General features: G+C 40.4%; 1 protein-coding gene and 1 pseudogene across 1 annotated transcript; one reads left to right on the top strand and one right to left on the bottom strand.

Moving 5' to 3' along the window:
* Positions 1-38,211: 38,211 nt before the first annotated feature.
* LOC112674827 (olfactory receptor 2H1-like) lies at positions 38,212-39,500 on the bottom strand. The gene has a single exon (XM_025471181.3). It carries the CDS (start codon positions 39,427-39,429, stop codon positions 38,485-38,487), a length of 945 nt encoding a protein of 314 aa, XP_025326966.2. The 5' UTR covers positions 39,430-39,500; the 3' UTR covers positions 38,212-38,484.
* Positions 39,501-45,974: 6,474 nt separating this feature from the next.
* LOC112674800 (60 kDa heat shock protein, mitochondrial-like) lies at positions 45,975-51,061 on the top strand (annotated as a pseudogene).
* The last annotated feature ends 21,028 nt before the right edge of the window (positions 51,062-72,089 follow it).

Genomic DNA, 72,089 nt, shown 5'->3' with positions numbered 1-72,089 from the left:
CACACCATTGTGAGAATAAATGAGGGTGATATGTGAAGGCACTTAGCTCCATGCTTGGCACCGGGCTTATTGTTAGCTATCATTTGGAGTTCATTCTGGCACCCTGATCCCTGCTTCCTGCCCTCCTCCCTGGCACACAGTTCGGGGCAGCTGGATGGAAGGTTGGGGTGAGGCACCTCCTTGTATGTTTCTAGCACCTTGTGGGGAGGGGTCTGAGGGAGCACAAAACCATAGAACCACCAGAGAAGAACGCCTTCTAGGCCAGGGTTTAATTCCACATCCTCTCCTCTGTGCCGTTTTCTCTGCAGATTGTCTCATTTGGAGGATTATGGCTTCTGTACGGAATGTTAAAGTTGAATCTCCTGGTAAGATGACCCCACAGATTTTCTCTCTTCACTTCATTGAAGTGTAACTCTCTCTCCCAGAGTCCTACTTTTGCCAAACTTATCTGAAATCACACTGAGCCTGGCCCTCCCCTAGGCCAGGATCTAGGCAGCACTGTATGGAGATTAGTATGTTCAACCAGGAGCAGATTATCACAGGGGGATCTGTCTTAGGTAAACAAATTACATGGGTTTCCCTTCCTCTGCCACCAACATGCATACACTTATCTGTTCCTATCACAGGGAATTCTCCTAACACCAAGGATCCAAAGATAAAAAGAATAAGCATTATAATAATAACCAAAATGGACTGAGAGTTTACAACAAGCCAACCCTATTTAGAGTGCTTTCCCCCCCACTCCCAAAGTGCTTTTGTATGTGTTAACTCATTGAATCTTGCAACCACCCTGTGTTTACAGAAAAGCAAATGCAGGAATGGAGAGTCCAATGAACTTGTTCAAGGATGCCCAGGGTTGTGAGTGGCTGAACCAAGTTTCAAAGGCAAAAAGACTGGGAGTCCTCTCTGATTGGTCATCCCTGCTTCCCAAGCCTCTGGTACCTTCCCATCTCGCCTGTCCCTAGTCTTCTTTCCTATTCTCACACTCTGCCTTTTCGATGCCCTCACGCCTAAGAGTCAACTCCAGCAATTGGAATAGCTGGTAAGAACCACAGGGCTGCCACTCTTCTTTGAAGAAGAGTCATAGCCAGTCCTCAGGAGTGGAGGTGGAAAAGGAGGTGAGTCCAAACACAGAAAATGTTTGCTATTGCTATGAATCTGGAGTATTTCTCTTTTTTTCTATAGTAATTTATTTTTCTAAAAGGTTCCAATTATGTAGAAATGTATAGAGAGTAACATAATGAACATCTGGCCATGCAATTTATAAATTTAACAAACGCTAACATTTTGCCATATTGGCTTCAAACTTTTTAAAAAAATATTAATGAAATAAATGGTTACCTGTACAGTTGAGGGTTGCTCTGTGCCCTCCCCTCACCGTTCTCCTGACTCCTTTCCCAGAAGTTGTGTCCATCCTCAGGGTGGTGACACACTTCCACCCCTGCTACTGCGGCTCATTTGCTGGCCAGGTCCTAGCTCTCACCTTCTATTCCTCATGGAGGGGGGTGGGCTACAGACTATATTCCCCAGGCTTCCCAGCCACTTCTGCTGGGTTTAGTCAATGGGAGTTTCAGTCAGGTGATTGGAGGGCTGGAGGAAAGGAGAAGCTGGGTGTTTCTCCCTCTGTCTGCCTTGAGTGGCATCTCCAAAAGCAGTCTCATTTCCTCTGTGGTTCCAGCTCTTGCCAGGCAGCTTTCACTTTGATTCTCTCACCAGATGATGAGGTGGCTGGGATTAGGAGCATCACTTTCTTCTCTGTGCTCCATCCCTAGGACTGAGTCCTTTCCTGCTGCTCCTAACTCCTGAGTCACCTCACCGGCTCTTCTCCTGTTTCATATCCCAGCTCTTCCATTACCCAGGTAGCCAATTCTTCGAATTAAATATCCAGTGTTCAACAATCTTGCAGTGCATTCTGTTCTTCTGTCTGGACCCTGACTGATACACTTCCTATCATGTCTTGATATTTTTACTATTTATTTACACATCCATAAACAATCTATGGGGATTGTTTTGTGTGCTTTTAAAATGGAGTAAAACTTTTTTCCTTCATGTGGTTATGATTTCCTTGATTAAAAAGCTTAGGTTATAGGATAAAAAGATTAGGTTCCTCCTAAAGAATTATATGACATTTTTGTTTCACTTACATTTAGCAAAACAGAGGTAAAAAAATAATCTGAAATGGAGTAAAGCTATATTCTACTAAAACCAACTTCCTGGTTATTCCTGGTTTTATTTTCCACATTTGCTTCTCAAGGAATGAGAAATTTGCAGGGCTCAGGGTCCCTAATACCACATTTCTAACAAATAGAGTGAGTCCATCCTAAAATCTGTTTACTGTTTTTGGATTGCTGGAAATAAAGCCATTGTAGTCATCAACTAAATCTGCATCCATCCTGATGGAGAGTCTAAGGTATACACTCAGGTGTGTGTTAAATGAATTCTTTCTACTCTGTGAGGATGTAGTGAACTTGCCTTATGCAGAGAGAGGAAGAGGAGTAACTGGGGAAGAAGCGATCCAAGGCAGGATGTGGAAAATGAAGGGAGCTTATCATGGAAAGTGGTGGAGCCTCATGTTCCAAGTATGTCTCTCTTCCACCCACTATCTGGGATTGGACTGGAAACCGGGGTACCAGCTAACTGGAGTTCTAGGAGGCATTGCTACTGTCCTGAAGTTTCCGGGAAGTCTTGGGACTTAACCCCTCAATACGTAAGTGAGATCTAGGAAATGCCAGCCAGTGGATGCCAAACTACTGCTGGGACCCAGAGGGATTGGAAGTGCTCAGCAAGCCCCCATAATGCCCAGGGCAGCTTCAGTCATTCATTAAACTTGTAATAATTGCATTTTACATGATTAAACTTTTGGACCCCACCTATTACATTATTGCAAGATTTCACTGTACATTATAGAGCAAAAGTGGTACTGATTAGTAGAGTCTCCTGTAGAAAGTAAGTTTCAGTAAAATTTGAAAAGACCATTTTAGTGAAGGTTGTTGGAAATAAATATTTTTTGGCTTCAATATTGAGTATGCATGACTATAAAAATGCAAGCTCTGAAGATAAAAACTATGCAAAAATAATGGGCAGTAAAGAATCTTGGAAAAAACCATTTACCATGAATATGATGGAAAACGGATTCGTGATTTTCTTATGATGAAAGAGCTTTCTCAAATCATTAAGAAAAATCTAAGAGAAAGCAAAGTTGATGTACAAAACCTGGCCAATAAACAATGTGAAATGCTGTTCAGACTAATACCCCAAAATGCAAATTAGAGCAAGCTGTTTTCACTATCAAATCAACAAAGTTTGAAATAAAAGGAAAATCTCTCTAGAAAGATAGAAATGTAAAGTTCTTTTTCCTATGTAGTCACAAGTGAATTTTGTTCTTGTTATTATTTTACATAATTTTCAAGATTTCTACAATGGGAAATTCATTTTTACAATCAGAATTAGTAAGCCTTTGAAAAAATAACAAATAAGGATTCAGCTCAATTAAATATTTCATACACCTACGCTGTTGCTTCAAATTATTTTCATTCAATTGGCCTTTCAGCTCTAGAGAACAAATATTCTGAATGCACTACACAGTGGAATTTGATCCCATATTATTTTAAATTCTGCCCAGCTTGTGGATCCTCATTTACTATCAGTAGGGTAAATGTTTTCCCAGAAATTCCAGGGAATTGTCTCACCCTTCACTTCATAGTGCTGCCTGCATAAAGGCCAACCCCCAGGTAAGTCGGGGAGAATTGCTGATGACCAAGAAGACCTTGACCATCATCAAAAAATAACACAAGATAGGCCTTTGCTACTCTAACTGCCTGGGATATGCTCAGACATGGGGATGATTCTCTGCCCGATGTTCATCTGATCATGGCTCACTAACCATCCTCACAGTGAGGTCTTCCTATCACCCTACTTAAAATTAATTAATCTCCTCTAGCATTCTCTTTCCTTCCTCTGTTTTTTTTTTCCCCACCATACCATTTATTTATCTAATACATTAGATAGACCATTTATTGTTTGCTTGCTTGCTCTATTTCTACCCAATAGAATGTAAGCTCTATGAGAGCAGGACTTCTGGTCTGTTCTGTTTGTTGCTGTTTCCTCTCTGTTCCTTAATCCTAGCTGTTGAACAAATGGATGGATGATTGAGTGGCAGGGTGGATGGGTAGGTGGATGTAAGCTATTTTTACTCCTATTTTATGCATGAGAAAACTGAAATCAGGCCTCTTAATTTTTACACTTGATGGTTTTAGTCACATACTCTGAAATGATTCTACAAATAATTCTACAACTAATTATAAATTTCAGGTGTACGACATTCTTTTTTTAAAGATTTATTTATTTGCTATTGCAGAGAAAGAGAGAGTGAGGGGGAGCAGGGTAGAGGGAGAGACAAAATCTCAAGAAGATTCTGCACTGAGTGCCGAACTCCTCAGGGGGCTCTACCTCAGGATCCTGAGATCTGACCTGAGCCAAAACAGAGTTGAAAGCTCAGCTGACTGAGCTAACCAGGTGCCCTGAACTGTAGGACATTCTTAAACTGGAATTGAGTTGATCATTTTGGAGTCAGGGATGACACCTGGAGAATGTCAGTTAATTCATGAGCAAATTTCTACTCCTGTCCTCACTTGGGTATAATAGTGAGGGCTAATGTAATAACTGAGAAACGATTAATATTCTCTCCCTTTAGTCCTGTTTGCTTGACTCCACACTGGAAACAAGTGTGTTCCCCTTATTAGCAATTCCTTCCTAAGTGTGATTTGAATGGGGCTTGGTGATAGGCCATCGTCCCGGGATCTGTTTCCACCAGGGCATAATCTCAGAAGGCCAGGCCAGGAGGCAGTGAGTGGAGGGGAAAGGCCGCACTACTATTTTCCATGAGTCAAGAGATGCTAACAGCTCAGGTGAGAAGCAGGGCCAAAGATGGCCTGTTTGTTGGCCTGCCCAGGGTCTTAAGCTGTCATAACTGGAAAAACTATACTGCACTGCCTCAACCTTGGGAGAATCCTGGAAATCCAAGAAAGATAATGGCTCTCTCATATTGTCTGATAAGCAGAATCCATAACTCTTGCTGTCTTATTAGGAACAGAACAATTCTGATCATTCCAGTTTTTATTTCTTCCTTAGCACATGTATTGGTCTTCCCAGGGTGTGGCCATAACAAATTACCACAAACTTGGTGGCTTCATGCACCATAAACTTATTCTCACACAGCAGTCTAAATGCAAATCAAGGCCATCCTCCCTCTGACAGCTCTAGGGGAGAATCCTTCCCTGCCAGCAGCTTGAGCCCCCTTTCCTCATAGAGACATCATTCCCATCTCAGCCTCTGCCTTCCATAACCTTCTTATAAAAACACTAGTCACTGGATTTATGACACACTGGAATCCAGCATTCCCTCATCTTAACTAATTACATCTACAAAGACCCTGTGGTCAAATATGGCCACGTTCTGAGGTTCTGGGTAGACACAGACTTTTGAAAGACACTAGTCAACCACATACATACAGCATCTGACACATTACCAATGTTTGTGGATGTCCGATATTGGTGATAATGCGTTTATAGTCTTTCTTGGACAGAACTTTTCACATTAAACTGTTACCCAAATAGCTAAAATAGCATCTCAACACCACCTGAATCATACTTAGTCCTGTTTTTTTCTCAACTGCCTGCTGCTTCTGTGTCCATTCTCTTGGCTCTCTACCTGTATTATCTTATCCAAGCTGAGACATTTTCAGCAGTGTTTGTTTTGGCATAAAGGTTGGCAGCTTCCCTAGCACCATGGTTTTGCATTTGCCAGCCTCTGTATTTCAACATGAATGTTCGGTCTCAAGAAGACACTTGCTGCTTTTACAGAAGAATCCAGTTGCCTGATACAACTGAAGAGATGTGCTGGGTCTTTATCCATCTAGCCTACCGGGTCTTTTCCTCTCCAGAGCTGGGCCCAGCAGGGGCCATGATAACAAAGTTAATGTGAGAACAAATGAATTTAACAGATTCCTTGGGGTCTCTAGCTGTTATCTATCTTAAGGTAGATGTAGAAGGCAGAATTCTAAGACAGCCTTCAATGACCCTCTCTCGTGTAATCTCCTTCCCTGGAGTGTGGAACTTGTGACTACGATAAGGTAGCACCCAAATATTGATGTGATATTGTATGGTAAAGGGGATTTTACAGATGTAACTGAGGTTCCAAATCAGCTGCCCTTGAAGCAGGGAGATCACTGGCATGGGCCTGACCTAATCACATGAGTTGAGTCCTTACTTGTGTTACTTCTGTTTATTAAGAGTGGCTGCACCATTAAACAATGACTTGCACTGAAAATGCCATAGAAGAAAGGGAAAAAAAGGGAAAGCCACAGTTCCTTTTCCTTTCAGTACATCTTTATTCATCTGTAAGCCAAATATAGAGCCAAATGTGGGAAAAATGCATGCATGTCAAGAAGTGAAATAAGAACAGTTGAGTTGGTTTTGTGCAATCTTTCCACTATTGTGGTGAAAAGGACATATACATGTGTGTATGAGCCCCAAAATATAGTTGCATAATGCTCGTGATTTTTCATATGAGTTAAATGCTCTAATATTTGCATTTAAAATTGCTATTGTGCAATATAAAGATGGACAGTAAAATTCATGTTAATAATTTCCAATTTAAATTTTTTCTACTTAAAATGACATGAAATAGCAAATAAAAAAAACACTATGGTTGAGAGAGATGATGGAAAAAAAAGAAAAAAACTTTAAAACAGCATTTTTTTTGTTCCTGCCAGGGGACAAGGGCTCTGCATTTTTCATTTTCCATTTGGTTCTGCAAATTATGTAGTCAGCCATGGAGTCAGATTTCCCATTGTAAGAGGTTACAACTATGAAAAGACACAAAACTAGAATGAATTCCATGGAATTGCATTAAGATTAGTGTGAACACATGGTTTCCCACATAGATAGGTTGGCATAGAAGATGTAAAGATCCATATAGCTATAGGTACATGTTTGCCATTCTCCATTAAAAGAAACTAGGTTACTTGGAGAACTGGCTGACTCCAGGATCACAGCAGGTAACAGATTTTAACACCGGAAACTGAAGGAGTGCTCAGTGAATGATGAGGACCTGCCTAAAGGCACAGAGGCCAGCTCTATTAGAGCATAAAATTAATAATGACACTAATGGATTATGACCCATTGAATAAAAGAAGAATTCATGGGACCACACTGAAATGAATAAACCAGGATGGAAAACTCTTCCTCACTGCATATTGTTAACTAATATGCAGAAGAAATAATGGAACTAGAAGACCACGATTTTAGCCACCATATTAATAATTAATCCATTCGAGAAATGTCTATTGATACTTAAAATAGTAAGCGGGTAAATACTTTATGAGGAATGGGATATATTTGTCTAGTCTCAAAGCACCTCTTTGCAAGATGCTTATTAACAACTATTATGGACTGAATGTGTCCCCACTCCCACCTCAAATTCATAAGTTGAAATCCTAACTCCCAATATGAGGTCTTAGGAGGTGGGACCTTTGGGAGGCAATTAAATTCATGAAGGTAGAAGCCTTATGAATACTGTCAGTGCCTTTATAAGGAGAAGCTGGAGAGCTTCCTTCCTTTCTCTGCTCCCCACCATGGGATGGGGGTGGGTGTGGGTACAATGACAAGATGGCCATCTGCAAACCAGGAAGCGGGCTCACCAGACACCAGATCTACTCTCACCTGGGTCTTGGACCTCTCAGCCTCCACAACTGCAGTTACTGGTAATTTCTATTGCAGCTCAAGCTAAGACAATTACTCAGGAGGGAAGAGTTATTTACCAGTAGAGAAACCTGGGAGATACCTCTTATATCTGTTTTTTTACTGCTGTGTAACAAATTAACATAAACTTGACAGCTTGAAACACACCTGCTTATGATCTCATCTTTCTATAAATCAGAATCCAGGGCGAGGAGTGGCATTCAACTGGATTCTTTGCTTGGGGTCCACCAAGGCTGAAATCAAGGTGTCTGGCCAGGCTAGACTCTTATCTGGAGGCACTGGGGAGGAATCTGCCTCCTAAGTTCATTCAGGTTGGCACAATTCAGTTTCTCGAAGCTATAGTACTGAAGTCCCCATTTCCTTGCTGTCAGCTGGGAGTCAGGAAAAGTCCCCCTTTGAGGTAGACCTTCCTAGAGTTTGAATCCCTATCACACTTCAAATTTCTCTGCCCTCTACCAGCCAGAGAAAACTCTGGTTTTAAAGGGCTGAAGTGATTGGGTCCACCCAGCATAATTTCCCCTTTGTGATATAACATAGCATAATCACGAGAGTAACACCACTGGCCAAAGTCATAGCACCATTCTCAAATTATGCCTATTGTGCCACCTTAGTCAAGTGAAGAATCTAATATTACCAGTAATGTGACAAATTGAAGTTGTGTAGCACCTGATAGATGCAATGAGAAGAAACAAGCATCACATCTGTGATATTCCTGCTGATGCATAATTAAATATAAACTTGAGGAAGCATCAGACAATCCCATTGTGAGAGACATTTGACAAAATTAGTGGTTTATAATCTTTAAAATAATCAATCATGAAAATCAGAAAAAGATTGAGAGAAATGGTTGAGATCGAGAAACACAAAAAGACACAAGAAATAAATGTGATGTGTGATTCTGAGACATCCAGGTGCCCCAGTAATTCACTTTTTTTTTTTTTTTTAAGTACAGCTGACCCCTGAACAGGCCAGGTTTGAACTGTGCAGGTCCACATATGTGTGGACTTTTTACAGTACAGCTCTGCAAATGTAGTTTCTCTTCCTTATGATTTTAATAATACATATAAGATACAAAATATGTGTTCACCAACTGTATACATTACTATTAAAACTTCCCGTCAACCTTATTGGTGGTTAAGGTTTGGGGAAATCAAAAGTTATATGTGTCTTTTCAACTGCTCAGGGGTTTGATGCCCTCTAACCCCTGCCAACGATATACAGAAGTACTAAGGGTTTTGTCGTGGTCCTCGGCCACTCCTTGTGGTTGCAGAAAGACCTTTGGCCTTTGGCCTTCCTTTATGAAGCAATAAGCAGGGTTTATATTAGTTTCTTTGAATTACTATTTATTGATTATTTTTTACAAATATCTCCTGGAATTCAGCATGTAATAAAAATATAGGGACTAATCTTTGGTTTCTGTAAAAAAAAAAAAAGACAAAAACCAAAAAACCAAAAACACCTTGGCTTTTTTTGTGTTTTTTCAGCAGCTCTGTTGCCTTCTGCATGTTGATTTCTGCACTTTGCACTACCATATCCAATACAATCTTCTTCATTGTTAAGCTATTGGCTGAGTTCCCCAACATCATGACTCTGCATATACATTTCCCTCACTCTGTCTTTAGATTTAGGGTTTTTCCCTTCTTCAGCACAAAGACATAGGGTTGTCACTCTGTCTCCCACCAAAACAAGGGCAATGGAATCTCAGAGGTGGCGAGCTTCTGAAGATCAAAAATATCCACAGGCCCCAGCTCATTCTTTCTCTTAACAATATCTTTCCTTGCTCTTAGTATCGTAATAAAGCAACAGACACATGATCCATACATAATCTTCAGAATAAATCAAATACCAATTATTTTCTTAAAAGTCCAGAAATAGGTTAGAACCCACAACCTTTTTGAAATTTAAATTCAATTTAGTTAACATATACTGTATTCTTAGCTTCAGGGGTAGAATTTAGTAATTCATCAGTTGCATATAACACCTGGTGTTGATCACAACAAATGCCCTCCCTAACAGCCCATCACACAGTTACCCCAACCCACCACCTCCCTCCCCTCCAGCCAGTTTGTTTTCTAGAGTTAAGAGTCTTATATAGTTTGCCTTCTTCTCTGTTTTCCTCTTATTTTATTTTTCCTTCTCTTCCCCTATGTTCATCTGTTTTGTTTCTTGAATTCCACATGTGATTGAAATCATATGGTTTTTGTCTTTCTCGGACTGATTTATTTCACTTAATGTAATACCGTCTAGGTCCATCCACATCGTTAAAATGACAAGATTTCATTCTTTTTGATGGCTCTGTAATAGTTCAATGTGTGTGTCTACACCACATCTTCTTTATCCATTCATCTGTTGATAGACATCTGGGCTCTTTAAATGTTTCAGAACCCACAACTCTTGCTAAAGTATTATTTCTACATCCAACAAAGCTAAGTTCCCTCTCTGTTGCTTGCCTCAGATTATCTCACTCCAGAAAAGGCTCTTCCTGGACCCTACACTCTCCACTTCTTAGCAACAATATGAAGCTAGTGGTAAAGGCTCTAGAACTCCTGAATAAATTTCCTTAATTTTTGCCTGAGCTTTCAGAGAGGAAAAAACAAGTGATTTCAGAAAAATGAGTCTCTCTCCTCCTTTCTTCTTTGATTCCAGCACTTTAAGAGTGCAGTGTCTATCTTTCACCTTTGCTTGATTTATTTCTTAACAAACAGGTAATATTCTGAAGTGGAAAATCCTGCTGTAATTGTGTTCTAATGTCTCATAACAATTCAGTTCTACCTGGAAGCTGGAAACCAAGAATCCAGACAAAGATTTTAAACATTTACTTTATTATAATGATCAGCCTTGCAACATCCTCCATTACGAACTCAATAGAAGAAAAGCAGCACACTCATAGCTACAAGGTCTATAAGCTCTGATAAACGCTTAGGTGCGTGTCCCTAGATCCGCATCCCGCTTTTGTGTAGATGCCGGGCCAGGGCTGGCAGCCAAGGCAGCCTAGAGGCTCTTTTACAGTTGTGCACTTGGGGCTGTGGCAGAAATGACAGGGCTGATTTAGAGACCACAGACTGAGTCAGTGGGGACTTAGAGGCACTGAAGGTCTTCTAGATCTTCCAACACCACAGGCTAGCAAATGCCCAGCTGCCTACGGTGAGCAGGAGTTCAGTTTCCCCAGTGAATATTTAGAGAAATCCTGTGTTTAGAGGTCTTCATTATGCTAAGCTAAAATGTGCTTTCCTACATCTTCTACCTGTCGATCTTGATTCTCTATGCCTTGACCCCACAGGACAGTTTTATCCTATTCCTCATGAAAACCGGCTGAATATTTGATATAGCCATTATATTCCCATGTTATTATACCCAATTATTTGTGGTAAAGATCACCAGTTAATTGACACAGTTTATATTAAAATAATTAAATCCATCTTAAATAATTCTATTTATTAACCCATGAATTAATTTAAAAATTAGTGAAAGGGAATAAAGGGGAAAGGAGAGAAAATGAGTGAAAATATCAGTGAGGGTGACAAAACATGACAGACACCTAACTCTGGGAAATGAACAAGGGGTAGTGGAAGGGGAAGTGGGCGGGAGGTTGGGGTGACTGGGTGATGGACAATGAGGGGGGCACTTGGCAGGATGAGCACTGGGTGTTATGTTATATGTTGGTAAATTGAACTCCAATAAAAAAAAAATAAAGAAAAATTAAATGGCCGTGGCTTTAAGTTAATAGTGGTCGCTTGAAGAGAAGGAGAATCATTGGACAGAACTTCAGAGGATGCCAGCCAGAAAATTAGTAGAATCTTTCTGAGGCCAGGGTCAAGTCTACAGCACTGTAGATTTTAAAATTCATTCCCTTAGGAGTGATCTGGGGGGATGACCCATACATTATAAACTAGCTCATAACAAACTGATAAAATTAAGGGAATTCTCATTTACATCATTGTTCTAAGAGATACGCCCATCAAGTGGTCTAGAACATGGATGTGTCTCCTGGCCACACGTTTTCTCTTTGTTAGATAAAAAGCCTTTGAAAATTACTTGAATATCAGGAGTGATTATAATAAGAGTTCAGCCTGGAGCACTTACTGTTTCATCTGAGCTCACAGCTGAGCACACTGGCATATGCCTGCCGGCCAGAAAGTAAATTCTCTCTCTTTCCATAGTGCTTGAGGGTGATCCTGACAAATTCTGGATGAATGATTCTTCTTTTAAAATATTCTTTATCTGCCACAAAAGTGCTGCATCAACACATTTTTGTATTTGGCAAGATGCAGTGGGTTAGGCGTCCGGGCTCAAGTCACTAAGTGTTTATTAACTGAATGCCTGAATAAGTGAATCAGAAATCATTGAATAGGACAAGCTCAGTTGAAATTTGCCAGAATTGAATGTTTTGCATTAGGGTGTTAATTTTTTAGTGAAGAAGTTTATTTTATTTTATTTTTATTTATTTTTATTTTTTGTATATTTTTCTATTGGAATTTGATTTGCCAACATATAGCATAACACCCAGTGCTCATCCTGTCAAGTGCCCCCCTCAGTGCCCATCACCCAGTCACCCCAACCCCCCACCCACCTCCCTTTCCACCACCCCTTGTTTGTTTCCCAGAGTTAGGTGTCTCTCATGTTCTGTCACCCACACTGACATTTCCCACTCATTTTCTCTCCTTTCCCCTTTATTCCCTTTCACTATTTTTTATATTCCCCAAATGAATGAGGCCATATAATATTTGTCTTTCTCCAATTGACTTGCTTCACTCAGCATAATACCCTCCAGTTCCATCCATGTTGAAGCAAATGGTGGGTGTTCGTCGTTTCTAATGGCTGAGGAATATTCCATTGTATACATAGACCACATCTTCTTTATCCATTCATCTTTCGATGGACACCGAGGCTCCTTCCACAGTTTGGCTATTGTGGCCATTGCTGCTAGAAACATCGGGGTGCAGGTGTCCCGGCGTTTCATTGCATCTAAATCATTGGGGTAAATCCCCAGCAGTGCAATTGCTGAGTCGTAGGGCAGGTCTATTTTTAACCCTTTGAGGAACCTCCACACAGTTTTTCAGGGTGGCTGCACCAGTTCACATTCCACCAACAGTGCAGGAGGGTTCCCTTTTCTCCACATCCTCTCCAACATTTGTGGTTTCCTGCCTTGTTAATTTTCCCCATTCTCACTGGTGTGAGGTGGTACCTCATTGTGGTTTTGATTTGTATTTCCCTGATGGCCAGTGATACAGAGCATGTTCTCATGGGCTTGTTGGCCACGTGTATGTCTTCTTTGGTGAAATTTCTGTTTGTGTCTTTTGCTCATTTCACGATTGGATTGTTTGTTTCTTTGCTGTTGAGTTTAATAAGTTCTTATAGATCTTGGAAACTAGCCCTTTATGTGATACGTCATTTGCAAATATCTTCTCCCATCCTGTAGGTTGTCTTTGAGTTTTGTTGACTGTTTCTTTTGCTGTGCAGAAGCTTTTTATCTTGATGAAGTCCCAATAGTTCATTTTTGCTTTTGTTTCTTTTGCCTTCGTGGATGTATCTTGCAAGAAGTTGCTGTGGCCAAGTTCAACAAGGGTGTTGCCTGTGTTCTCCTCTAGGATTTTGATGGATTCTTGCCTCACATTTAGATCTTTCATCCATTTTGAGTTTATCTTTGTGTCTGGTGTAAGAGAGTGGTCTAGTTTGATTCTTCTGCATGTGGATGTCCAATTTTCCCAGCATCATTTATCAAAGAGACTGTTCTTTATCCATTGGATAGTGTTTCCTGCTTTGTCGAATATTAGTTGGCCATAGAGTTGAGGGCCCATTTCTGGTTCTATATACTGTAAATCCCTTGACTTCCCCTGGAGTTTTCCAGTGCTGCTCAGGTTGAATTCATAGATTTTCAGGATGATTTGAAAGTTATATAGGTAAGTTGGTGGGGACAGGTGACTTGGGTACCCTACTCCTCCATCATCTTGCCCCACCCCCAAGAGTTTGCTATCATCATCTTTGCAGATGAGATTTATCCAAGCTGTCCCCCTGGGTCATCTTCCTGACAGAAAACATTTCAGTCATCAACATTTGTAAGTGTACTGGGCTAAACATTTGTGCACCCCTGAAATTCGTACACTCAGACTCTAACCCCAATGTCACAGTATTTGGAGATGGAGTTTAGGTTAGTTCACAAGGTTAGACCCTCCTGCTGGGATCCGCTGCCTAATGAGGAGAGGAAGAGAGAGATCTCTTTCTCTGTCTGTATACATGCCTGAGGGAAGATCTTGTAAGGGTGTAAGAGAAGATGGCTCTGTGCAAGCCAGGAAGGTACCCACCAGCCACCAAGTTGGCTGGAGCCTTGATCTCAAGCCTCCCAGGCCCCAGAACTGTGAGAAATAAATGCCCATTGTTTAAGCCAGACAAGCTGTGGTATTTTGTTATGGCAGCCTGAGCCGACTAAGACAGTAAAATCTCTTACAAAGAAGTATGCTGATTCTGAGATGAGATGCAGGATATGGTTTTATTACTTTGCACTGCAGAGGGTGGCATTTCTGACATCTTCCCCGACCTCCTCTGGAAAGGTCCCACGGAGAAATATATAGGTCCTGTGCTCAGGCTACAGTGGAGAAGGAGTGTTGTGGAATGACTGGATGTTTGGTCCCAGTCTTTCAGATAAAGGAGAATGTGAGATTGGGGAGCTGAAATGTGGTGAGGAGTTTCAGGGAGTAGAGCAGGATTAGAATTGTTTCTATGAACAATACCTGCAAGGAATTAACTAAGGACATCAAGCAGAAAGGTGAATAGCCTTGAGTCACTGCGGGGGTTACATATTATGGATGGAAAGTTGAGTAATGTGTAGACCGTTGCAACTTTCTGTAGCAGCACCTGGCTTCCCAGAAGGAGAGAGAGGGAGATGACTTTATTTATCACTGGGGATTGACAGAGCAGTGAGGACCAAAGGATTCCTGGAGGCTTACTGGCATTAAGTAACTAACCCTTAAAGAGAAAGTGCTTCAGAGAAGCTGGACAGTAAATGTTTCAAAGCAGAGGAGACTACCCACATGGGTGGGTATGAAATGGTTGTAGTCAATGAACCTGAGTGCCCTGCCACCTCCCCCATTGCTTAGGTCTAGGCACTTCTTTGGTCTACACTCAAATGGGGCTCAAGATCTTCATGTCTCCAGCCTACTGATGTCCCTGTATTCTCGACCTTTTGTTTAATTCCATTTCTGCCTTGACCCTTCAAATCTGAGGTTATTAAGAGCAGTGAGCTTGGTGTCCAAGCTGATGAGCAGCTTCAAGGCTTTGCTGCCACCTAGCTGTCCTGGGTCACTTTAGGAGTACACAGTGTTGAGGCTAGGAAAGAGGAAAATGAAATCAAGGCTGCTCCAAACTGGGATATGAATATTCAAGGGGGTCTGGAGTTCATACTGAGAGTAAAGGAAAAAAGAAATAGTACGTATGAGAATGACAGAAGAATAAGAGTTTGTGGTCCAAGAGAATTTCAGAGTTTGAAATCTTGATGATGAAGGAACATCAAGCCAGGATAACACCAGAGGACTGGTTGAAGTTGTGTGCAACTGAAACGTGTGCTGAAGAAAGACATTTAAGTTGAAGGTCAAAGAATAGAGGGCCTGGTTGTTGCAAGGGCCATTTGCATCCTCCAATGCAGATATGCCCTGCGTCTTTTGATGGGATCATTAAACCCATTCATGTTCAGAGTTACTATTGAAAGATAGGAATTTAGTGTCATCATGATACCTATTCAGTCCCTGTTTCTTGTGGATTGTTTCCTTGGACTTCTTCTTTCTTTTACAGAGCCCCCCCCCCTTAATATTTCTTGCAGAGCTGGTTTGGTGGTCACATATTCTTTCAGTTTCTGCCTATCTTGGAAGCTCTTTATCTCTCCTTCCATTCTGAATGAAAGCCTTGCTGGATACAGTATTCTTGGTTGCTTGTTTTTCTCATTTAGGACCCTGAATATATCCTGCCAGCCCTTTCTGGCCTGCCAGGTCTTTGTGGAGAGGTCTGCTGTTAACCTTATGCTTCTCCTCATAAAGGTGATGGATTTCTTGTCTCTTGCTGCTTTAAGGATCTTCTCTTTATCTTTGGAATTTGCAAGTTTTACTATTAAATGTCGAGGTGCTGAACAGTTTTTATTGATTTTGGAGGGGGGGATCTCTCTATCTCCTGGATCTGAATGCCTGTTTCCCTTCCCAGATTAGGAAAGTTCTCAGCTATGATTTGTTCAAATACACTTTCTATACCTCATGTCCCTTTCGGTGCCCTCAGGAACACCAATTAAACGTAGGTTTTTCTTCCTCAGGCTGTCGTTTATTTCCCTTAATCTATATTCATGGTCTTTTAATTGTTTGTCTCTTTTTTCCTCAGTTTCTCTCTTTGCCATCAGCTTGTCTTCTATGTCACTCACTGGTTCTTCCACCTCGTTAACCCTCGTCGTTAAGACTTCTAGTTTGTATTGCATCTCATTCAATTGATTTTTAATTTCTCCTGATTAGCTCTAAATTCTGCAGTCATGAAGTCTCTTGAGTCCTTTATGCTTTTTTCAGAGCCACCAGTAGCTGTGTAATAGTGCTTCTGAATTGGCTTTCTGACATTGAATTGTAATCCAGATTTTGTAACTCTGTGGGAGAGAAGACTGTTTCTGATTCTTTCTTTTGAGGTGAGGTTTTCCTTCTAGTCATTTTGCTCAGTGCAGAGTGGCCAAAAGCAAGTTGTATTGGTCAAAGGAGAAAAAGAGAGGAGAGAAAGAAGGAAAGAAAAGAGAAAGAGAAAAAAAAGGAAGGAAAAAAAGAAAAAAGAAGAAAAAGAGAAAGAAAAAGAAAGAAATGAAATAAAAGGGTGGGGGAAGAAAACAAATCAAAAAGCAAACAAAACAAAACAAAACAAAACAAACAAAAAAACACGAGGGCGTATCTTCTGATTCTGTCTACTTTAAGTGCCTTGACTTCCCCTGGAACTTGTCCTTCTAGCTGGTCTTCTGGGGGAGGGGCCTGTTGTGTTGATTTTCAGGTGTAAGCACTTGGGGGAGCTGCTCTGCCCCTGCCTGGTGCAGGGCTCAGTGGGGTTGTTTACCCCGTGAGGCCCCAGGAGGAACAACCCCAGTGGCGGGGCCAGCTCTGGAGCCCTGGAGTCAGCCCCTGCAGTAACTAAGGAGCTCTCCGTCTGCAGGGCCTGGAGGCTCCGGGGCGTGGACCGTGATCTGCTCAGCTCGGGGCAGGAGCGTCCTCGCTGTCCTGGGCCCTCCCGGCCTCTGCCTGTCCCGGGGGAGGCCGGATCCTGGGCTGTGTCCGGGCGCCCTGTGCTCCGGAGCCTGCGCTGTTGGATTCGCGCTCCCGCCCCGCAGCCCCCTCCGCGGAGCCGCCCCGAGCCCTCCCGAGCTGCTCCCGCCCCGCAGCCCCCTCCGCAGAGCCGCCCCGAGCCCCCCGTGCTGCTCCAAGTCCCGCCTGTGCGCGCTGCAGCCCTTAGGGAGCTCGGCGCACTCTCCCGGGGCGCAGGTGTCTGTTAGTGTCCCCGGGAGCCCGAGGGCATCCCCGCCCTCCTGGGTCCTGCTCCACCTCCCTGCGAGCCCCTTTCTGCCCGGGAAGGTTGGTGCAGCTCCTGCTCCTCCGGGACGGGGCTCTCCTGTCCTGGGGACACTCGCCCCGGCCTCAGCCCGGCTCCTCGCGGGGCCCCTCCCCCTTGGAGGCCTTTTGTGTCTTTATTTCTTTTTCCCCCGTCTTCCTACCTTGATAGAAGCGCAAACTCTTCTCTCTGTAGCATTCCAGCTGTTCTCTCTTTAAATCTCAGGCCGGATTCATAGGTTTTCAGGATGATTTGAAAGTTATCTAGGTAAGTGGGTGGGTACAGGTGACTTGGGGACCCTACTCTTCCGCCATCCTTCCATGCAGAGAGAATGCTCCTGTGTTAGAGTCCATGCCTCAATAATATTTTTCATCTCCCACACTCCAGACACATTGTTTATAAAATGTTGTTGGAAGGGACTTGAATGTTGAAACATCACTAATGGTGATCAGAGAGGATGGACTGGAGAGTTCTACTGTTAACTGGTTGGTCTATACTTTTAGATATGATACCCTTTCAAATACTTGGCTTTCTCAAGCCAAGCAGCTATTTTCAACCTTCTGATGGGTGCACCAACACATCTCCACTAGGCCGAAGTTCCCATGCCTGGTACTTTCCAGCTTCACGTATATCTTCCCAGGGCAGGAAAACATCCTGGATGTTGCTGTATACTCGTGGCTTGAAGTGGACACACCATATTCAGCGATTCCCTTCTTACCTTCCCTGATATCTATTCTCCACTGTAAACTTTTTGTAAGCAAGATTTTCCTTGAGGGATTCTTAATCTGGGGTTCATAGATCCCAGGCTTTGGGGAGCCCCTGAAATCAAATGCAAAAATTTATATTGTGAACACTTTATTTTCTCCCATTAAAAAATAATTTTTTTTACCTTTTATTTTATTTTATAAATGTATTTTTATTGGTGTTCAATTTGCCAACATATAGCATAACACCCAGTGCTCATTCCATCAACGGCCCCCTTCAGTGCCTGTCACCCAGTCACCCCCACCCCCCACCCACCTCCCTTTCCACCACCCCTAGTTCATTTCCCAGAGTTAGGAGTCTCTCATGTTCTGTCTCCCTTTCTGATATTTCCCATTCATTTTTTTCCTTTCCCCTTTATTCAAAAAAATAAGTTCTTAAAGGAATATGTGGCACATTAAAGTAAAAGAATCCTTGCTTAGGGCAGTTTGATTTGCTGTGATCTCAGGCAAGTTTCTGAGCCTCTGAACTCCATCAGCTTTTCCTCCTTTCTGAGTCCATAAAAGTTTTTAAAGTTAGTTACTCTTCTTTTCCAATCGTGTCCAAAGAAGTCTGGAAATCCTGCATATCTGCTTACTGGGTAACCTGGCTTCTGGTCACACTCTCTTCCATCAGCTGGATCTTCGGCTGACCCAGAGGGTTTCCTTTATCCACTCTCCAAAGAGTAGAGGATTTCTCGACATTTTTTTTCATTTCTTCCCAGTGGATTCTACATTTCTTCCAACTGAGAGCTTACCCAAATCATATGCTTGACTCATTCCTGCTGACCCTCTGATTCTCCATTGAGGCTCATTAGCTCTAGAACCATAGCTTGCAGTGGCTCTCCAGGAGCCTGTAGTCAATCCTTTGAACACTTTGATGAATACTCTGGTTACCTCTGGATTCTTATGACATCTTTGCAAGCCAACATATCTATCAGATGGGCACTTTGTCAGTTGTGATAACAGACAATCGTTTATTATTTCTAACTTCTTACTATGAAAAATTTCAAAAATATACAAAATTAGAGAGAAAGTATACTGAATGTAATGTACAGATAACTCAGCCTTCATCATTTTATGACCAATATTATTTCATTTTGCCCCCTTGCTTTCTGTTCCTCTCCCTGATTATTTTGAAGCAAATCCCAACATCATCCCCTCTCATCTTATAAATATATCAGTATATATCTCTAAAAGGTAAGCATTCTTTTTTTTAAAAATTTTATTTATTTATGAGAGACACAGGCAGAGGGAGAAGTGGGCTCCATGCAGGGAGCCCGACGTGGGACTCGATCCCAGGTCGCCAGGATCACGCCCTGGGCTGAAGGCGGCCCTAAACCGCTGAGCCACCCAGGCTGCCCCTAAAGGGTAAGCATTCTTAATACCACATCACATCTAAAAATTAGCAAAAAATGTCCACATTTCATTTAGTGTGTTAAATAACAGTGATTGAAGCTATCTCTTGTTCAGAAAAAAAAAAAAAACCACCCTCAATTTCAGTCTTGAGCTAAAAAAAAAAAAAAAAAAAATTCATATTTAAACTACCCCTACTGAGCCACCAAGTCAGGCCATTTGAACCAGGAAAAGAGCCCCAGGAGGATAAAGTCAGTTGAGTTTTCATTCTTCTGCTCCATGTTTTCATTTAAATGCTTTATTCAAACTGAAAATTTGGAAAAGAAAAATAATGTAACAGAGGCTATGGTGCTTCATCAAAACAATTTAATCTGTAAGTTGATAATTCTTTGTACACTTGTGTCTAGGACTTTAAAACTATACATTCTTATAAAAATGAAATTGAAAAAAACCTCCATTAAATCAAACCACTTCTACTCAAAAATTAACAATGTCCTAGTCTATGGTTGGTTTGATCTGGTCAAATGAATATTTAGTCCCTTTGGTAACAGTTACTAATTGACCATTATCTTTCCCATATATTTAATTTTTTTAATGTACTCTTATCTGTTGACATTCTTCAGTTTTTCATATTACTTTTCTGAATGTCCTGTTATATCCACCTCCACCCAAAAGGATCTCACATTTCCCTTGAGGCCATCTCATAGCTTTTCTAAAAGACTTTTAATTACCAGACAAATGAGATAGTTTATTCTATTATACTTACTAACCTCCTTAGTTATTATTTTATTTTGTTTCTTCTTTTAATTCTCACTTGTATCTTAGTTTTAACTTTATCCTTTCATTTGAACAATTAACAATATAAAAAACACCCCACTGGTCATATCCCTTTGTCTGCTAATCTTCCAGTTATGGTTTATTTCCCATAGAATAAAACTTTCTTCAAAATACCTTATAGGTGTTGATTAATGTCTTGCAAATAACTTTATTTCCCATGTTTATAAAAGTTGGGATGACATTAATGACAAATGAAGATATATACCCTCATTTACTTGATGAGAAATGCCTCATAAATATTCAATTTCTAGATCAACTCATTGATGAACCCTGATGACCCACATGCAATGTTTCCTTATTTTATTTTATATTATTTTTTCTATTGGAGTTCAATTTGCCAACATATAGCATATTACCCAGTGCTCATCCCATCAAGTGCTCCCCCGCAGTGCCCATCACCCAGTCACCCCAACCCCCACCCACCTCCTTTCCACTACTTCTTATTCGATTCCCAGAGTGAGGAGTCTCTCATGTTCTGTCATCTTACTGATATTTTCACTCCTTTCCCCTTTATTTCTTTTCACTATTTATTATATTACCCAAATGAATGACACCATGTAATGTTTGTCCTTCTCCGATTGACTTATTTCACTCAGCATAATACCCTCCAGTTCCATCCACGTCAAAGCAAATGGTGGGTGTTTGTCGTTTTTAATGGCTGAGGAATATTCCATTGTATACATAGCTCACATCTTCTTTTTTTTCTTTTCTTCTTTTTAAAAAATAAATTTATTTTTTTTAAAATTTTATTTATTTATGAGAGTCACACACACACACACAAAGAGAGAGAGAGAGAGAGAGGCAGAGACACAGGCAGAGGGAGAAGCAGGCTCCATGCACCGGGAGCCCGAAGTGGGATTTGATCCCGGGTCTCCAGGATCGCACCCTGGGCAAAGGCAGGCGCCAAACCGCTGCACCACCCAGGGATCCCCCAAAAATTTATTTCTTATTGGTGTTCAATTTCCCAAAATACAGAATAACACCCAGGGCTCATCCCGTCAAGTGCCCACCTCAGTGCCCGTCACCCAGTCACCCCCATCCCCGGCCCACATCCCCTTCCACCACCCCTAGTTCGTTCCCCAGAGTTAGGAGTCTTCGTGTTCAGTCTCCTTTCTGATATTTCCTACCCATTTCTTCTCCCTTCCCTTCTATTCCCTTCCACTATTTTTTATATTCCCCAAATGGATGAGACCATATAATGTTTGTCCTTCTCCGATTGACTTAGTCACTCATCATAATACCCTCCAGTTCCATCCACGATGAAGCAAATGGTGGGTATTTGTCGTTTCTAACGGCTGAGTAATATTCCATTGTATACAGAGACCACATCTTCTTTATCCATTCATCTTTCGATGGACACCGAGGCTCCTTCCACAGTTTGGCTATTGTGGACATTGCTGCTAGAAACATCGGGGTGCAGGTGTCCCGGCGTTTCATTGCATCTGTATCTTTGGGGTAAATCCCCAAGAGTGCAATTGCTGGGTTGTAGGGCAGGTCTGTTTTTAACTCTTTGAGGAACCTCCACAGAGTTTTCCAGAGTGGCTGCACCAGTTCACATTCCCCCCAACAGTGCAAGAGGGTTCCCTTTTCTCCGCATCCTCCCCAACATTTCTGGTTTCCTGCCTTGTTAATTTTCCCCATTCTCACTGGTGTGAGGTGGTCTCTCACTGTGGTTTTGATTTGTATTTCCCTGATGGCCAGTGATGTAGAGCATTTTCCTATGTGCGTGTTGGTCATGTCTATGTCTTCCTCTCTGAGATTTCTCTTCATGTCTTTGCCCATTTCATGATTGGATTGTTTGTTTCTTTGGTGTTGAGTTTAAGAAGTTCTTTATAGATCTTGGAAACTAGCCCTTTATCTGATACGTCATTTGCAAATATCTTCTCCCATTCTGTAGGTTGTCTTTTATTTTGTTGACTGTATCCTTTGCTGTGCAAAAGCTTCTTATCTTGATGAAGTCCCAATAGTTCATTTTTGCTTTTGTTTCTTTTGCCTTCGTGGATGTATCTTGCAAGAAGTTACTGTGGCTGAGTTCAACAAGGGTGTTGCCTGTGTTCTCCTCTAGGATTTTGATGGAATCTTGTGTCACATTTAGATCTTTCATCCATTTTGAGATTATCTTTGTGTCTGGTGTAAGAGAGTGGTCTAGTTTGATTCTTCTGCATGTGGATGTCCAAGTTTTCCCAGCACCATTTATTGAAGAGACTGTCTTTCTTCCAATGGATAGTCTTTCCTCCTTTATCGAATATTAGTTGACCATAAAGTTCAGGATCTACTTCTGGGTTCTCTATTCTGTTCCATTGATCGATGTGTCTGTTTTTGTGCCAGTACCACACTGTCTTGATGACCACAGCTTTGTAGTACAACCTGAAATATGGCATTGTGATGCCCCCAGATATGGTTTTCTTTTTAAAATTCCCCTGGCTATTCGGGGTCTTTTCTGATTCCACACAAATCTTAAAATAATTGGTTCTCACTCTCTGAAGAAAGTCCATGGTACTTTGATAGGGATTGCATTAAACGTGTAAATTGCCCTGGGTGACATTGACATTTTCACAATATTAATTCTGCCAATGCATGAGCATGGAATATTTTTCCATCTCTTTATGTCTTCCTCCATTTCTTTCAGAAGTGTTCTATAGTTTTTAGGGTATAGATCCTTTACCTCTTTGGTTAGGTTTATTCCTAGGTATCTTATGCTTTTGGGTGCAATTGTAAATGGGATTGACTCCTTAATTTCTCTTTCTTCAGTCTCATTGTTAGTGTATAGAAATCCCATTGATTTCTGGGCATTGATTTTGTATCCTGCCACGCTGCCAAATTGCTGTATGAGTTCTTGCAATCTTGGGGTGGAGGCTTTCGGGTTTTCTATGTAGAGTATCATGTCATCAGTGAAGAGGGAGAGTTTGACTTCTTCTTTGCCAATTTGAATGCCTTTAATGTCTTTTTGTTGTCTGATTGCTGAGGCTAGGACTTCCAGGACTATGTTGAATAGCAGTGGTGAGAATGGACATCCCTGTCTTGTTCCTGATCTTAGGGGAAAGGCTACCAGTGCTTCCCCACTGAGAATGATATTTGCTGTGGGTTTTCTGTAGATGGCTTTTAAGATGTCGAGGAAAGTTCCCTCTATCCCTACACTCTGAAGAGTTTTGATCAGAAATGGATGCTGTATTTTGTCAAATGCTTTCTCTGCATCTAATGAGAGGATCATATGGTTCTTGGTTTTTCTCTTGTTGATATGATGAATCACATTGATTGTTTTACGACTGTTGAACCAGCCTTGTGTCCCATGTCCTACTTGGTCATGGTGAATAATTTTCTTAATGTACTGTTGGATCCTATTGGCCAGTATCTTGTTGAGAATTTTTGCATCCATGTTCATCAGGGATATTGGTCTGTAATTCTCCTTTTTGGTGGGGTCTTTGTCTGGTTTTGGAATTAAGGTGATGCTGGCCTCATAGAACGAATTTGGAAGTACTCCATCTCTTTCTATCTTTCCAAACAGCTTTAGTAGAATAGGTATGGTTTCTTCTGTAAACGTTTGATAAAATTCCCCTGGGAATCCATCTGGCCCTGGACTTTTGTGTCTTGGGAGGTTTTTGATGACTGCTTCAATTTCCTCCCTGGTTATTGACCTGTTCAGGTTTTCTATTTCTTCCTGTTCCAGTTTTGGTAGTTTGTGGCTTTCCAGGAATGCGTCCATTTCTCCTAGATTGCCTAATTTATTGGCACATAGCTGTTCATAATATGTTTTTAAAATCATTTGTATTTCCTTGGTGTTGGTAGTGATCTCTCCTTTCTCATTCATGATTTTATTAATTTGAGTCTTCTCTCTCTTATTTTTAATAAGGTTGGCCCATGGTTTATCTATCTTATTAATTCTATCAAAGAACCAACTCCTGGTTCTGTTGATCTGCTCCACAGTTCTTCTGGTCTCGATTTCGTTGAGTTCTGCTCGAATCTTTATTAACTCTCTTCTTCTGCTGGGTGTTCGATCTATTTGCTGTTTTATCTCTAGCTCCTTTAGGTGTAAGGTTAGCCTTTGTATTTGAGTTCTTTCCAGTTTTTGAATGAATGCTTGTATTGCGATGTATTTCCCCCTCAGGACTCCTTTTGCTGTATCCCAAAGATTTTGAACGGTCGTATCTTCATTCTCATTAGTGTCCATGAATCTTTTTAATTCTTCCTTAATTTCCTGGTTGACTCTTTCATCTTTTAGCGGGATGGTCCTTAACCTCCATGTGTTTTAAGTCCTTCCAAACTTCTTGTTGTGGTTTATGTCTAATTTCAAGGCATTATGGTCTGAGAATACGCAGGGGATGATCCCAATCTTTTGGTATCGTTTCAGACCAGATTTGTGACCCAGTATGTGGTCTATTCTGGAGAAAGTTCCATGTGCACTTGAGAAGAATGTGTATTCAGTTGAGTTTGGACATAAAGTTCTGTAGATATCTGTGAAATCTATCTGGTCCAGTGTATCATATAAAGCTCTTGTTTCTTTGGAACTGTTGTGCGTAGAAGACCTATCAAGTGTAGAAAGCGCTACATTGAAATCTCCAAGTGTGTTATTTTCTAAGTATATCTTAACCCTGGTTATTAATTGGGTGGTATATTCGGCAGCTGCCACATTCGGGGCATATATATTGATGATTGTTAAGTCCTCTTGTTGGATAGATCCTTTAAGTATGATATAGTGTCCCTCTTCATCTCTCACTATAGTCTTCGGGATAAACTTTAGTTTATCTGATATAAGGATGGCTACTCCTGCTTTCTTTTGAGGACCTTTAGAATGGTAAATGTTTCTTCAACCTTTTACTTTCAGGCTGTAGGTGTCCTTATGTCTAAAATGTGTCTCTTGTAGAAAGTAAATAGATGGGTCCTGCTTTTTTATCCAGTCTGACACCCTGCACCTTTTGATGGGGTCATTAAGGCCATTCACGTTCAGAGTTATTATTGAAAGATATGAGTTTAGTGTCATCATGATACCTATTCAGTCCCTGTTTTTGTGGATTATTTCCTTGGATTCCCCCTTAAAATTTCTTGCAGAACTGGTTTGGTGGTCACATATTCTTTCAGTTCCTACTGGTCTTGGAAGCTCTTTATCTCTCCTTCCATTCTGAATGAGAGCTTTGCTGGATAAAGTATTCTTGGCTGCATGTTTTTCTCATTTAGGACCCAGAATATATCCTGCCAGCCCTTTCTGGCCTGCCAGGTCTCTGTGGAGAGGTCTGATGTTAATCTGATATTTCTCCCCACATAAGTTAGGGATATCTTTTCTCTTGCTGCTTTAAGGATCTTCTCTTTATCTTTGGTATTTGCAAGCTTTACTATTAAATGTTGAGGAGTTGAATGGTTTTAATTTTAGCGGGGGACCTCTCTATTTCCTGGATCTGAATGCCTGTTTCCCTTCCTGGATTAGGAAAGTTTTCAGCTATGATTTGTTCAAATGCATATTTTGGCCCTCTGTCCCTTTCGGCGCCTTCGGGTACCCCAGTTAAATGTAGATTTTTCTTCCTCAGGCTGTCATTTATTTCCCTTAATCTATCCTCATGATCTTTTAATTGTTTGTCTCTTTTTTCCTCAGTTTCCCTTTTTGCCATCAACTTGTCTTCTATGTCACTCACTCGTTCTTCCACCTTGTTAACCCTCGTCTTTAGGATCTCTAGTTTGGATTGTATATCATGTAATTGATTTTTAAAATTTTTTTTTTTTAAATTTATTTATGATAGTCAGAGAGAGAGAGAGAGGCAGAGACACAGGCAGAGGGAGAAGCAGGCTCCATGCACCGGGAGCCCGACGTGGGACTTGATCTCGGGTCTCCAGGATTGCGCCCTGGGCCAAAGGCAGACGCTAAACTGCTGTGCCACCCAGGGATCCCCATGTAATTGATTTTTTAATTTCTGCCTGATTAGCTGTAAATTCTGCAGTCATGAAGTGTCTTGAGTCTTTTATGCTTTTTTCTAGAGCCACCAGTAGCTGTATAATAGTGCTTTTGAATTGGCTTTCTGACATTGAATTGTAATCCAAATTTTCTAACTCTGTGGGAGAGAGGACTGTTTCTGATTCTTTCTTTTGAGGTGAGGTTTTCCTTCTAGTCATTTTGCTCAGGGCAGAGTGGCCAAAAACAAGTTGCGTTGGGAAAAGGAGAAAAAGAGAGGAGTGAAAGAAGGAAAGAAAAAGAAAAAAAGAAAAATAAAAGAAAAGAAAGATAAAAAGAAAAAAAAAGAGAAGAAAAGAAAAAAAGGGGGGGAAGCAAACAGAAATGAAAAATAAAACAAACAAACAAACAAAAAAAACGGGGAGTATCCTCTGATTCTGTATACTGTTAGTTCCTTGACTTCCCCTGGAACTTGTCCGTCTAGCTGCTCTTCTGGGGGAGGGGCCTGTTGTGCTGATTTTCAGGTGTTAGCACTTGGGGGAGCTGCTCTGGCCCCTGCCTGGTGCAGGGCTCAGTGGGGGTTGTTTGCCCCGTGAGGCCCCAGGAGGAACAACCCCAGTGGCGGGGCCAGCTCTGGAGCCCTGGAGTCAGCCCCCACAGTAACTCCGGAGCTCTCTGTCTACAGGGCCTGGAGGCTCCCGGCGGGGCTGCTGATCTGCTCAGCTCGGGGCAGGAGCGTCCTCGCTGTCCTGGGCCCTCCCGGCCACTGCCTGTCCCAGGGGAGGCCGGATCCTGGGCTGTGTCCGGGCGCCCTGTGCTCCGGAGCCTGTGCTGTTGGATTCGCGCTCCTGCCCCGCAGCCCCCTCCGCGGAGTCGCCCCCGAGCCCCCCCCGAGCTGCTCCCGCCCCGCAGCCCCCTCCGCGGAGCCGCCCCTGAGCCCCCCGAGCTGCTCCAGGTCCCGCCGTGCGCGCTGCAGCCCTTAGGGAGCTCGGCGCACTCTCCCGGGGCGCAGGTGTCTGTTAGTGTCCCCGGGAGCCCGAGGGCATCCCCGCCCTCCTGGGTCCTGCTCCACCTCCCCGCGAGCCCCTTTCCGCCCGGGAAGGTCGGTGCAGCTCCTGCTCCTCCGGGACGGGGCTCTCCTGTCCTGGGGACACTCGCCCCGGCCTCAGCCCGGCTCCTCGCGGGGCCCCTCCCCCTTGGAGGCCTTTGTGTCTTTATTTCTTTTTCCCCCCCGTCTTCCTACCTTGATAGAAGCGTGAACTCTTCTCACTGTAGCATTCCAGCTGGTCTCTCTTTAATTCTTAGGCTGAATTCATAGATGTTCAGGATAATTTGAAGGTTATCCAGGTAATTTGGTGGGGACAGGTGGCTTGGGGACCCTACTCGCCCGCCGTCTTACCCCTCCCTCCTGTTAGCTGGTATCTTGTTGAGAATTTTTGCATCCATGTTCATCAGGGATACTGGTCTGTAATTCTCCTTTGTAGTGGGGTCTTTGTCTGATTTTGAGATCAAGGTAATGCTGGCCTCATACAATGAGTTTGGAAGTTTTCCTTCCATTTCTATGTTTTTTTGAAACAGTTTCAGAAGAAGAAGTCTTTAATTCTTTTTTAAATGTTTGGTAGAATTCTCTTGGGAGCAACCAGACTCTGGACTCTTGTTTGTTGCGAGTTTTTTGATTACTGATTCAATTTGTTTGCTACTTATGAGTGTGTTCAGATTTTCTATTTCAGTTTTGGTAGTTTATTTGTTTTTAGGAATTTATCCATCTCTTCCAGATTGCCTCATTTGTTGGCATATAATTGCTTGTAATATTCTCATAACTGTATTTCTTTGGTGTAGGTTGTGATCTCTCCATTTTCACTTGTGATTTTATTTACTGGGGTCTTTTTTCTTTTTGATAAATATGGCTAGGGATTTATCAATTTTGATAATTTTTTCAAAGAATCAGCTCCTACTTTCATTGATCTCTTTTTCTGGCTTTAAAAAAATTCTATATAGTTATTTTCTGTTATAATCTTTGTTATTTCCTTTTTCTAATTTTTTAGGCTATTTTCCATTCTTTCCCTGGCTCTTTTAGGTGTAAGGTTATATTGTATATTTGAGACTTTTCTTGCTTCTTGAGGTAGACCTATATTGCTATATATTTCCCTTTTATGACCACTGTTGTGCATCTGAAAGGTTTTGGACTGTTGTGTTTTCATTTTCATTTGTTTCCATGTATTTTATTTCTTTCATTTCTTGGTTAAATTGTTCATTATTTATAGGATATTCTTTAATTTTCATCTATTTGTGGTCTTTCCAATTATTTTCTTGTGATTAACTTCAAGTTTCAAGTGTTGTGATGTGAAAATATGCATAGTGTGATATCAATGTTTTTGTACCAATTGAAGCCTGATTTGTGACCCAGTATATGACCTGTTCTGGAGAATATGCCATGTGCTCTTGAAAGGAATGTGTATTCTCTTGCTTTAGGATGAAATGTTTTAAATATATTTGTTAAATCCATCTGGTCTAGTGTGTCATTCAAAGCCATTGTTTCCTTGTAGATTTTCTGCTTAGATGATCTGTCCATTGCTGTGACTTGGGGGTGTTAAAGTCCTCTACTATTATAGTATTATTATCAATGAATTTCTTTAAGTTTGTTATTAATTGATTCATATATTTGGCTGTTAGATCTTCTTATTGGATAGTCCCTTTTATTATGATTTAGCACCCTTTTTCATTTCTTATTACAGTATGTTTAAAATCTAGTTTGTCTGATATAAGTATGGTTACTCCTTCTTTCTTCTGATATCCATTATGTGATAAATGTGTCTCCAGCTCTTCACTTTCAATCTGGAGGTGTCTTTGGGTCCTAAATAAGTCTCTTGTAAGCAGCATAACAATGGGTCTTGTTTTTTTTATTGCATTTTGATACTCTATGCCTTTTTATTGGAGAATTTAGTCCATTTGCATTCAGAGTAATTATTGATAGTTACGACTATAGTGTCCTTGTGTTACCTGTAAAGTTGTTGTTCCAAGTAGATTGTCTCTTTTCCTTTGTAGTCTTTGTTGCTTTGATCTTTCTTTACCACATCAAGTGTCCCCTTTAATATTTCTTGCAGAGCTGGCTTAGTGTTTATGAACTCCTTTAGTTTATGCTTCTTGTGGAAATTATCTTCTCATTCTATTCTCAATGATAGCCTTGATTGACAAAGTATTCTTGGCTGCATATTTTTCCCATTTTGTACATGGTAGTCCTTTCTGGCATGCCATGTTTCTGTGGACAGGTCTGCTGCTAATCTTATGTGTCTATGCTGGTAGGTTAAGGACATTTGTCACCCAGTGCTTTCAGAATTCTCTCTTTAAATTTGTATTTTGCAAGTTTCACTATGATATGTTATAGTGTTGACTTGTTTTTGTTGATTTTGAGGGGAGTTATCTGTGCCTCTTGTGCTTGAATGCCTATTTCCTTCCTCTGATTAGGGAAATTCTCAGCTATAATTTGTGCAAATAAACTTTCTGCCCCCTTTCCCACGTTCCTTCTTTTGGGACTCTTATGATACAGATATTACTGTGTTTTATGGAATTGTTGATTTCCCTAAGCCTACCTTAATGATCTAATAGTTTGATTTCCCTCTTCTTTTCAAATATACACACACGCACACATACACACACATAATGGAATATTACTCAGCCATCAAAAAGGATGACTACTTACCATTTGCATCAACATGGATGGAACTGGAGGGTATTATACTGAGTGAGATAAGTCAGAGAAAAACAATTATATGGTTTAACTCATATGTGGAATATAAGAAATAGTGCAGAGGCTCATAGGGGAAGGAAGAACTGAATAAGAAGAAATCGGAGAGGGAGACAAACCATGAGAAAGAAACAATTCTAGGAAACAAACTGAGAGTGTTGGGCATTAAGGAGGGCACATGATATAATGAGCACTGGGTGTTATACACAACTGATGTGCAGTCTGCTATTGTGTTTTGGTTGCTTTTTCTTACAAGTCAGTCATTGTCAGGGTTTCTCCTTGTTTGTAGTGGGAGTGTTTGGACTTTCAACTAGTGTCCTTTGATTTGTTTGTTAAGATAGACCTAAGGGGAAAAAAAGGCTGATCCAAGAAAATAGAAAAAGAAAAAGGAACAAAAAAGCAAACAAAATGACAACACCCCCTCAAAAAATGAACAAACTATAAGCCTGATTCCACACACACACACAAATATATATATATACAATAAAAACAACAAAAAAAGCCTGATCCAAAAAAATGAGAAAAGGGAGCAAACAAACGAACAAAAACTATATCCTTATTCCAAAGGAAAAAAAATGGGGAGGGGGATACTGGTCCTAATTCCATCAGAACTGAAGCTGGTGCTTTAGAGCACTCTGTGATCAATAGACCTGGTACTTGCAGGGGTCTGTGTTGGTCCTCTGGGAGAGAGGCCCCCTACATTGGGTCACAGTCAGACCTGCCCTGGTAAAGATGCCCCGGCAGGGTGCAGGGGATAAGGTGTGTTTGTTGCCTCTGCTGGAGGCATTGCATTGCTCACTGAAGTCCAGATGGTTTGGTGGGCATGGGATGGAGGATGGCATCACTCTCCCCCAAACCCCCTCATCACTGGGGAGGAGAACTTGGGCTCCCACAGCTTAGGAAGCCCTCACTAAGAAGTGAAGAGTCTTCCATCCTGTGGCCCAAGCCTCTGTCGGTTCCCTCCCCTCAACTGTCCATGCCCAGGCGGTCTGCATGCCACAGTTCTTGGGTGTTTTATCTCTCACAGTGGTTGGGATTCAAAACTCTAAATCTAAAAGGACCCAACAAGGTGTGGATCCACTTCCATCCTCCAGAGGGCAACCTCACAGCACTGTACCCATGCTACTCTGTCTCCCAAAAAGCAGTCTCATGGTTGTGCAGGTTCCTGGAGTCTACAGTGAGGCACAGCGAAAGCCAAACCCAGATTATCTGCCCTTGCATGATTCTGTTCTCTGCTGTTGGACAGCTACTCAGTGGCACCCACCGGGTCCCTTGTCCTCAGAAAAGCAATCGAGCCTCTTCCAAATGTAAGCCAGGAAAGGGAATGATCTCCCCCAGAAAGACCCAGGGGATCCCCACACCACATGGTCTGCCATCTGTTCTCAGGCTTCCGTCTTCCCTCTCCACAGCACTGAAGCTTTTTTCTCCCCCAATTCGTGAATCTAAACATCACACCTGACACATTCTCTCCTCTAATTGTGCTGATTGCTCTCTAAATTCTCAGATTCATTTCCTAGTGGTTCAAAATGTTTTGATGCCAATCTAGTTGTGTTCAAGGAATGAGACAAGCCCAGGGTCCCCCCCACTGCTCTGCCATCTTAATTCCTCCCTCAATTTTTACTATAATAAAGAGATAAAGTTTGATAATTTTCGTTTTAAGTGAACACACCTCCTATTTTAGAGTTGTAAAGTTCTTTTTATATTTTGGATACAAGTCTCTTATATGAAATGTGTTTTGAAACTTATTTACACTAGTCTGTGGCATGTCTTTTTATCCCATTAACAATGTATTTTCCAGAGAAGTTTTTATTAATAAAAAAATCAGTTTTTAAAAAATATTTTTTATTTATTAGAGAGAGAGAGAGAGAGAGAGAGAGAGAGAAAGAATGAGCAGAGGCGAGGATAAGAGGGAGAAGGAGAAACAGGATCCCTGCTGAGCAGGACCCCAATGTGGAGATCCATCCTAGGACCCTGGGATCATAGGCAAATGCAGATACTTAACTGACTGAGCCATCCAGGTGCCCCAGCAAAGAAATCAATTTCAACTTGAAGCCTGGAATTGTGATACCTCTGGATTTCCTTTTCTTTTTCAAAATTGCTTTGGTTAGTCAAGGTCTTTTGTGGTTCCATACAAATTTTAGGACAGTTTGTTCTAGTTCTGTGAAAAATATTGTTCATATTTTGTTAGGGATTGCATTAAATGTGTAGATTGATTTGGGTAGTATAAACATTTTTTTAAATAATAAATTTATTTTTTATTGGTGTTCAATTTGCCAACATATAGAATAACACCCAGTGCTCATCCCGTCAAGTGCCCCCCTCAGTGCCCATCACCCAGTCACCCCCACCCCCTGCCCTCCTCCCCTTCCACCACCCCTAGTTCGTTTCCCAGAGTTAGGAGTCTTTATGTTCTGTCTCCCTTTCTGATATTTCCTACCCATTTCTTCTCCCTTCCCTTCTATTCCCTTTCACTATTCTTTATATTCCCCAAATGAATGAGACCATACAATGTTTGTCCTTCTCCGATTGACTTACTTCACTCAGCATAATACCCTCCAGTTCCATCCACGTTGAAGCAAATGGTGGGTGTTTGTCATTTCTAATGGCTGAGGAATATTTCATTGTATACATAGACCACATCTTCTTTATCCATTCATCTTTCTTTTTTCTTTTTTTAAATTTATTTATGATAGTCACAGAGAGAGAGAGAGAGGCAGAGACACAGGCAGAGGGAGAAGCAGGCTCCATGCACCGGGAGCCTGATGTGGGACTCGAACCCGGGTCTCCAGGATCGGGCCCCCGGGCCAAAGGCAGGCGCTAAACCACTGCGCCACCCAGGGATCCCTCCATTCATCTTTCGATGGACACCGAGGCTCCTTCCACAGCTTGGCTATTGTGGACATTGCTGCTAGAAACATCGGGGTGCAGGTGTCCCGGCGTTTCATTATATCTGAATCTTTGGGGTAAATCCCCAGCAGTGCAATTGCTGGGTCGTAGGGCAGATCTATTTTTAACTCTTTGAGGAACCTCCACACGGTTTTCCAGAGTGGCTGCACCAGTTCACATTCCCACCAACAGTGCAGGAGGGTTCCCCTTTCTCTGCATCCTCTCCAACATTTGTGGTTTCCTGCCTTAGTATAAACATTTTGGCAATATATGTTCTTCCAATCCACAAACATGGAATGTTTTTCATTTCTTTCTGTCATCTTTAGTTTCTTTAATCAGTGTTTTATAGTTCTCAAAGTTAGGTTTATTTCTTTATCTTATGGTTTTTGCTGCAATTGTAAATGTGATTGATACCTTGATTTCTCTTTTTGCTGCTTCATTATTGGTGTATAGAAATGCAACAGATATGTGTACATTGATTTTGTATCATACCACTTTACTGAATTTATTTATCAGCTTTAGTAGATTTTTGGTGGAGTCTTTTGAGTTTTGTATATAGGGTATCATGTCATCTGCAACTAGTGGAAGTTTTCTGTCTACCTTATCAATTTAAATGCCTTCTATTTCTTTTTGTTGTCTGGTTGCTCTGGCTAGGACTTCTAGTCCTATGTTAAATAACAGTGGTGACAATCAACATCTTTGTCTTACTCTTTTCAGATTTTTTCCCATTGAGGATGATAATAGCTGTGGGTTTTCATATATGGCCTTTATTATGTTGAGGTATATTCCTTCTAAACCTACTTTGTTGAGGGTCTTTATCATGATGTTGTACTTTGTCAAATGCTTTTTCTCCATCTATTCAAAGAATCATATGGTTCTCATCCTTTCATTAATGTGATGTATCATGCTGATTGATTTACAAATATAGAACTACCCTTGCAGCCCAGGAATAATTCTCACTTCATCATGGTGAATTATTTTTTAAAATGTATTATTGGATTCAGTTTGTTACTATTTTGGATTCAGCCAAATCCGAATTGAGAATTTTTGCATCCATGTTCATCAGGAATCTTAGATTGTAATTCTCTTTTTTTTAGTGGAGTCTTTATCTGGTTTTGGTATCAGGGTAATACTGGAATCATGGAATGAATTTGGAAGCTTTCTTTTCTTTTATACTTTTTGGAATAGTTTGAGAAGAGTAGCCATTAACTCTTCTTTAAATGTCTGGTGGAACTCACCTGTGAAGCCATCTGATCCTGAATTTTTGTTTGTTGGGAGTTTTTTGATTATTGATTCAAATTCCTTTGCTGATTATCAGTCTGTTGAAGTTTTCTATTTCTTTTGTTTCAGTTTTGTTAGTTTATATATTTCCAGGAATTTATCCATTTCTTCCAGTTTGTCTAATTTGTTGGCATATATTTAATATTCACTTGAGAGTGTTTGTGTTTCTGTGGTGTTGTTTATTATTTCTCCTCTCTTATTTGTGATTTTATTTATTTGAGTCCATTTTCTTTTCTTTTTGATAAGTCTGGCTAGGGGTTATCAATTTAATTCATTTTTTTTTTCAAATAACAGATCCTTGTTTAATTGGTCTGTACTATGATTTTGGGTTTTGGATTTTTGTTTTTGTTGTTTTGTTTGTCTCTATATAATTTATTTCTGCTCTAATCTTTATTGCTTCATTCCTTCTGCTGGCTTTAAGCTTCATTTATTGTTCTTTTTCTAGCTCCTTTAGGTATAAGGTTAGGCTTTTTATTTGGGATTTTTCTTCCTTCTTAAGGTGGGCCTGTATTGCTATATAATTCCGTGTTAGGTCACTGTTGCTACATTCCAAAGATTTTGGACAATTATTTTCCATTTTCAATTTTTCTCATTAAAAAATATTTCTTCTTTGATTTCCTGGTCAACCCACTTATTGTTTAGTAGCATGTTATTTAACTTCCATATATTTGTGGTCTTTCCACATTTTTCTTATGGTTGACTCCTAGTTTCATAGTGGTGCTGGTTGGCTGGGTCTGTGACAGGCATGGGCTGGAGGTCCTAGGGCCTTCTATGCTGTATTTACCCTGGCAGGAGTGCTAAGGCTAAAGTGGGCATAGTCAGAGTAATTCTTGTGCTCTTCCCACTTTTGGTGCCCTGGCAAGGGAGTGAAAGCTGAAGTAGGTCCCGCTAGAGTGTTCTAAAACTCAAAATGCAGAGAATGTCTTGGAAGTATGGCTGAGCCTGAAGCAGGTGTTATCTGAGTTGTCCCAGGGCTGTGTGTACAGAGAATATCCTTGCAGTACAGCTGAAACTTAAGTGGGTATAAGCTGAGGGATCCTGGTATTTTCTACACGTCAGGCACCCCGGCAGACAGATAAATCTAAAGTGGGTAGGGATGCCTGGGTGGCTCAGCAGTTGAGCATCTGCCTTCAGCTTAGGGTGTGATCCTAAGGATCCTACGGTCCTGGTATTGAGTCCCATGTTGGGCTCCCTGGATGGAGCCTGCTTCTCCCTCTGCCTATGTCTCTGCCTCTCTCTGTGTGTCTCTCATGAATAAATAAATGAAATCTTAAAAAAATAAAGTGGGTATAACCTGGTGTGTTCCAGGTTGCTCCACACGAGGGAGTGTCCTGGCAGGGCAGCTAGAGCTGAAGTGCATGCAAGCCTGGGCTCCCAGGGCTATATGCACATGGGACACATTAGCAGAATAGCCGAATCTGAAATGGGCATAAGCAGGGTGTTCAGGGATCTCTGTAGAGAGTGTTCACTGGAGTGGTGACTGAGAGTTCCTGGGGTGCCCCACACAGGGATCACCCTGGCAGGACAGCTAAAGTATGGGTGGGCTGTTATGGTACCTGTTGTCTCCTGTCATGGCTGGACAGCTGAAGCTGAAGTGGTCATGTCAGTGTGTCTCAGAATTTTTAACACAGCAGGTGCTCTGGTTGGGTGGTGAGTTAGGCCACCACAGGCAGGAGTGTTTCATGCTGCTCTGTGTAGGGTTCGTGTTGGTTGGGGCAGCTGGATCCAAACCAGATGCCAGTTGGGAGGTTCTGGAGCATTGGGTGCTGCTGGTGCCCTGCAAAGCCATCTGGAGCTGAAGTGGAGTGTTCCAGGTGCTTTGTACCTGTATTGCCTTAGCACAAAGCTTGGAGCTGTAGTAAGCACTAACCTGGTCTTGGCCAGGGCAGTCAGTTAGGATGCCTGTGCTTTCAAGATGGAAGGGGAGTAATAGAACATGTGTGTTAGTTCCCCCTTCTCGGAGAGAAGTCCAGCAGCTCCTTAACATTTAGTAAGAGTTCTAGAGCTGACTCTTTTACATTCTATTCATTCTATTTACTCTTTTAAACCTCAGTTATTGTGTTTTGTTTGTTTGTTTGTTTTCTGTGTCCAAGAACAGACAAGTTTATTCCAGGTCCCTGAGAACTATCCCTGCTCACTTCAGTTCACAGCATTGCATGTGGGGATCCCCTTCATTAGTGTGTCTGCATCTCTCTTGCTATTCTCTTTTGCCTTTCTATCTTTTCTTGTGCAGAAGCTCTTAAGTCAGCCCTAGTTCTTCAAAAAGAATTGCTCTATCAATAGGTGTCATTTTGTGTGTGTCCATAGAGAAAGCCAGTTCAGGGTCCCCCTATGTGACCACCTTGGACTGGACACCTTGTGACTTCTATTTTCTAGGTGCATTTAGAATTGAGGAATTGCTAAGAGTTCATAGTTAGAAGTGTTTGGGAAGGAGGAGAGATTTTTTTTTTCTTTTTTTTTTTAGGAGGAGAGATTTTGGAGAACACAGTGGTTAATAAACTAGGTGAGAATATGAGGTCTGTAGGACAACCATAAAACTTAGATTGCAGTTACAAATTTAATTAAGCACATTCAGTAGGTAATCCAAGAAGTGTAGTCAGCATGATGTCTGTCAAATAGTAATCACTCAGTGTGCTAACTACATTAATTCTGTTAACTAACAACGGCAGTAATAATGACAACAGCAACTGCTACCACTACTTTTATAGACAGTATTACTTGAATGGAGAAAACATGTCAGATTCATTTATGCTTTTCTTTTTTTTAAAGATTTTATTTATTTATTCATGAGACACACACACACACACACACACACACACACACACACACACACACGGCTGGGGGCGGGGGGCGCTAAGACACAGGCAGGGGGAGAAGCAGGCTCCATTCCATGCAGGAGTCAGGGGACTCGATCCCAGGTCTCCAGGACCACACCCTGAGCTGAAGGTGGCGCTCAACTGCTGAACCACGCGGACTGCCCCATTTATGCTTTTCTAATGCCTGCAATTTGCAGCATATAATAGCTGTTCAGTAGCTGGTTGTTTAAATGAATTGAATTGGTCTACGTGGGCAAGTAAAGGCATATAACCAGCATTCTGCCATGCATAAATTAACGACACTCCAACCCCTACACATTCTCTCTCTAATCTGTGCTTTGTGATGGCTTATCTGGTGACCAATTGGGTCATGATTATAAGACCATATATGTAGAAGCATATGAAAGTGCACTGTATATAAAGTGTCTTTCAAGTAACATTTTCTTTCATTAAGATATGTTTTGTAAAGGTATGTGTAGAAGTATATGGGACTAGCTGTATGCTTAATTCATTGTGAAAAAGAAAAAAATAAATTTTGTTTTCCCCTTACTTTTAAAGGAAAATTTACTTGAGTTTAAAATTCAATACTAATAGTTTTATTTTCTCAAGATTCTCATTTGATACCTCCTATTTTTAGAAATACATTTAATTTCCACAGGAATAGAGATTTTTCTAAATTGTTTAAATTTGTGTGCTATTAATTTCCTGTCATCATTATTACAAGAGGACACATTGTTAGGATTTCATTTATTTGTTTAGGTTTATTTTATTGACTAGGATGTGGTCTATTAATAAATGTTTATGTGTTTTTGAAAAAGATATTTTTCTATTGTCATAATTTCTTGGGTGAAATACCCTGTTATTTTTCTACTCTGCATAATGACAGACTTCCTTTTTTAATTTTCATTTTTCATTCAGAATTGTTCTTGACTCTTTTGAGTCTGTGAGAAAAGGCCAGTGACAATTTTCAGAGACTGCTTTGACACCTTGGAACTAGGCCTTGTCTAAAATAAAATTGTACTTAAAATTCCATCTATTGAGCTAATCTAACACTTATTATTGTCTTTGTGATTATTAATGTTGACTCAGTATGCAGACAGTGATCAAGTTTAGTTCAAAAGCTTTATTCAACATAGTTAACAGGCCTACTATTAAAGAAAGAAATATTTTAAAATGGAAGGGAATGGAACAAATAGTAATTATTCTTAAAAAGGACTAACTGTATATTGGGGGAACAAAAAGAGTAAAAAAATAATGAAATTAGAAGAGAAACAGAAAACATAAACACATAGCTACCACTTCATCAGGGCATTCAATATTGAAACAAACAGTTATTCCTACAATTTTTCCTTCTCTGATATTTTTTAAATTCTCCAAAAATATCCAATTTATACAACTAGCTTGAAAAAGAAACTCATATTTCTACAACTTAACAATTAAACTTATATTAGGTGCCAAAAAACTGGCATTGTATTTGTACAATTTGTTGTTTTGACAAAATGACATGTGAAATCATGTTAAATAAAAGATTACTGCCTTTGAAACAAACCATGCTTTTAAAATTGTGAAGAATGTGTGACTGTCATGATTTTCAACTTCCCTTCTGGTTCAAAGATCAAATTCTACCTTTTTCTCATGGTGATCCTCTTCTCAGCAGTTGTAGCATAGCATTCTTTACGTCTTTGTTCCTCAGGGAATAGATAAGAGGATTTAACAATGGTGTGACCACAGTGTAGAAGAAGGTAAAGAATTTGCTATATGTTGAAGCAAAGTGATTCTTAGGATATGTATACACTGGTGCCACAGTTCCGTAAAACATGAATACCACAGTAAGGTGGGAGGAACATGTGGCAATGGCTTTCTGCCTTCCATCTTTGGATTGGATTTTACCTAAAGCTTGAGCTATGTAGCCATAAGAAGTCAGGATCAATGCCAGTGGCACGATGGTGAAAAGAATAGCAGAGATGGTCATTTGCCATTCAATGGCAGAGGTGTCTCCACATGTCAACCGTATGAGGGCTGGAACCTCACACAGAAAGTCATCTAGGCGGTGGTGGGTGCAGAATGGAAGCTGAAGTGTGACAGGAATTTGAGTAACAGATTCTATCAGGCCAGAGAGCCAGGCTATGAGCACCAGCTTCCAACAGAACTGATGATGCATGATGATGGTATAGTGCAAGGGCTGGCAGATAGCAATGTAGCGGTCAAAGGCCATCACTACCAACATGACACATTCTGTGGCACCAAGGCAGAGCAACATACAGAGTTGGATGACACAGCCTGTGTGGGTGATGATCTTGCCTGGCCCCCACAAGTTGGACAACATATGGGGCACAGTGGTTGTGGTAAAGCAGAGATCCAAGAAAGAAAGATTGCTAAGAAAGAAGTACATGGGGGTGTAGAGATGAGGGTCCACACAAGAGAGTAAGATAATTATTGAGTTGGAGAGGATGATCATGGTGTACAAGATGATCACAATCCAGAAGAGAATCATTTCTAGATGGGGCCATTCAGAGAAGCCCAGAAGAATGAAGCCCATTGGGAAACTCTTGTTGGTCATCACTGGTACTTTTGGCATTGGAATTTGAATATAATTGTAACAAAAGTTTTGTGAATTGAGGTTTGAAGGTTATTCTATCATTTATTTAATGAACGCAAACATTATTAGTTTTCCAGGGGATCTTAGAACAGGAGACATATGAGTGTTTTATATCAGACCAGCAAGATACAACTTCTCTTCCATAAGTCTGTTCTTTTTATATACAAAAGAGATATTTGTTAAGATATTATCTTTGAAATTTATTTCTAAATCTGAAATAACATTCTTCATAGACACTCGGATAAGATTACTTTTTTTAATAATAAATTTATTTTTTATTGGTGTTCAATTTGCCAACATACAGAATAACACCCAGTGCTCATCCCGTCAAGTGCCCCCCTCAGTGCCCACCACCTAGTCACCCCCACCCCCCGCCCTCCTCCCCTTCCACCACCCCTAGTTCGTTTCCCAGAGTTAGGAGTCTTCCATGTTCTGTCTCCCTTTCTGATATTTCCTACCCATTTCTTCTCCCTTCCCCTCTATTCCCTTTCACTATTATTTATATTCCCCAAGTGAATGAGACCATATAATGTTTGTCCTTCTCCGATTGACTTATTTCACTCAGCATAATACCCTCTAGTTCCATCCACGTCGAAGCAAATAGTGGGTATTTGTCATTTCTAATGGCTGAGTAATATTCAATTTGATACGATTACTTTAGATTATGTTTATGTTTCTTCTAGATTGTACTTTCAGCTATATACTAGTAGCTCTCTAAAACATTTGCGATGATGTGTTGAAAACCCAGTTTTATTTTTCAAGTATGTAGTGCTCCAATGTATTGTAGTGTTATTTGCATTGTTTGCTGATGTTTATAGAAACACAGAAATAAGACCTTTTTGTTATCAATATAGGCTCTAAACAATGAGATCTTAACCTTTATTCTCTCTTCTGAGTGTCTGAAGAACTAGCTTTATATAAGAGAAATACAGGTTTTTAAAGGGAGGAAAATCTCAACTAAAGTTTTATCTTAAGTAATTCAAATTTCTTTAAGTAAACAACTTAAAAATCTTCATTCAATATTGTTATCTAAGAAATGTCCATAATAATTCCCAGATCAGAGAATTATAGAAGTAACAGTATATTATTGCCTTCTACTTTTAAGCACAAAATGCTAAATATGATAAAAGTAAGGAAAAGAAAGCATTACATATGCTGTATAATTTTTGTCTCACAAAAGTCATTATTTTCTATTCAATCATCAGCCTAAATACATTTCAATCAGAAATAATCATAAAATAGAAATAAATTATAGTAAAAAATTATGAAATATATGATTATTTTAAGTCTTCATGTGCAGAAGGAAAAGAGAATACAGAGCTATGAAATATGAAAGTAGGGTATTGGATTTGGGGAACATAGTCCTGGATATTATTAATTTTCTGTCTCCCAGCAATTGTGGAATAGTTCAGAGGATATAACAATGTGGGATGCACAGAATAAAAAAAAATGCTGTTAACTGAAGGAACCTGAGTTATCAGATTGTGAAAATTAAATTTTGCAAGTAGCCAAACAATGCAGAAATATGGAGAACATTATAGGAGTCTACTTCTATTCAAAAGCAACTTCATAGGTTTTTTCAGTGCCATGCAGGCCCTGTGCTATGATGTAGAATATAATTTGAACAAGAGAAATTAAATATTATATTTATACAGTACTCCAAGGCCTATGAGAGGCAGAGACAGCAAGTGAAGAAATGAGCAAGTAAATCATGAGGATTTGATTATTTCAATGAGGAATTCTTAAAAAAAAAGAAGAAAAAGAAAAAATATTGTAATTGCAGAAAACATTGGAAGATGTAAGAAGCAGAGGAATATGATTTCAATGTGGGGGGTGGGGGGAAAGAAGAGCAAAAAGTCAAATACTGAGGAAATATGCAAGCTCCAAGAACTATAGCTGCCTGGAAATGCAGAGCTGTCTGCATGGGACATGGCCACATATGTCAGCCAAATTCAGTTTTTTCTATTCTAAGTTCTTATGATCATGAACTGAACTGATCTAATTTTTTCACTGTAAGATATTCTGATTTAACCACAATGTCCATTTTGTTCTACTGGTGTTTCTTCTATAGTTTTCTTAGTATTAAGAGTTTAGTTGTTTTTTTTTTTTTTCCCATGGGTTTACCTTCCCCTGGATTAGAATGCAATACTATATTAAACTGTGGCATTTGGAGAAGAATGTTCAAATTGTTCATCTGGCTTTTGTTTTGAAATAACATCATGGGTTCAGCTTTTCATTATGGAAAGAAAAAACAAATTCAAATCAATGGTATCATGCTTTTTTGGGTTAAATTTACTTTGAATTATCTAAAAATATTATTTTCACTCTATAATTGTATTATGAACACTATAGATAATTTAACACACATGGAACAAAAGAAAAATAGAGGCATATCCAATCCCAAAATTAAATGCAATATGTGCTATTAAAGTTTCATTTATTCTTTTCAATATATATTTTAATAAATAATGTATGCAGATAGATACACTATATAAAATATATCAGATATAGAATTACACTATATATAGTTCTATATATTTTCCTAAATCTTATAATTGCATACCTATTTCCATTTATTTAAATAATTAAAAATATAATTCCTATGAACATAAAGATCTCTATTATTTTATCTTAGTAAAATAATTCCTATAACAATTTTATGTTAATTTTAAATGTAATATTTTTGAAACTTTTACTAATCTAAAACAATGCTGAGAAAAATATCTATGTTAAAAAAATCCCTAGATTCTATATGATCATATATTTTTATTAAGAAAATATTGTTTATTTCAGAGTTATATATTGTAGCTGTATCCTATGAAAGAGCTACCCTTACATATCAGTCAGCATTCTTGTCATTACAGCATCATGACTTTCATGACTACATCATCCATTTTTCTGGTCTATAATTCAGCAAGAAAAAAAGTGGGCATCTAATCTGAATTTATTTTGCATTTTTATTACTATTCATTTATTTCTGTAAATGCTTCTTTATCAAAATATTTGTGCCACTTAAAAATATGTTTATATTTTTCTTCTAATCATGTAAGAGATTTATACATTACTGACCTTTATCTTTTGATATGTCATATAACCACATAAATTCTCTAATTAAAAAAATTTGGTATAGTTTTTGATATTTTTTCTTAAAGTTTTTTTTTTCTTTTAAAAATTCTAATTTACTTTCCATGGCACTTTCTTTATTGCCTTTGTTCATACTTCAAATAAACCTCTATGTATACATTTGTCTACTTATATTAGGTTTTCAAGTTCTATATCTAGCCTTTGATCAATTTCATTTTGTAAATGTCAAAACAGTAAAAATTATTACTAATTTGTTATTAAATTTTCAGAGAATTTTACAGAAGTATTCTCTCCTCACTGAATCACAAAGGTGACTTTGCTACCTCTACTTTCTATAAACTCTGATGATAGCAGAATAATTGAAGATTCAGCTTCAGGTAAGAAGCACAGATTTCATTTTCATGGTTTTGGCCCAAAGTTAACCAAATGTTGATCAGAACACATCTATCTCTCTCTTGTTCCCTGTTCTTTCTATCTTTCCTTCTGTCTCTCCTGCTTTTGTCAGATTATATCACTAGACACTTACACTGTTGTCCCTAGTATATTTAATAAATTAATATGTTGATTTTAGTTCTTTTTTTAAAAAAGATTTTATTTGAGAGAAAGAGTGTGTGTGTGTGTGTGTGTGTGTGAGAGAGAGAGAGAGAGAGAGAGAGAGAGTGCACACAAGAGCAGGGGCAGTGACAGAGGGAGAAGCAGACTCTTCGCTGAGCGGGGAGCCCGATGTGGGGCTGTATCCCAGGACCCGGGGATCACGACCTGAGCAGAAGGCAGACAAATTGAGTCATCCAGGCACCCCTGATTTTAGTTCTAAATAGGTTGTAGGTTCCTTAAGGCTGCCTCTGTTTCATATTAACACAAAAATTCTAAAGATGTGAGATCATTAAACTCTAAGGTTTATTATAAAACAATATTTAACAAATTAATCCAATACCTAACTTTTTATCCTTTTGAGGATTTTATTTATTTATTTTTAAAGATTCCATTTATTTATCATGAGAGACACAGAGAGAGGCAGAGACACTGGCAGAGGGAGAAGCAGGCTCCCTGTAGGAACCCAATGTGGGACTCCATCCCAGGACCCCAGGATCATTACCTGAGCCAAAGGCGGATGTTCAACCATTGACCCAACCAGGCTTCCCAATATGAAGATTTTAAAAATACAGTGCTGTGATATGAAAAATGAAATAGCATGCAGTAAAATTTCTGCAACAAAACAGTCAAAAACCACTTAAAAGTTTGTGTGTGTGTGATTTTGCCATAAATATCCTACATAAATTTACAGAACAGAATCTTTCAGGCTAGATAAAACACAACAATTTGTGCTTCAAATATAGCTTTGCTCAACTAAGTTTCACAGATCTGAACAGAAGTTTCCTTTTTTCTTCATTTTCTAAAATGTAAGTAACTTACCTGTGTAGGAAAACAGGTCAGTGATTAATTTGGAAAAATATAAGCCTGCACAGCAGTCATCTACATACCATCCATTCATTGAATTTTTCTCAGAGTTCTACACTCCATGTAACTCTCCAGTCAAATATATGACATTGTGGCGTTATTAGGAGATTCCAAAAATGGTGTGAGCAGTTTTATTTCAATTGAATGATAGAGCAAAAGGAGTACAGATGGACTGGGGTTTTTGGAGGTCTCTGGAGGTTCTATTCTCACAGGTAATTAGCTTTTACTGCAAAATGTTGCAAAAAAAACTAAAGAATGATAACAAAAATGCTTCCTTGTTTTCAATGAGCAAATTGATCTACCAATTTGTCTGTTTTCAGTTAACTGTTTAACTGATTATCCATTAACATAATTAAGCAATTTGCTTATTGATTTATACGTTAAAAGTTTAAGAAGTCATTGGTTTACTTGACTCCACAAATGTTTTGTTTCTGTTCTGTGCCTATCCATTGGAGACAGTAAGGATGAAAGAAAATCAGAAAGAATAAGAACAATATACTTTTTCAGTCTTAAATTCCTTGTGCATGCTGGTAGTTAACTAAAAATAGTCCATGGAGATTGAAAAATTCAAATAAATGTTTACACAAAAGAAAATGTTTATAAAAATGAGGTTTTGGCACTCAAGGGTAGAATGGAGGAAAACCAACCGAGTTTTATTTCAGACATGCAATGATAGGTAGCATAAGTATATATAGGACTGTTTAATAGTTTATTAATTGTTCTAGGAAAGGTGTAATGTGTACAAAGGATCTGAAAATCTTTAAATATACTTTAAAACCAACTCCTGATTAAAATACATTGATATTTAAGAACAGAAACATATTAAAATATAAAATACTTCAAATTAGCATCATATATCAAAAGTAAGGATAGGATTATGTATGACAGGAAGGAATAGCAATTGTAGGAGTGGTATTAGTATGATGGCAACATAAGACATTTCTTTATTTTCTCCACTGGCAACAAAATTTTGGCATCCATTCACAGGCAAGTTTGTCCTTGAGGAAGCACTATATCTTAAATGATCTGGAAGGAGTGTTACCCACTAATGGGTCAAGTAATATGCAGCCAGACCTCAACTCATCCATGGATCTTGTAATGACCAGTAAACTGGACGAAATTTTTTCCACTATAGACTGGGGCCCTTGAGGAACACTGACTTGGGCAGTCACCTATGGACAAGACAGTTTTTGTGGAAGTCAGCGCTTCCAGAGGAGAAATTGCAGCACGCTGTTGAAACAAATAAACAAAATAATTTTGGTCACTTTGGAATAGGTAAGTGGAATAGTTTGGTTTTACCCACATCCCTCATCCCCTAAGTCAGCATAGCTTAGGACCATAAAGATCTTCCACAACCTGTGATTTATTTGGGCTATAAATGGACAATATATATGAATAAGAATCCAGTTTCCTAGGTGTGTGGGACGCTAACAAAATAATTCATTTTTTCTCTCATCCTATTCAGAGTACTAAGTGAGGGTCTCTATGACACTCAGGCAGAAAAAATCTAGAGGAGCAGCACATAAGAATCTCAGAGGGGAGGGGTGTCTGGGCAGCTTAGTGAGTCAACCATCTTTCAGCTCAGGTCATGATCTCTGGGTCCTGGGATCCCATTTGGGCTCCCTAGTTGGCAGGGAGTCTGCTTCTCCCTCTCCCTCTGCCTCTGTCCCCCACTCATGCCTTCTCTCTCTCTCAAACAAATAACAAACAAACAAACAAACAAACAAACAATCTTAAAAATGAATCAGATATCAAAGGGAGACTGCTGGGGAAGATGACAAAGTAGGAGGGCCCTATGGTCACCTTGTCCCATGGATACAACTCAATAACACCTACATCAGTATAAATAACCCAGAAAACTACCAAAGACTGGCAGAACAGATTATCCACAGCTAAATATAGAGAAGAGGCCACATCAAAGAGGATAGAAAGGATGGCCATGTGGTCAGGAGCCAAAATAACCCACTGAGCTGTCCACGGGAATGAGAGATGCCACAGGCATGGAGAAGAGAGAGGAAGAGATCTCCATACCAGGCAGCCGAGGTACAGAGGAACTGCACTGCACTAGGAAGTCAGATCTCCACAGAATTTGGCTTTGAAAACTAGAGAGGCCAAATTTTGCACGTTTTTATACTCAGCATGGCTTACCAATAGGAACTTTATTTTTTTTATAGTTATTTAAATAGCAGTTAGTTAACATATAGAGTAATAATAGTTTCAGATATACAACATACTGATTCAACACTTACATACAACCCCTGGTGCTTATCACAGTAAGTGTACCCTTTAATCCCCCTCACTTATTTTACCTGTCTCCACGGGTAACCATCAGTTTGTTCTCTGTAGTTGAGTTTGTTTCTTGATTTGCATCTCTCCTTTTTTCCCCTTTGCTCATTTGTTTCTTAAATTCTACATATGAGTGAAATCTATGATATCTATCTTTCTCTTATTTCATTTAGCATAATGCTCTGTAGTTCCATCTATTTTGTTGCAAATAACAAGATTTCATTCTTTCCGATGGTTGAGTTATGTTCCATTATATCTATATACCACCTCTTTATCCATTCATCAGTAATGGACATTTGGACTCTTTCCATACTTTGACTATTGTTAATAATGCTACTACAAACATTAGGGTACATGTATCCCTTTGAATTAGTATTTTTGTATTATTTGGATAAGTACTTAGTAGTATAATTTCTGGGTCATAGGGTAGTTTTATTTTTAAATTTTTGGAGATTCCTCAAAGAGTTAAAAATAGATCTGCCCTACGACCCAGCAATTGCACTGCTGGGGATTTACCCCAAAGATACAGATGCAATGAAACGCCAGGACACCTGCACCCCAATGTTTCTAGCAGCAATGTCCACAATAGCCAAACTGTGGAAGGAGCCTCGGTGTCCATCGAAAGATGAATGGATAAAGAAGAAGTGGTTTATGTATACAATGGAATATTACTCAGCCATTAGAAACGACAAATACCCACCATTTGCTTCCACGTGGATGGAACTGGAGGGTATTATGCTGAGTGAAATAAGTCAAGTGGAGAAGGACAAATATTATATATTCTCATTCATTTGGGGAATATAAATAATAGTGAAAGGGAATAGAAGGGAAGGGAGAAGAAATGGGTAGGAAATATCAGAAAGGGAGACAGAACATAAAGACTCCTAACTCTGGGAAATGAACTAGGGGTGGTGAAAGGGGAGGAGGGCAGGGGTGGGGGTGAATGGGTGACGGGCACTGAGGGGTGCACTTGACGGGATGAGCACTGGGTGTTATTCTATATGTTGGCAAATTGAACACCAATAACAAATAAATTTATTATTTAAAAAAAAAAAAAAGAAACGACAAATACCCACCATTTGCTTCGACGTGGATGGAACTGGAGGGTATTATGCTGAGTGATATAAGTCAAATGGAGAAGGACAAACATTATATGGTCTCATTCATTTGGGGAATATAAAAAATAGTGAAAGGGAATAAAGGGGAAAGGAGAAAAATGAGTGGGAAATATCAGAAAGGGAGACAGAACATGAGAGACTCCTAACTCTGGGAAACGAACTAGGGTTGGTGGAAGGGGAGGTGGGCGGGGGGTAGGGGTGACTGGGTGACGGGCACTGAGGGGGCACTTGACAGGATGAGCACTGGGTGTTATTGTATATGTTGGCAAATTGAACACCAGTAAAAAATAAATTTATATAAAATTTTTTTTTGAGAAACCTACATACTGTTTTCCAGAGTGGCTACACCAGTTTGCATTTCCACCAACAGTGTAAGAGAATTCCCTTTCTCTGCATCCTCGCAAACACTTATTGTTTCTTGTGTTGTCAGTTTTAGCCATTTTGACTGGTGTTAGGTATAGCTCATTGTAGTTTTAGTATCTATTTCCCTGATGGATCAATGATGTTGAACATCTTTTCATGTGTCTGTTGGCCATCTGTATATCTTTGGTGGGAAAATGTCTATTCATGTCCTTTTTCAGTTTTTAAATTTCATTATTCATTTTTTTGGGTATTGAGTTACATAAGTTCTTTATAGTTCTTGGATACTAACCCTTTATCAGATATGTCATTTGCAAATATCTTCTCCTATTCCATACATTGCCTTTTAATTTTATTGATTGTTTTCTTCATGCTCAGGGGCACCTGGGTGGCTCAATCAGTTAAGCATCCAACTCTTGATTTCAGCTCAGGTCATCATCTCAGGGCTATGGGATTAAGCCCCATGTCAGGCTCTGCCTTCAGCAAGGAGTCTGCTTGGGATTCTTTCTCTCCCTCTCCATCTGTCTCTCCTCCTTTTCTCTTTCTCTCTCTAATAAATAAATAAATCTTTAAAAAAATATCAGTGGGCTCAGGCCCTCACTCACCCCAGTGGCCTGTCTCACTGTCCTCATGCCCTGCTACTGCCCCACAGAACTGCTTTGATTACCTGAAGTCCTTCACCAAATTAGATCAGTGTCCAGGGCACTCAGTTTTCTTTTTTTTTCTTTTTTTTAATAAATTAATTTTTTATTGGTGTTCAATTTACCAACATACAGAATAACACCCAGTGCTCATCCCGTCAAGTGCCCCCCTCAGTGCCCGTCACCCATTCATCCACACCCCCCGCCCTCCTCCCCTTCCACCACCCCTAGTTCGTTTCCCAGAGTTAGCAGTCTTTACGTTCTGTCTCCCTTTCTGATATTTCCCACACATTTCTTCCCCCTTCCCTTATATTCCCTTTCACCATTATTTATATTTCCCAAAAGAATGAGAACATACACTGTTTGTCCTTCTCCGATTGACTTCCTTCACTCAGCATAATACCCTCCAGTTCCATCCACATTGAAGCAAATGGTGGGTATTTGTCGTTTCTAATGGCTGAGTAATATTCCATTGTATACATAAACCACATCTTCTTTATCCATTCATCTTTCGATGGACACCGAGGCTCCTTCCACAGTTTGGCTATCATGGACATTGCTGCTAGAAACATTGGGGTGCAGGAGTCCTGGGTTTCATTGCTTCTGAATCTTTGGGGTAAATCCCCAACAGTGCAATTGCTGGGTCATAGGGCAGGTCTATTTTTAACTCTTTGAGGAACCTCCACACTGTTTTCCAGAGTGGCTGCACCAGTTCACATTCCCACCAACAGTGTAAGAGGGTTCAGGGCACTCAGTTTTCATCTCATTTGTGCTTATGACAAAGATATAAAATTTGGTGTTGATGCCGAAGGCTAACTGCTTCATGGTGTAGACATTTTAGTCAATGCTGTAGCTGTTACTATGGGGCTAAAAGGAAGAACAGTGATTATTGAACAGATCTGGGGGAGTCCCAAAGTAACAAAAGAAGGTGTGACCATTGCAAAATCAATTCACTTAAAAGATGAATATGAAAATATTGGCACTCAATTTCTTCAAGATGTTGTCAATAACACAAATGGAGAAGCTGGGGATGGCATTACTGCTTTTGTCTTGCCACACTCTATTGCCAAGGAGGGCTTTGAGAAGATTAGCAAAGGTGCTAATCCTGTGGAAATCAGGAGAGTTGTAATGTTAGCTGTTGATGATGTAATCGCTGAACTTAAAAAGCAGTCTAAACTTGTGACAACCCTGAAGAAATTGCTAAAGTTGTTATGATTTTTGCAAATTGAGGCAAAGAAATTGGTAGCATTACTTCTGATGCAAAGTAAAAAGTTTGGAAGAAAGGGTGTCATGACGTTAAAAGATTGGAAAATACTAAATAAATTAGAAATTATTGAAGGCATGAAGTTTGATTGAGGTTACATTTTCCCATACTATTTTAATACATAAAAGGGTCAGAAATGTGAATTCTAAGATGCCTACATTCTGCTGAGTGAAAAGAAAATTTCTAGTGTCCAATCTATTGTACCTGTTCTTGAATTGCCAATGCTCACTGTAAATCCTTGGGCATAATTGCTGAATAAGTTGATGGAGAAGCTCTGAGTATGTTCATTTTGAATAGGCTTAAAGTTGGTCTTCAGACTGTAGCAGTCATTGCTAACAAGGTTTTGTTTTTTTTTTTTTAAAAAAAAAAGGGATCCCCCGCTAACAAGGTTTTGATAACAATAGAAAGAACCGGGATCCCTGGGTGGCACAGCGGTTTGGCGCCTGCCTTTGGCCCAGGGCGCAATCCTGGAGATCCGGGATCGAGTCCCATGTCGGGCTCCCGGTGCGTGGAGCCTGCTTCTCCCTCTGCCTGTGTCTCTGCCTCTCTCTCTCTCTCTCACTGTGTGCCTATCATGAATAAATAAAAATTTAAAAAAAAAAACAAAAAACAATAGAAAGAACCAGCTTAAAGACATGGCTATTGCTACTGGTTGGCGCAATGTTTGGAGAAGTATTGACTCTAATTCTCAAAGATGTTCAGTCTCACAACTTAGGAAAAGTTGGAGAGGTCATTGTGACCAAAGATGCTGCCATGCTATTAAAAGGAAAAGATGACATGTCTCAAAGTGAAAAACATATTCAAGAAATCATTGAACAACTAGATATCACAACTAGTGAATATGAAAAGGAAAAGCTGAATGCACATCTAGCAAAACTCTCAGATGGAGTAGCTGTGCTGAAAGTTGATGGGACAGTGAAGTGAATGATAAGAAAGAGTTTTAAATGCCCTCAATGCTATATGAGCTCCTGTTGAAGAATGTATTGTTCTGGGAGTTGTGCCCTGATTCAGTGCATTTCAGCCTTGGATTCAATAATTTCAGCTAATGAAGGTAGAAAAATTAGTATAGAAATTATTGTAACACTCAGAATTCCTGCAATGACCATTCCTAAGAACACAAGTGCTGAAAAATCACTGATAGTTGAGAAAATTATGCAGAGTTCCCCAGAAGTTGGTTATGATGTTATGCTTGGTGATTTTGTGAATATGTTGGAAAAAGGAATCATTGATCCCGCTAAGGTTGTAAGAACTGCTTAATTGGATTCTCCTGGAATGGCCTGTTAATCATAGGAGAAATGGTGGTCACCAAAATTCCTAAAGAAGATAAGGACCCTGGAATGGGTGGAATTGGTAGAATGGGAGGTATTATAGGAGGTGGCATGTTCCAGTTCCTAGAATAGTGCTTTACTATTATTAATGAATTGTGAGAGGAAGCTCAAGAGAGTGGTCCTCAGTAATAACTGCAGAGAAGCCAGTTGAAGTAAATGACTGAAGAAAAGCCTGGCTAATGTTTAAGAAAATTACTATAATCATCAGATGATGGTTTCACTTGGCAAAGTATAATGGTTTACTACGGTCATTGTCCATGCCTAAAGATAATTTATTTTGTATTTTTGAATGAAAAAGACATTTGTGCATTCTTGATAACTGAATTCAAGAGCCATGTACCAGTGTACTATTTTCAAATTAAATCACTGAGGCATTTTTACCACTATTCTGTTAAAATCAAGATTTTAGTTCTTGTCATCACCAGATGAAAAGTTACGAAGCAGCTTTTCTGTGGAGAGTAAGAATTATTGTGTAACAAGTAAAGAAATATCCAATTATGTGGCAACCTCTGAGTAATAGAGATGTGTTTAAAACTAAAAAAAAAAAAAAAAAAGATGAGTGGGCTCAGAACTGGAAGAGCTAGGAGGGTAATAAGAAATGGAGTCCCTGTCCCTAAAGAGATGGTACAACAGACAGTCATACTGAAACACAGCATAAAAGCATCAGTTTGAAAAACACCTAGGGTATATGGGAGGGAGATTTGTTTACTAATCTCAAAGCATGTTCTGGAGGTGCAAGGATCTTCAGGAGACTTCAAAAATAACAGAGTTGGCAGGTGCCACTTTCCTCTCCCACCCCCAATCTAAATGCAAAGACACCTGTGGGAACACTCTCCACCTAGCTTATTAATAGTGTGCCTGGCCCTTTGAGTGCTTCTGCAGATCTGACTCTCCAACCCAGCCCATCTGGACAGGGGCTTTCCTGCATTTCCTCCTTCAGTGACCTGCATTAATCTTGCTGGCACCATGTTTCACACACACAAATATTCTTCTGCAGACTTGCCCTCTCTATGCATATAGTAGAAGTTTTCTAAAGTGAATCAAGATTCCCTTCCACAGTGGACATGCACAAATCTTCCTAACTGCACCCCACCATCATGCTTTTCTGTGGATCTGTCCTCCACATGGATTCATCCAAAGCTGAGACATGAACATGGCAGTATGCAAGTAGCATGTATAGGGGCCAGCCTACTACTACTTTAAAGAATCTCCTGCCTTGAGCAGAGGGGGAAGACAGCCACACACACCAATCCAGCTGCACCCCAACAGTGGGATGTGGGCAGACAACTTGTCTGACTGCAAGAACTGCCCACCAATGAAAGCTTCTCATGGGACAACACAGTGAGAGTGCTCTACACAGTGGTGCTACCAGAGCTCTGGCAAATGCCTGGTCTGACTCAGCTCAAGTCCAAGGCAGCCCCAGACTAGCCCACCACCAACACAGAGACAAGACCCTGCCCACAACAGCCAAAAAGACTCATCACAGACAACTGGACTGAAGGCAAATGTAGCCACAATAGGAGGGTGTAGGAAACACACATAGGAGACACCACTGAAGTGTCAGGCTCTAGTGAACAGGAAACGTTGGACTGCAGGGAAGTATAGGGCCTCTTCCTCACAAGGGCAATACATTCAAGAGCAGGAGATATAACTGACTTTCCAAACACATAATACACCCAGAGATCAGGCGGGGCACAATGGCGGAAGAGTAGGGTCCCGAAGTCACCTGCCCCCACCACCTTACCTAGATAACTTCAAATCATCCTGAAAACCTATGAATTTGGCCTGAGATTTAAAGAGAGAACAGCTGGAATGCTAAGTGAGGAGAGTTCACGCTTCTATCAAGGTAGGAAGACGGAAAAAAATAAAGAAATAAAAAAGCATCCAAGGGGGAGGGGCCCCAGAGGAGCCGGGCTAAGGCCCCGTGGCGGGTGCCCCCAGGACAGGAAAGCCCCGTCCTGGAGAAGCAGGAACTGTACCAATCTTCCCGGTCGGAAAGGCGGTGGAAGGAACTTGGGCAGGATCCCAGGAGGGGGAGGGATGTCCTCAGGCTCCCAGGGGCACTAACAGAGAAACTGCACCCCGGGGGAGAGCATGCCACACACCGCAGGCCGAGCTCCCTAGAGGGCTGGAGCGTGTGCCCAGCAGAGCCTGGGAGCAGCTCAGGTGGTGGCTCGGGCAGCAGCTCCATGAGGAGGGGGATGCGCCTCCCGGGAGAGCGATTCCAGCAGCACAGGCCCCAGAGCCCAGGGCACCAGGGACACAGCCCGGGATCCAGCGCTTCCCTTGGGACAGGTGGGGGCCTGGAGGACACAGGACAGCGAGGACAATCCTGCCACTGGGTGCCCCCCAAGCTGTGCAGATCGGCAACCCCGTCCCTGGAGCATCCAGGCCCCTGTGCACTGGGAGCTGCAGTAGTTACTGCTGGAGCTGACTCTAGGGCTGGAGAGCTGGATGCCACCACTGCTGTTGTTCATTCTGGTGTCACCTTGTACCTGGGACTGAGCATGGCCACCAGGGAGCTGGAGCCTCACAGGATAAACAGCTACCATGGAACAGTGCACCTGGCAGGTGGTGGAGCAGCTCCCCCAGGTGCACACACCTGACAATCAGCACAGCAAGCCCCTCCCCCAGAAGACCAGCTGGAAGTTCAGGGGAAGAGCAAGTTCTTGACCAAGCAGCGCTGGAAAGCTCCAGGGGAAGTCTAGGGACTTACAGTATATAGAATCAGAGGATACCCCTCTTTGTTTTTTCTTTTTGTTTGTTCTGTCCTCTTTTCTCTCCTTTTCTCCTTTTTCCAGTACAAATTGTTTCTAGCCACTCTTCACTGAGCAAAATGACTAGAAGGAAAAACTCACCTCAAAAGAAAGAATCAGAAACAGTCCTCTCTCCCACAGAGTTACAGAATTTGGAATACAATTCAATATCAGAAAGCTAATTCAGAAGCACAATTATAAAGATACTGGTGGCTCTAGAAAATTGGACATCCACACGCAGAAGAATGAAAGTAGACCAGCACCCTACACAAAGATAAACTCAAAATGAATGAAAGATCTAAATGTGAGACAAGAATCCATCAAAATCCTAGAGGAGAACACAGGCAACACCCTTTTTGAACTCGGCCACAGTAACTTCTTGCAAGATACATCCATGAAGGCAGGGGAAAAAACAAGCAAAAATGAACTATTGGGACTTCATCAAGATAAAAAGCTTCTGCACAGAAAAAAAAACAACAACAAAAACAAAAACAAAAACAAAAAACAAAAAAGAAACAGTCAACAAAACTAAAAGACAACCTACAAAATGGGAAAAGATATTTGCAAATGACATATCAGATAAAGAACTAGTTACCAAGATCTATAAAGAACTTATTAAACTCAACAGCAAAGAAACAAACAATCCAATCATGAAATGGGCAAAAGACATGAAGAGAAATCTCACAGAGGAAGACATAGACATGGCCAACAAGCACATGAGAAAATGCTCTGCATCCCTGGCCATCAGGGAAATACAAATCAAAACCACAATGAGATACCGCCTCACACCAGTGAGAATGGGGAAAATTAACAAGGCAGGAAACCACAAATGTTGGGGAAGATGCAGAGAAAAGGGAACCCTCTTACACTGTTGGTAGGAATGTGAACTGGTGCAGCCACTCTGGAAAACTGTGTGGAGGTTCCTCAAGGAGTTAAAAATAGACCTGCCCTACACCCAGAAATTACACTGCTGGGGATTTACCCCAAAGATACAGATGCAGTGAAATGCCGGGACACCTGAACCCCAATGTTTATAGCAGCAATGTCCACAATAGTAAAACTGTGGAAGGAGCCTCGGTGTCCATCGAAAGATAAATGGATAAAGAAGATGTGGTTTATGTATACAATGGAATATTACTCAGCCATTACAAACGACAAATACCCACCATTTGCTTCGACGTGGTTGGAACTGGAGGATATTATGCCGAGTGAAGTAAGTCAATCGGAGAAGGAGAAACATTATATGTTCTCATTCATTTGAGGAATATAAAAATTAATGAAAGGGAATAAATGGAAAGGAGAGAAAATGTGTGAAAATATCAGTGAGGGTGAGAAAACATGAGAGACACCTAACGCTGGGATCCAGTCAAGGAGTAGTGGAAACAGAGGCAGGTGGGGGGTTGGAGTGACTGGGTGATGAGCACTGTGGGGGACACTAGGTTGGATGAGCACTGGGTGTTATGCTATATGTTGGCAAATTGAACTCTTATAAAAAGTTAAATAAAAAATAAATAATTGTAAGTAAATAATTTTAAAAAATTAAATAAAAAGAATCTGTTTATGTTTTGCTTTTCTGTTTTCCACCATGTTTTGTTCTTAAATTCCACATTGGATTTTTTTTTTTCATCTCTTGTCTCGGGTCTTACTGAAGTCCCCCACTCTTTTCTCAAGTCCAGTGAGTGCCTTTATGAGCATTACTTTACATTTTTTGCCATGTGTATCACTTACCTCCATTTCATTTAGTTCTTTTGCTGTGATTTTGTCCTGTTGTTTCATTTTGGATATATCTCTCTGTTTCCTGATATTGATTGATTTTCTGTGTGTATTCTTTTTCTTTTATTGCAGTTCAATTTTGATGGAATCTTGTCTTACATTTAGATCTTTCATCCATTTTGTTTTTTAAATAATAAATTTATTTTGTATTGGTGTTCAGTTTGCCAACATACAGAATAACACCCAGTGCTCATCCCGTCAAGTGCCCCCATCATGCCTGTCACCCATTAACCTCCACCCCCCACCCACCTCCCCTTCCACCACCCCTAGTTCGTTTCCCAGAGTTAGGAGTCTTCATGTTCTGTCTCCTTTTCTGACTTTTCCCACTCATTTTTTCTCCCTTCCCTTCTATTCCCTTTCACTATTATTTATATTTCCCAAATGAATGTGAACATATAATGTTTGTCCTTCTCCGATTGACTTATTTCACTCAGCATAATACCCTCCAGTTCCATCCATGTTGAAGCAAATGGTGGTATTTGTAGTTTCTAATGGCTGAGTAATATTCCATTGTATACATAAACCTCAGCTTCTTTATCCATTTATCTTTCGATGGACACCGAGGTTCCTTCCACAGTTTGCCTATTGTGGACATTGCTGCTATGAACATCGGGGTGCAGGCTAATGGTTTATCTATCTTATTAATTCTTTCAACGAACCAACTCCTAGTTTTGTTGATCTGTTCCACAGTTCTTCTGGTCTCGATTTCGTTGAGTTCTGCTCGAATCCTAATTAACTCCCTTCTTCTGCTGGGTGTAGGATCTATTTGCTGTTTTTTCTCTAGCTCCTTTAGGTGTAAGGTTAGCTTTTGTATTTGAGTTCTTTCCAGGTTTTGGATGGATGCTTGTATTGCGATGTATTTCCCCCTCAGGACTGCTTTTGCTGCATCCCAAAGATTTTGAACAGTTGTATCTTCATTCTCTTTAGTTTCCATGAATCTCTTTAATTCTTCCTTAATTTTCTGGTTGACCCTTTCATCTTTTAGCAGGATGGTCCTTAACCTCCACGTGTTTGAGGTCCTTCCAAACTTCTTGTTGTGATTTAGTTCTAATTTCAAGGCATTATGGTCTGAGAATACACAGGGGATGATCCCAATCTTTTGGTATCGGTTCAGACCTGATTTGTGACCCAGTATGTGGTCTATTCTGGAGAAAGTTCCATGTGCACTTGAGAAGAATGTGTATTCAGTTTCATTTGGATGTAAAGTTCTGTAAATATCTGTGAAATCCATCTGGTCCAGTGTGTCATTTAAAGCTCTTGTTTCTTTGGAGATGTTGTGCTTAGAAGACCTATCAATAGAAATAGAAAGCGCTATATTCAAGTCACCAAGTATAAGTGTATTATTATCTAAGTATGTCTTAACTTGGTTATTAATTGATATACTTAGCAGCTCCCACACTCAGGACATAAATATTCATTATTGTGAGGTCCTCTTGTTGGATAGATCCTTAAGTATGATATAGTGTCCCTCTTCAACTCTTACTACAGTCTTTGGGATAAACTTTAATTTATCTGATATAAGGATGGCTACCCCTTTTTTTGAGGACTATTTGAAAGGTACATAGTTCTCCAGCCTTTTATTTTCAGGCTGTAGGTGTCCTTAGGTCTAAAATGAGTCTCTTATAGACAGCAAATGATGAGTCTTGCTTTTTCATCCAGTCTGAAACCCTGCACCTTTTGATGGGGTTATTAAGCCATTCACGTTCAGAATTACTATTGAGAGATATGAATTTAGTGTCATCTTGATACCTATTCAGTCCGTGTTTCTGTGATTTGTTTCCTTGGAGTTCCTCTTTCTTTTACAGGGTCCCCCTTAATATTTCTTGCAGAGCCGGTGTGGGGTTCACATATTCTTTCAGTTTCTGCCTATTTTGGAAGCTCTTTATGTCTCCTTTTCTAAATGATAGCCTTGCTGGATAAAGTACTCTTGTCTGCATGTTCTTCTCAATTAGTTCCCAGAATATATCTGGCCAGCCCTTTCTTGCCTGCCAGGTCTCTGTGGAGAGGTTTGCTGTTAATACTTCTCCCCGTAAAGTTTATGGATTTCTTGTCTCTTGCTGCTTTAAGGATCTTCTCTTTATCTTTGGAATTTGCAAGTTTCACTATTAAATGTCGAGGTGTTGAGTGGTTTTTACTGATTTTAGGGGGGAATATCTCTATCTCCTGGATCTGAATGCCTGTTTCCCTTCCCAAGTTAGCGAAGTTCTCAGCTATGATTTGTTGAAATACAGTTTCTGGACCTCTGTCCCTTTCGGCGTCATCAGGAACCCCAATTAAATATAGAGTTTTCCTTTTGAGGCTGTAATTTATTTCCCTTAACCTATCCTCATGATCTTTTAATTGTTTTTCTCTTTTTTTCCTCAGTGTCCTTTCTTGCCATCAGCTTGTCTTCTATGTCACTTACTCATTCTTCTACCTTGTTAACCCTCGTTTTTAGGACCTCCAGTTTGGATTGCATCTCCTTTAATTGATTTTTAATTTTGGCCTGATTTTATCTAAATTCTGCAGTCATGCAGTCTCTTGAATCCTTTATGCTTTTTTCCAGAGCCACCAGTAGCTTTATAATTGTGCTTCCGAATTGGCTTTCTGACACTGGATTGTAATCCACATTTTGTAACTCTGTGGGAGAGAGGACTGTTTCTGATTCTGTTGTGGTGAGTTTTTCCTTCTAGTCATTTTGCTCAGTGCAGAGTGGCCAAAAACTGGTTGTACTGGAAAAAGGAGAAAAAGAGAAAAAAAGGGGGGGGGGGAGAGGGGAGACAAATAGAAAACAAAAAACAAGGGGAGTATCCTCTGATTCTGTATACTGTAAATCCCTCTACTTCCCCTGGAACTTTCCTGTGCCACTTGGTCAATAACTGGCTTTTCCCCTGTCCTTCTACCTGGTCTTCTAGGGCAGGGGCCTGCGGTGCTACTTCTCAGGTGTGTGCACCTGGGGTAGCTGCTCAGTCCCTTGTCAGGTGCAGGGCTCAGTGGGAACTGTTTATCCTGTGAGGCCCCTGCTCAGTCCCAGGTACAAGGTGACACCAGGAGGAACAACATCAGTGGCGGTGGCCAGCTCTCCAACTCTGGAGTCAGCTCCTGCAGGAACTACTGCAGCTCCCAGTCCGCAGTGGCCTCAATGCTTCAGGGGCCGGGGGCACTGATCTGCCCAGCTCGGGCTGCGCAGCGGCAGGAGCGTCCTTGCTTTCCTGTGTCCTCCCAGCCTCTGCCTGTCCCGGGGGGAGTGCCAGTTCTTGGCTTGTGTTCCACAGCGTCCTGGGCTCTGGGGCCTTTGCCATTGGAATGTGCTCCCGGGCTGCACAGCCCCTCCCCGCCGGGCCGCTGCCGGAGCCGCCTCTGAGCTGCTCCAGAGGCTGTGCCGGGCACGTGTTCCAGTCCTTTTGGGAGTTAGGCCCATGGTGTGTGGCGCCCTCCCCCTGGGGCAGTTCCTCTGTTAGTGCCCTTGGGAATCTTGGGCTCCACTGCCCCTCCTGGGATCCTGCTCCAACTCCCTGCGAGTGCCTTCCATCTGGGAAGGTTGGTTAAGCTCCTGCTTTCCAGGGACTGGGCTTTCCTGTCCTGGGAACACTGCCTTGCAGCCTTAGCCTGGCTCCTTGCAGGGCCCCTCCCCCTTGGATGCTTTTTTATTTCTTTTTTTTGTCTCCCTACCTTGATAGGACAAACTCTTCTCACTGTAGCATTCCAGCTGTTCTCTTTTTAAATCTCAGACCGAATTCGTAGGTTTTTAGGATGATTTGAAAGTTATCTAGGTAAGTTGGTAGGGACAGGTGACTTGGGGACCCTACTCTTCTGCCCTCTTGCCTCGCCTCCCTAAATTTTTTTTATTGGAGTTCAATTTGCCAACATATAGCATAACATCTAGTGCTCATCCTGCCATGTGCCCCCCTCAGTGCCCATCACCCAGTCACCCCAACCTCCAACTCACCTCCCTTTCCACTACCTCTTGTTCGTTTCCCAGAGTTAGGTGTCTCTCATCAGAAAACAGATTCTTAACTATAGGAAACAAACCGAGGGTTACTGGAGGGGAGGTGGGCAGGGGATGGGCTAAATAAGTGATGGGTATTAAGGAGGGCACTTGTGATGAGCAATGAATTTTATTTTATTTAAAAAATTTTTTTTAAATTTTTTTATTTATTTATGATAGTCACAGAGAGAGAGAGAGACAGAGACACAGGCAGAGGGAGAAGTAGGCTCCATGCACCGGGAGCCCGATGTGGGATTCGATCCCGGGTCTCCAGGATTGCACCCTGGGCCAAAGGCAGGCGCCAAACCGCTGCACCACCCAGGGATCCCAGCAATGAATTTTATATGTAAGTGATGAATTACTAATTTGTACTACTGAAACTAATATTACACTGTATGTTAATTAACTAGAACTTAAATAAAAACTTGAAAAATGAAAAAAAACAATCAGAGATAAAGAACTCAATAACTGAAATTAAAAATACAGTAGTGGGCTAAGTACTAGGATACAGGAAAGAAGGATGGATTAGTGACCTGGAAGACAAAGTAATGAAAAGAAATCAAGCTGAACAGGAGAGAGACAAAAGAATAATTAAAATGATAGATTAAATGGAACTCAACAACATCAAGCACAATAGCATTTGCATTGTAGGGATCTCAGAAGGAGAAGAGAGGGAAAAAGGAGCAGAAAATACATTTGAAGAAATAATAGCTGAAAACTCCCCAAATCTTGAGAAGAAAAACAGAAATTCAAATTCAGGAGGCACAGAGATCACCAAAGAAAATCAACCCAAGAAGGACCACATCTAGACACATGGTAAGACATGGCAAGAAAAGTAGTGAAAAAGAGAATTGTTAAAGCAGCAAGAGAAAAGAAAATAGTCACATTCATGGGAAACATCAGAAGGCTATCAGCTGATTTTTAATAGAAAATTTGTAGGTCAGAAGGGAGTGTCATGATGTCTTCAAAGTGCTGGAAGTACAAGAACTTACAACCAATAACACTCTATCCAGCAAGGCTATTATTCAGAATAGGAGACATAAATTTTCCCACACCAAAAAAAAAAAAAAAAAAAAAAAGTTAAAGGAATTTATGACCACTAAACAAGACTTAATGGAATAAAGAAATGTTAAAGAAAGACTTTAAGCAGAAGTAAAAAGAAAAAAATGTAGGAAGCAGAAAAGCAGTAAAATTAAGGATATCTGTAAGAAGTCAGTCAGGAGATTTATGTACACAGATGTGAAGTATGACATCATATCCTTAAAATGTGATGAAAGGAGAAGTAAAAGTTTATTGCTTATAGAATGGGTTCAAACTTAAGCAACCATCAACTTAATATGTACTGCTATATGGATGGAATGTCAAATTAAAACTTATGGAAACCACAATTTAAAAAATGGTAACAACTACACAAAAACTGAAGAAAAAGAATTTGTCATCCCAGTCATTTCGGGCTTGCCAGGTCTCTGTGGATAGGTCTGCCACCAATCTAATGTTCCCACCTCTGTAGATTAGGAATCTCTTGTCTCAAGCTGCTTTGAGAATTTTCTCTTTATTTCTCAAATTTGCAAGCTTCACTCTTACATGTTGGGTGTTTTCCTGTTTTTATTGATTTTGGAAGGTGTCCTTTCTACCTCTTGGATATGAATGCCTATTTCCTTCTCCAGATTAGGAAAGTTCACAGCTATGAGTTGCTCAAATATACCTTCTGGCCCTCCTTTGCTCTCTGTGCACTCAGGATTCCAATAATTCTAATGTTCTTTTTTTTTTAATGGCATCACTGATTTCTTGAAGCCTTTACTCTGGGCTATTAGTTGTTTTTGTCTCTTTTCCTCAGCTTCCTTCCTTTCCATCAACTTGTCTTCTAGGACACTTATACTGTCTTCTGCCTCATTTACTCTAGCCATTAGAGCATCCAGTTTAGACTGGATCTCAGAGTATTTTAATTTCTACCTGCTTAAATCTAATTTCTGCACTAAGAAATCCTTTAGAGTTTTTTATTTTTTTTTCAAGCCCAGCTAGAAACTTTATAATTGTTATCCTGAATTCCATCTCTGACATTTTACTTAAATCCATATCTATTAGTTCTGTGGTGATAGTATTACCTCTGGTTCTTTTTTTGTTGTTGTTTTGAATTCCTTGTTCTAGTCATTTTTTCCAGTAAAGCAGGCTGAAACGAGTGAATCTAATAAAAAATACCAACCATGACCCAAGCAAAATGCCCACTGTAGACAAAGCTGAAGAAATCAGAAACCAGAGAAGAAAACAACTAAGGAAAAGAAAAACAAAACGAAAAAAGGGGGAGGGTAGTGGGATGGGGAATAGAGAATATAATCTCACCAAGTTGACAAAACAGTGTGATCCTCTTGGTCCTGAGTGTATTTTGGTCCATGTGTTAGAAGATACTACATTCCAAAATTATAAAGACAACAATACTTTTACATATATATACAAAAATTTTATTGAATACAGTGAAAGGAAGCCAAAAATGAAGAATATAACATATTTTTGTAAAAAATGAAAGCTAAAAGAAATACTTAAAATCAAAGAGTTGATAAAATAAGAAATTAATTGAAATTGGAAAAAATGAAAAAAAATTAAGAAATTTTAATTGAAAGATAAACAAATCATAAGAAAAAACCTGGAGTTCTATACACTATTTTCCCCAGCCCTGGAGTTCTAGAGTCCTATGTGGCCTGGAAACTTGCTGTTCACTTGTTCTTCCTGCTGGTCCTCTGCGGGAGGGCCTGCTGCAGTAATCCTCAGGTGTCTGTACCTGGGGAGAGTTGCCTGGCCCAGTGTAAACTGCTGTGTGTGGCTTTTGTTTTCTGAAGGCTTTCCACACCTCTTTATAGAGTGAAAATCAAAATGGCCATACTGATCTCCAGACCAGGAGCTGAAAGATGGCCATGTGTGCTAAACTCTGTGGGTTACAATGGTGCCCCAGCACTCTGATCCTTTCTGGGGAAGTCAGAGGGTCACTGACTTGTGCAATTTCAGGTCCCCAGCAGGGAGACCTTTTGCCAGATTGTGGGCTCACCTGGCCTGCCCCTCTTGGAGGAAGCAGAAGCTTATACCGTTCCTGTCCTTTTCAGGGCCCTGGCATGGAGATCGCTCACCTCGCGGAGTGAGCACCCACTCTGCCTCTCCCTGACGAGGTGGGAGGGTTAGTGCATTCTCATCTTTTGCAGGGTCCCAATGTGGAGAGTGGCCACCAGAGCATCCAGGGTTTGTGGTTCATGACAAAGGGAGCTGAGAGCCACCTCCCAGCCTCGCTGACCTAAACCAGTTTCCCTGCTCCAATGCTGGGGAATGTTGCCAGCTCAGGCATCCTTGTTTTTTCTGACCCTGGGGATCTTGAGACCCACCATCCCAGCTGTGATTCTGCCCTCCTTCACCACTGAGAACCTTTCCAGAAGGGAAATCTCTCACTGGAGCAGATTTCGGAAGGTCCTGAGGTCGGGCTGCAGGGCCATATCACGTTCTAGTAGCCAGGGACAAGGGCTCCCTTCCCCTGCCATTTATCTTCTCACATACTCCCTCCGTTTCTCTTCTCCACACTCCTATGTTGCAAAAAGTGGTCACTTTCTATTTGTTTAGTTCCAGTCATTCTTTTCTTATATCTCAGGTTGAATTCCTAGGCGTTCAGGATGATTGGATAATTATTTAGCTAAATTAACAGGAATAGATGAGATGAAGACCCCTACTCTTCTGCCATCTTGCCACACCCTCTCTCTTTTTTCCAAGTTGTTTTAAATCCCACATTTGAGTGAAACCATATGGTATTTGTCTTTCTATGACTGACTTATCCCACTCAGCATTTTATTCTCTAGTTTCATCGATGTTGCAAATGGCAAGCTTTTATTATTTTTTTTGTGGCTGAATAATATCCATACATCCATATATTCATATGTGTATATACATACATACAATCTGTATGCATACATATGTATACATATATGAATATATGTATGGATGTATGTATACACACACATCATTCTTTATCCATTCATCTATTGATGAATGCTTGGGTTGCTTCCATAATTTAGCTGTTGTAAATAATGCTGCAATAAACTTAGGAGTGCATATATACTTTTGAAATAGTGTTTTTTGTATACTTTGGGTAAATACCCAGTAGTGTGAATACTCGATCAAGGTAGTTCTAGTTTTAACTTTCTGAGGAAACTCCATACTGTTTTATGCAGTAATTGTACCAATTTGCACTTCAACTAACAGTGGAGTTGCTTTTTCTCCACATCCTCATCAACACTTGTCTCTTGCATTTTGATTTTAGCCATTCTGACAGGTATTAGGTATTGTAGTTTTGATTTGCATTTCCCTGATGGTGAGTAATGATGAACATTTTTCATGTGACTGTTGGCTATCTGTATGTCTTCTTTGGCAAAATGTCTATTCATGTCATCTGCCCAGTTTTTAAATTGAAAAATTTGTTTTTAAGGGTGTTGAATTGTCTCAGTTCTTCATATATTTTTGATACTAATGCTTTATTGAATATCTCATTTGCAAATATCTTCTCTTGTTCATAGGTTGCCTTTTAATTTGGGTGATTGTTTCCTTCACAGTACATAAGCTTTTCATTTTGATGTAGTCCCAATAGTTTATTTTTGCTTTTATTTCCCTTTGTTCTATTGACTTGTGTGTATATTTTTGTGCCAATACCATACTATTTTGACCAATACAGTTTTGCACTGTAACAAGTCAGAATGGTGATACCTCCAGTTTTTTTTTTCTTTTTCATGATTGCTTTGGCTATTTGAGGTCTTTTGTGGTTCCATAGAAATTAAAATTTCTGGATGGATTATTAGTCTAGTTCTGTGAAAAATGCTGTTGGCATTTTGATAGGGATTATATTAACTATGTGTATTCCTCTGGGTAATATAGACATTTTGACAATATTTATTCTTCAATTCATGAGCATGAAATATCTTTCCATTTGTGTCACCTTCAATTTCTTTCATTAAAGTTTTGTAGTTTACAGGATAAAGATGATTCACTTCCTTGGTTAAGTTTATTCCTAGGTATTTTATTATTTATTTTATTTTATTTCATTTATTTTATTTTATTTATCTGCTGTAATTGTAAATGGGATTTTTTTTCTTAATTTCTCTTTCTGTTGCTTTATCATTAGTGTAAAAGGATTCAACAGGTGTACCTTGATTTTGTATCCTGTGACCATTTTGAAGTCACTTATCAGTTTTAGTAGTTTTTTGATGGAGTGTCAGGTTTTTTATATAGAGTATCATGTCATCTGCCAATACTTCAAGGTTTACTTCTTCCTACCAATTTGGATGCCTTTTATTTCTTTTTTGCCTGAATATTGTGGCTAGGACTACCAGTTCTAGGTTGAATAGAAGTGAAAATTGACATATTACCATTGTTCTTGATCTTATGGAGAAACCTCTCAGTTTTTCCCCCATTCAGTATGATGTAAGCAGTGGGTTTTTCATATATGGCCTTTATCATGTTGAGTTGTGTTTTTTCTAAGCCTATTTTGTTGAAGGATTTTTATGATCAATGTATTTTGTACTTTGTCAAATGTTTCTTCTGCATCTACTGGAAGGATCATATAATTTTTTTTCTTATTAATGTAATGTACTATGCTGATTAATTTGTGAATATTCTCTGAGTAAATACATAATAGTGCAATTGCTGGATAGTATAATTCTATTTTTAATTTTTTTTATAACTATACATGTTTTTTTTTTAATTTTTATTTATTTATGATAGTCACACAGAGAGAGAGAGAGAGGGGGGCAGAGACACAGGCAGAGGGAGAAGCAGGCTCCATGCACCGGGAGCCCGACGTGGGATTCGATCCCGGGTCTCCAGGATCGCGCCCTGGGCCAAAGGCAGGCGCCAAACCGCTGCACCACCCAGGGATCCCTATTTTTAATTTTTTGAAGAACCTCCATAGTGTTATCTCCAGTGGCTGCACAAGTTTTATTCTCACCAACAGTGCAAGAGGATTCCCCTGACTCCATATGCTTTCCAAAATCTGTTGTTTCCTGTGTTCTCAATTTTAATCATTCTGATTGGTGTGAGGTAATATATCTTTGTAGTTTTAATTTGTATTTTCGCTGATAGATCAGTGATGTTGAGCACCTTTTCATGTGTTTGTTGGCCATCTGTGTGTCTTTGGAAATATGTTTATTCATGTTTTCTGTCCATTTATTTTTTTTGTATCTTTATTATTATTATTATTATTATTTTAATAAATTTAGTTTTTATTGGTGTTCAATTTGTCAGCATACAGAATAACACCCAGTGCTCATCCCGTCAAGTGCTGACACCAGTGCCTGCCACCCAGTCACCCCCACAGCCCTACAACCTCCCCTTCCACCACTCTTAGTTCATTTCCCAGCATAAGGAGTCTTTCATGTTCTGTCTCCTTTTCTGATATTTCCCACTTATTTTTTCTCCTTTCCCCTTTATTCCCTTTCACTAATTTTCATATTCCCCAAATGAATGAGATCATATGTTTGTCTTTCTCCAATTGACTTATTTCACTCAGCATAATACCCTCCAGTTCCATCCACGTTGAAGCAAATGGTGGGTATTTGTCATTTCTAATGGCTGAGTAATATTCCATTGTATACATAGATCACATCTTCTTCATCAATTCATCTTTTGATGGACACTGATGCTCCTTTCACAGTTTGGCTATTGTGGACATTGCTGCTATAAACATCGGGGTACAGGTGTCCCAGCGTTTCATTGCATCTGTATCTTTGGGGTAAATCCCCAGCAGTGCAATTGCTGGGTCGTAGGGCAGGTCTATTTTTAACTCTTTGAGGAATCTCCACACAGTTTTCCAGAGTCGCTGCACCAGTTCACATTCCCACCAACAGTGCAAGAGGTTTCCCTTTTCTCCGCATCCTCTCCAATATTTGTGATTTCCTGCCTTGTTAATTTTCCCCATTCTCACTGGTGTGAGATGGTATCTCATTGTGGTTTTGATTTGTATTTCCTTGATGGCAAGTGATGCAGAACATTTTCTCATGTGCATGTTGGCCATGTCTATGTCTTCCTCTGTGAGATTTCTCTTCATGTCTTTTGCCCATTTCATGATTGGATTGTTTGTTTCTTTGGTGTTGAATTTAATAAGTTCTTTCAATAGCTTGGAAACTAGCCCTTTATGTGATACGTCATTTGCAAATATCTTCTCCCATTCCGTAGGTTGTCTTTTAGTTTTGTTGACTGTATCCTTTGCTGTGCAGAGCTTCTTATCTTGATGAAGTCCCAATAGTTCATTTTTGGTTTTGTTTCTTTTGCCTTTGTGGATGTATCTTGCAAGAAGTTGCTGTGGCCGAATTCAAAAAGGTGTTGTTGCCTGTGTTCTCCTCTAGGATTTTGATGGAATCTTGTGTCACATTTAGATCTTTCATCCATTTTGAGTTTATCTTTGTGTATGGTGCAAGAGAGTGGTCTGGTTTCATTCTTCTGCATGTGGATGTCCAATTTTCCCAGCACCATAGATTGAAGAGACTGTCTTTCTTCCAGTGGATTGTCTTTCCTCCTTTATCGAATGTTAGTTGACCATAAAGTTGAGGGTCCACTTCTGGATTCTCTATTCTGTTCCCTTGATCTATGTGTCTGTTTTTGTGCCAGTACCACACTGTCTTGATGATCACAGCTTTGTAGTACAACCTGAAATCTGGCATTGTGATGTCCCCAGCTATGGTTTTCTTTTTTAAAATTCCCCTGGCTATTCAGGGTCTTTTCTGATTCCACACAAGTCTTAAAATAATTTGTTCCAACTCTCTGAAGAAAGTCCATGGTATTTTGATAGGGATTGCATTAAACGTGTACATTGCCCTGGGTAACATTGACATTTTCACACTATTAATTCTGCCAATCCATGAGCATGGAATATTTTTCCATCTCTTTGTGTCTTCTTCAATTTCTTTCAGAAGTGTCCTGTAGTTTTTAGGGTATAGATCCTTTACCTCTTTGGTTAGGTTTATTCCTAGGTATCTTATGCTTTTGGGTCCAATTGTAAATGGGATTGACTCCTTAATTTCTCTTTCTTCAGTCTCATTATTAGTGTATAGGTATGCCACTGACTTCTGAGCATTGATTTTGTATCCTGCCACACTGCCAAATAGCTGGATGAATTCTAGCAATCTTAGAGTGGCATCTTTTGGGTTTCCTATGTAGAGTATCATGTCATCGGTGAAGAGGGATAGTTAGACTTCTTCTTTGCCCATTTGAATGCCTTTAATGTCTTTTTCTTGTCTGATTGCTGAGGCTAAGACTTCTAGTACTATGTTGAATAGCAGTGGTGAGAGTGGACATCCCTGTCTTGTTCCTGATCTTAGGGGAAAGGCTCCCAGTGCTTCCCCATTGAGAATGATATTTGCTGTGGGCTTTTCATAGATGGCTGTTAAGATGTTGAGGAATGTTCCCGCTATCCCTACACTCTGAAGAGTTTTGATCAGGAATGGATGCTGTATTTTGTCAAATGCTTTCTCTGCATCTATTGACAGATTTATATGATTCTTGTTTTTTCTCTTGCTGATATTATGAATCAATTGATTGTTTTATGAGTGTTGAACCAGCCATGCATCCCGGGGATAAATCCTACTTGGTCATGGTGTATAATCTTCTTAATGAACTGTTGTAACCTACTTGCTAGCAGTAGGAGTATTGTTGAGATTTTTGCATCCATGTTCATCAGGGATATTGGTCTATAATTCTCCTTTTTGGTGGGGTCCTTGTCTGGTTTGGAATTAAGGTGATATTGGCCTCATAGAACAAGTTTGGAAGTACTACATCTCTTTCTATCTATCTGAACAGCTTTAGTAGAATAGGTGTGGTTTCTTCTTTAAACGTTTGATAGAATTCTCCTGGGAAGCCATCTGTCCCTTGACTTTTGTGTCTTGGGAGGTTTTTGATGACTGCTTCAATTTCCTCCCTGGTTATCACCCTGTTCAGGTTTTCCCTTTCTTCCAGTTCCAGTTTTGGTAGTTTGTGGCTTTCCAGAAATGTATCCATTTCTTCTAGATTGCCTAATTTATTGGTGTATAGCTGTTCATAATTTGCTTTAAAAATCGTATTTCCTTGGTGTTGGTAGTGATCTCTCCTTTCTCATACATGATTTTATTGAGACTTTTCTCTATTCTTTTTACTAAGGCTGGCTAATGGTTTATCTACCTTATTAATTCTTTCAACGAACCAACTCCTGGTTTTGTTGATCTGTTCCACAGTTCTTCTGGTCTCGATTTTGTTGAGTTCTGCTCGAATCTTTATTAACTCTCTTCTTCTGCTGGGTGTAGGATCTATTTGCTGTTTTTTCTCTAGCTCCTTTAGGTGTAAGGTTAGCTTTTGTATTTGAGTTCTTTCCAGTTTTTGAATGGATGCTTGTATTGCGATGTATTTCCCCCTCAGGACTGCTTTTGCTGCATCCCAAAGATTTGAATGGTTGTATCTTCATTATCATTAGTTTCCATGAATCTTTTTAATTCTTCCTTAATTCCCTGGTTCGCCCTTTCATCTTTTAGCAGGATGGTCCTTAACCTCCACGTGTTTGAGGTCCTTCCAAATTTCTTGTAGTGATTTAGTTCTAATATCAAGGCATTATGGTCTGAGAATATGCAGGGGACGATCCCAATCTTTTGGTATCGGTTCAGACCCGATTTGTGACTCAGTATGTGTTCTATTCTGGAGAAAGTTCCATGTGCACTTGAGAAGAATGTGTATTCAGTTTCATTTGGATGTAAAGTTCTGTAAATATCTGTGAAATCCATCTGGTCCAGTGTATCATTTAAAGCTCTTAGAAGACCTATTGAGTGCAGAAAGTGCTAGATTGAAGTCATCAAGTATAAGTGTACTATTATCTAAGAATGTATTAACTTTGGTTATTAATTGATTGATATATTTGCAGCTGCCACATTCGGGGCATATATATTGAGGATTGTTAAGTACTCTTGTTGGATAGATCCTTTAGGTATGATATAGTGTCCCTCTTCATCTCTCACTATAGTCTTCGGGATAAATTTTAGTTTATCTGATATAAGGATGGCTACCCCTGCTTTCTTTTGAGGACCATTTGAATGATACATGGTTCTCCAACCTTTTATTTTCAGGCTGTAGGTGTCCTTCTGTCTAAAATGCGTTTCTTGTAGACAGCAAATAGATGGGTCCTGCTTTTTTTATCCAGTCTGAAACCCTGCACCTTTTGATGGGGTCTTTAAGGCCATTCACGCTCAGAGTAACTATTGAAAGATATGAGTTTAGTGGCATCATGATACCTATTCAGTCCCTGTTTTTGTGGATTGTTCCATTGGACTTCTTAAAGAGTAATTTTAAGAGTCCCCCTTAAAATTTCTTGCAGAGCTAGTTTGGTGGTCACATATTCTTACAGTTCCTGCCTGTCATGGAAGCTCTTTATCTCTCTTTCTATTCTGAATGATAGCCTTGCTGGATAAAGTATTCTTGGCTGCATGTTTTTCTCATTTAGGACCCTGAATATATCCTGCCAGACCTTTCTGGCCTGCCAGGTCTCTGTGGAGAGGTCTGGTGTTAATCTGATATTTCTCCCCATATAAGTCAGGGATCTTTGGTCTCTTACTGCTTTAAGGATCTTCTCTTTATCTTTGGAATTTGCAAGCTTCCCTATTCACTATTTTTTATTTTAGGGGGGAATCTTTCTATTTCCTGGATCTAAAGGCCTGTTTCCCTTCCCAGATTAGGAAAGTTTTCAGCTATGATTTGTTCAAATACATATTCTGGACATCTGACCCTTTCGGCACCCTCAGGAACCCCAATTAAAAGTAGATTTTTCTTCCTCAGGCTGTCACTTATTTCCTTTAATCTACCCTCATGATCTTTTAATTGTTTGTCTTTTTTTTCCTCAGTTTCCCTCTTTGCCATCAACTTGTATTCTATGTCACTCACCCGTTCTTCCACCTCGTTAACCCTCATCATTAGTACCTCTAGTTTGGATTGCATATTATGAAATTGATATTTAATTTTGGCCTGATTAGATCTAAATTCTGCAGTCATGAAGTCTGTTGAGTCCTTTATCCTTTTTTCTAGAGCCACCAGTAGCTTTGTAATAGTGCTTCTGAATTGGCTTTCTGACATTGAATTGTAATCCAGAGTTACAATTGAATTGTAACTCTGTGGGAGAGAGGACTTTTTTTGATTCTTTCTTTTGAGGTGAGGTTTTCCTTCTAGTCATTTTGCTCAGTGCATAGTGGCCAAAAACAAGGAGTATTGGGAAAGGGAGAAAAAGGTGAGAAGAGAAAGAAGAAAAGAAAAAGAAAAAAGAAAGAAGAAAAAAAAAGAGAACAGAAAAAGAAAAAAAGGGGCGGGGTAGCCAATTGAAATCATAAGAAAAAAAAAAACAACAACAAAGGGTAGTATCTTCTGATTCTGTATACTGAAAGTCCCTTGACTTCCCCTGGAACTTGTCCTTCTAGCTGGTCTTCTGGGGGAGGGGCCTGTTGTGCTGATTTTCAGGTGTGAGCACTTGGGGGAGCTGCTCTGCCCCCGCCTGGTGCAGGGCTCAGTGGGGTTGTTTACCCCGTGAGGCCCCAGGAGGAACAACCACAGTGGCGGGGCCAGCTCTGGAGCCCTGGAGTCAGCCCCCACAGTAACTCCGGAGCTCTCTGTCTACAGGGCCTGGAGGCTCCCGGCGGGGCTGCTGATCTGCTCAGCTCGGGGCAGGAGCGTCCTTGGGGCCTGGGCCCTCCCGGCCTCTGCCTGTCCCGGGGGAGGCCGGATCCTGGGCTGTGTCTGGCGCCCTGTGCTCCGGGGCCTGTGCTGTTGGATTCTGCTCCCGCCCCGCAACCCCCTCCGCGGAGCCGCCTCCGAGCCGCCCCCCGCAGCTGCTCCCGCCCCGCAGCCCCCTCCGCGGAGCCTCTTCCTCTGCCCGAGCCCCCCCGAGCTGCTCCGGGTCCCGCCGTGCGCGCTGCAGCCCTTAGGGAGCTCGGCGCACTCTCCTGGGGCGCAGGTGTCTGTTAGTGTCCCCGGGAGCCCGAGGGCATCCCCGCCCTCCTGGGTCCTGCTCCAACTCCCTGCGAGCCCCTTTCCGCCTGGGAAGGTTGGTGCAGCTCCTGCTCCTCCGGGACGGGGCTCTCCTGTCCTGGGGACACTCGCCCCGGCCTCAGCCCGGCTCCTCGCGGGGCCCCTCCCCCTTGGAGGCCTTTTGTGTCTTTATTTCTTTTTCCCCGTCTTCCTACCTTGATAGAAGCGCGAGCTCTTCTCACTGTAGCATTCCAGCTGGTCTCTCTTTAAATCTCAGGCCGAATTCGTAGATTTTCAGGATGATTTGAAGGTTATCTAGGTAATTTGGTGGGGACAGGTGGCTTGGGGACCCTACTCTTCAGTCTTCTTGCCTTCTGTCCATTTTTTAATTGGAATACTTGTATTATGGGTGATTGAGTTATATAAATTCTTTATATACTTGAATACTATCTGTTTTTCAGATACATCATTGCAAATAACCTCTTCCATTCCATGTGCTACCTTTCAGTTTTGATGATTGCTTACTTTGCTGTGCAAAAGCTTTTTTTTTTTTTTTAAGTCCCAATAGCCTATTATGCTTTTGTTTCCCTTGCCTCAGGATATGTGTCTAAAA

This window comes from Canis lupus, chromosome 14 (genome assembly GCF_003254725.2).
Source record: "Canis lupus dingo isolate Sandy chromosome 14, ASM325472v2, whole genome shotgun sequence".
Taxonomy (NCBI): Eukaryota; Metazoa; Chordata; class Mammalia; order Carnivora; family Canidae; genus Canis; species Canis lupus.
Note: the sequence above shows the minus strand (reverse complement) of the source record. Positions and strands in the feature narration are given on the sequence as shown.

What these genes read in the sequence shown, in the direction of transcription:
- LOC112674827 (XM_025471181.3), bottom strand. Translation starts at nt 39,429, where the DNA reads ATGCCAAAAGTACCAGTGATGACCAACAAGAGTTTCCCAATGGGCTTC.